This window comes from Theobroma cacao, chromosome 4 (genome assembly GCF_053813885.1).
Source record: "Theobroma cacao isolate CCN51 chromosome 4, ASM5381388v1, whole genome shotgun sequence".
NCBI classification, from domain to species: domain Eukaryota; kingdom Viridiplantae; phylum Streptophyta; class Magnoliopsida; order Malvales; family Malvaceae; genus Theobroma; species Theobroma cacao.
Window position 1 is genome coordinate 32,038,260 of NC_142642.1, and position 53,583 is coordinate 32,091,842.

The 53,583-nt window shown below is 34.7% G+C and overlaps 2 protein-coding genes and 1 pseudogene across 3 annotated transcripts; 1 reads left to right on the forward strand and 2 right to left on the reverse strand.

The window, feature by feature from the left end:
* Window positions 1-11,588: 11,588 nt before the first annotated feature.
* Window positions 11,589-13,773, reverse strand: LOC18602246 (adenine/guanine permease AZG1 pseudogene; annotated as a pseudogene).
* Window positions 13,774-23,455: 9,682 nt separating this feature from the next.
* LOC18602247 (uncharacterized) lies at window positions 23,456-29,544 on the forward strand. The gene is made up of 4 exons (XM_007033506.3): window positions 23,456-23,616; window positions 23,802-25,529; window positions 25,926-26,989; window positions 29,054-29,544. The coding sequence occupies exons 2-4, from the start codon at window positions 24,024-24,026 to the stop codon at window positions 29,160-29,162; spliced, it is 2,679 nt and encodes an 892-aa protein (XP_007033568.3). The 5' UTR covers window positions 23,456-23,616; window positions 23,802-24,023; the 3' UTR covers window positions 29,163-29,544.
* An 872-nt stretch (window positions 29,545-30,416) lies between these two features.
* On the reverse strand, window positions 30,417-33,426 carry LOC18602248 (CBL-interacting protein kinase 2-like). Of its 2 annotated transcripts, none has more exons than XM_007033508.3 (2): window positions 33,216-33,426; window positions 30,417-32,457 (listed from the first exon to the last, which is right to left on the reverse strand). In XM_007033508.3, the coding sequence occupies exon 2, from the start codon at window positions 32,005-32,007 to the stop codon at window positions 30,598-30,600; it is 1,410 nt and encodes a 469-aa protein (XP_007033570.3). In that variant the 5' UTR covers window positions 32,008-32,457; window positions 33,216-33,426; the 3' UTR covers window positions 30,417-30,597. The 2 variants fall into 2 exon arrangements, with proteins under 2 accessions (XP_007033570.3, XP_017975370.2); XM_018119881.2 differs by lacking the exon at window positions 33,216-33,426 and adding an exon at window positions 32,886-33,083.
* Window positions 33,427-53,583: the final 20,157 nt, after the last annotated feature.

A 53,583-nucleotide genomic window follows, 5' to 3' on the forward strand; every position in this document is an offset into this window, starting at 1 on the left:
ACCGTCATGAATCTGCAACTCCCAAAGAATAATCAAAAGATAACTCCGTGTTTTATATGGTATGAATAGTTTGTGAAAAATTAGGTTTCAATTTCAATTGAGCACGGGACATGTATTTCAGTACACTTACATGGAATGGAATACTGAGTACGTCATTGCCAATAATGGAACTCAGAAACATGAGTTGTAAGTAACAGTCCATTCGAAGATGGAAGATAAATTTTTCTTTTTTCTTTTTCTTTTTTGGGTTATTTTTTGAAGCATCAAAGCAGCGTTTGTAAATGCATTAATAATTGATAGGTTAGTGAATGTCTATATCAAATAAATGGCACCCACTCATTACAAGGATAAAGCTAGTGTTTACGGAATTTAGATAACGACAAATATGGGGGTCCACAGGCAGATGAAGATTCATGCTCATCTTATATATTTTTCCCCGATTATTTATTTCATTTAAATATTGATATTAGATTATTTATAAAATTATTAATGTTAGATGGAAATGGTTGTTGAACTGCATCAATATTTGTAAAAAAAACAAATGTTAAGTGTGGTGTCATCCGTGGGCGGACCCATGTTGGAAGGAGTGGCGTCATGTCACTTTTTTAAAATATTTTAATTTTTATATAATTTATTTAAAATTTAAGATAATTAATATACTAATGAACTCATTACTTTTTTTTTTTTTACAATTTGACAAGAAGTGTGGTCAAAGACTTTAAGTAAAAGTGATTTCTCAAAAAATATTTTATATATTAATATTTACATACTATAAGAAAAGATAATTTTTTTTATAATTTAAAATTTTATTAAAAAATTAAAACTTAAACTACTCTCTCTATTTAAAAATTCAAATCCTTCCCTTTCTTAATCCTTGAATGAATTTTTCATTCTCTCATAACAACTCATCTTTTTTTTTCTTTTTTTATTAGTTACTAAACCTAATAATTTGTTATGTAAAATCATATTTTATTTAATTCTAATATTTTAATTTATACTAACGAATAGTAATTTTTAACTAGTTTTATAATTTTAGATAAATAAGCCATAGAAATATATTTAAAAAAAAATTGTGTCACAAGACTCAAATCCCGAACAATAACAATAAAATTCTACTAATAATGATACTCAATAATATTCTTCTAACCAAATTCATATTGAATTTAATTTAAGTACTCTCTCAACAGATCTTAGATCGAGAAAAAAATTTCTAAATATGACAACACTCAGAAAAATTTTTGGATCCACTCCTGGTGTCATCCATCCTACTCCTACAGAATCTATTTTAATTCTCAATTTCCCACCTTCCTCACAATTATATAAATAAGTGGATTTACAAATGAAATGTACTGAAAAAAGAAAAAACTAACAATCAAATGTGCAAAAAGAAATTAAATAAAAGAATATAAACTCATTCTAGATTAGCTATCATAAGCTATGTATTATATACATACAGGATATTGTAATATTTTTAAAAATTCAAACAAATCATACTATTTTATTTCAAGTTTGTTTAATAAAATTTAGAATAAATTGCACTTTACTTTTTGTGATTTCAACTTTTCTAATATCACGCTTTGTAATTTCTTTTCAATTTATTTAGAGTCAAATATCCCTACACCTTTAAATTTCAATCAAAATTTTAAACGAGTCCATTAGTTTTTGAAATGGATATTTCGTTTCAAAAGTGTAGAACATCGTCAATAGAAATTATGAAATGACTAAAATATTTTTTTTTAATTAATTTAAAAAACTGTTGTTATATTTTTTTGAAAAAAAATAGGGAGTACCTATTTTTTTAAAATTAATAAAAATTATATAATAGTAATTTTTAAAATTAATAAAGAAAAAATTTGTTATTTCAATATTATCACGTCATCAAACTAATAAAAACATTAACAGTTGACTAATTGTTGAACCTATGTGTTCAGTCAAAGATATTATTTTGGAGCGAAATGTCTATTTTTTTTTTGGTTAATGGGAAATCTAATTAATAAAAAATATTACAAAAGTCTGGGTCATTCAGTCTCAAGGCCTAATTTATCAACTAACAATAATGAGCCTATATCAAGAGGAGGAGTCTCAAATATATGAAGACCCAATGGAAAATTATTGTGGTTGGTAGCCATCCAGTTTGCACAATTATTAGCTTCGCGGGGCATATGGGTAAGTGCACAAGACCAATCTCGCTGAAGAAGCTCCTTTATTAGCTCCACAATGTTAGAGTATGGATCCAAATGAGATCTTGGTTTGTTTTTCCTCTGAATAGCAATTATTAAATCTGTTTCTGCCAAAACCTTCCTATATCTTCTGTTCCAGCATAGTTCTATTCCTTTTAGAATTGCCCAAAGCTTTGCTCCAAGGGAAAAGGAAGTACCTATATTGAAAGCAAAACCCGATAGCCAGTTTCCCTATTCATTTCTTCTTACCCTCAAGCAACAGCACTTCCAGGTTGCCCTTTAACACTACCATCCACGTTCAGCTTCACATAAGAGGGATTTGGTTTAATCCAACTGGCAGGGGTTTCGTTTTGCATCCTCAACTCACCACAGTGTAGAATATCCCAAGCTTCCTTTGGCCTCAGCCAGATCATTTGTGCTGCATTGGCCGACCATTTAAAATTTGTTTCAAATATACTCAAATTCCTCTAGTGCCAGACCATCCAAATCGTATGAATAAAGATGCCACTCTCGGGCAGCTCATCATGAAGACCATTCCCAGACATGTTCAACTGGATCCATGCTTGCAAGTCTAACACAAAGAACTCCCCAAAAGTCAAATTTGGTTTAATTGCTAGCCATGTGTCTCTAGATGCGGGGTAATCATGCAGAGCATGGATAAGATTCTCAGTTTCATTGTTACATCTACTACAAGTACTTGAACTGCCTAACTTTCTCAACATTAACCATGCTGCTGTTGGAAGAGATTCATGTAAGACACACCATATGAACATTTTAACCTTTTTGCAACTCGATAAACACCATACTAGTCTCAATTTATTGTGCTCTGCCAAATTAGTTGTAGATTCACTTTCATAGGCAGATTTAACAGAGAACTCTCCACTACTTGTCAAGGTCCAAAAACATTTGTCCTTTTCAGTACTACTAGGATCAATAGGATATGATTCAAGCTTTTGAAGAATCTGCATTGGTAAGATGTCTATAAGGGAATCCAAGTCCCAATTTCCATATTCATCACAAAAACATGCTACTGGTAGTTCAGTTTCAGTTGGGGACAAGTCTCTGACAGTAAAATTAATTAACGGACCGCAAGGCAACCAGGAATCCAACCAGAAATTGGTATGGAGACCATTATTAACTACCTTTCCCAAACCTTTTGCAAGAACTCCCCTACTTTTTAATATACTTCGCCAAGTGTAGGAATCAGATGATTTAGCCTAAATTGAAAAGAAATCATGATGTCTCAGATATTTCTTCTTCAAGATTTCAACCCATAAAGAGTCCTTTCCTTGCCACAATTGCCAGCCCAACTTCGCAAGTAAAGCCAAGTTGAATTTTCTAGTCTCTCTAATATGTAAACCACCAAGTTCTTTGGGTAAGAAGATAACATTCCAGCTTAACGCATGAATTTTCCTTACTCCCCCTACCTGACCCCAAATGAAGTTCCTATTCAACTTATCAATTTCCATGGCCACACTATCTGGGAGTAATGTGGTTTGCATAATATACGAAGCCATTGTACTCGAAACTGCTTGTACTAAGGAAACTCTCCCTGCCATTGATAGAAACTTGTTACTCCACTGTTCAAGTTTCCTCCCAACTTTGTTACATAAATCCGAGTATGTGGCTTTTGTGACTCTACCATGAAGCATCGGGGCACCCAAATACTTGCTGAGATCCTTTATGAGACTAATGCGAGCCACGCGGCTTAATGCTTTAGCCTTAGATGAGTGGATATTTGAAGAAACAAAAATTTCAGATTTATTAAGACTTACTTTTTCTCCTGATGCAGAGCAAAACTTCTGAATAACCTGCATCATAACTCGTACTTGGGTCTTGGTAGTTGCTCCAAACAACATAATGTCATCTGCAAAACATACATGAGAAAGGGCCGGTCCATTTTTTGTCAGTAAGAGGGGACGCCAATTCCTTAAGTAAACCTTTTCATTGATTAGTTGTGACAATTTTTCCAAGCAAATAACAAAAAGATAAGGGGATAAAGGGTCTCATTGTCTAATGCCTCTCGATGGTATAAATTTTTTTGATTGCTTCCAATTCCATAATACAGAGAATGTGGGGTTTGGACAATATGCATAATTAGTGAAATCCATTTCGGGGGCAGGCCTATCTCCATGAGAACCTCTTGAAGAAATGACCACTTGACCCTGTCATAAGCTTTTTCTAGGTCAATTTTGATCGCCAAAGCTCTTTCCTTTCTTTTCATAATTCACATTGTGTGAATGGCCTCTTGCACTACAATAATATTATCAACTGCTTGTCGCCCCGGTATAAAGCTGCTTTGGGTGTTTCCAATTAGTTCCGTCAACATTGGTCGTAGTCAATCTACAAGGATTTTGTTGAGTAGTTTCAACGGAACTGTACAAAGGCTTATAGGTCGAAATTGGCTCACCTTCTCTGGTCTTTCCACTTTAGGAATAAGAGTAATGAGTGTATGATTCAATGATGTTGGAAATGAGCCTCTTTGATAAGCATCTTGTGCAAATTTAATGAGGTCTTTACTAATAATCTCCCAATTTTTCTGAAAAAAGTTGGCTGGAAATCCATCGTATCTCGAGCTTTTGTTAGGATTCATTGCGAACAGTGCCCGTTTGATTTCTTCACCCATAAGAGGCATGTCCAGTGTTGATGCTTTTCAAAGTCCAATCTCCACTTTGGGTCTGTCGGAAAAGTACCGTGAATCCCATCATCTGTGTATAAGTTTATAAAAAAGCTGACTACTAGTTTTTCAATTTTTGATGAGTTCGTGCACCAAGTATTAACTTCCTTTTTTAAGGTAGATATATGTTTCCGCCTTTCCTGCTCTTAACCATAACATGATAAAATTTGGTATTTCCATCACCATATTTAATCCAGTCAATCCTCACTCGTTGTTTCCACATTACTTCTTCCTGGTAGAGGGCTAGATTATATTCTTCAATAAGAGAAAATTCAAGATTTTGGAGGTAATCATTCGGTCCCTTTTCTAACTACTTCTGTATTCCTGTGAGCCTTGTTATAAGTCTCTTCTTTGTTCTAAAAATATCTCCAAAATGGGTTTTACTTCAGGTTTTTAAATTGGATGTTAATCGCTCCAATGAGACACTTATATCCTGATTTCCAAAAATCCAATGCGACCCCAAGAATTCACCAAAATTTGGATGAGACATCCACGCTTCCTCAAATCTGAATTTATTCAAATCAGGTATCATTCATGGAGCAGTACATCGCACTAGAACTGGGTGATGATTAGAATGTGTCCGAGGAAGGTTAATGGTAGCAGCATTAGGAAACAGATCATGCCATCTATCATTGACAAGAACTCTATCAAGCCGAACCCGGGTGTAGTCTACACCTTTTCTTTTGTTCCACCATGTGTGCTTGAACCTAGAAGCTTCTAGATCATATAAATTGCAATAACTCATGCAGTTAAGTAGTTGGTTGGACTAAGATAAATTAACATCATTTTTTCCTGTTTTTTGTCTGGAGAGATTACTTGATTAAAATCTCCTATAACCATCCTAGGTAGGTCTTGATCATTGCTTGCCAGTTTTAAAGAGTCCCACAAACGTTTTCGTTCCTTTGCCACTGGACTACCATAGATTGCTGTGAGTAATCATTGTTCTTTAAATGGGTTTACAAGCAGATGGATTGATGGGATGAATAGGCAAGGATTTCAATTTCAATAACTTCAGCGTTCCAAAACACCCAAATACCTCCTGAGTAGCCATTTGCTTCTACTCTGAAATAATTTTGGAAACCATATCTGCAGCACATTTTATCAACTTTCTTCCTTGATATTCTAGGCTCCAAAAGAATAAATATATGAATTTTATGTAGTTTAACCAGGCTCTTGATATTTCTACAACACTTAAGAGAAGTTTCACCTCTAACATTCCAGCTCATAATATTTAACATATGTAAAGGAAGGAAATAAAATAAAGAAATAAAGAGTTAGGTTAAGGAGACCTACATAGCCACGACTTCATTGCTTTCAAGCTCCATGGACAGGGAGTTCTCATATGCTCCTTGAGGAATCGGATTGTCATCTTCCATTGGTTCTGTTAACTTCTCACGAGCTGCACCATTAACTCCAGCACCACGTTCATTTTTATCACCACCACTTTCAGGAGATATGTCTATCTTTGAGTTTTGAATTTGTAATGGTTGGAGTGATGGGTTTCTTTGTACCACACTATCAGATATCTCTAGATTTGATTGTTGGGTAAGCTTAAAGGATCCGCTAGAAAAGGCTATTTTCGACTCTTTAGGGACTTGCTTTTTGCCTTTCGCCTTTGATGAAGACGTGATATCTCTATTTGATACACTAACAGAGGATTACAAATTGCCCTTAAGTTGTTCTTTAGTATAAGTTGCAGTCATTCCCCTCCTTGCTCTACTCGTTTCTGATATGGTGGTGTCATTCTTTATGGACTCAAATATCACCGTCTCTTCATCTTGCTCCATATCTTCACTGTCCAGTACCACAAAGCGAGAGCCCAAGTTAGCAGTAGGTCTCGGCTTTTCCATTTGTTCGGCTGGTTTGGCTTTTTGCATTGTAGTTCTTCTGTTATTTTTTTGCACAACCATCTAGGGGCCAAACTTTGTTGTTTCATAATCCTTCTGAACAACTTTTTGAGTCTTTGATTGTTTCAAAGATTGCTCCTCAGATAATCCCTCTTTTTCTTTCTGCTTCATCACACAGCCTTCTTCACTATGCCCGAACTTTCCGCAATGAAAGCATATCATCTTTAGTCCTTCATACTCAATTTTTTGCCACCTGCCTCCAATAAATATTTTTGGTATAAGCGGTTTCCTGAGATCAATTTCCATACAAAGTCTGGCAAATTTCCCTCTCGATTGTGAAGAGGTAGTTCGATCAATCTTAACCGTTTTCCCAATCTTATCACCTATCCTAGCCAAAATCTCCTTATCATAATATTCAAGCGGCATCCCAGGTAGACGAACTCATGCTGCTACTGATTCAACTGAGGCCTCATCTGATCTAAATCCCGGGCACCATCTATGAATGGTAATGTAGTGATCAGCTATAGTCCAAGGTCCTTCCATTAACACATGGAAGTAATCAGATTTGTTTTCAAACTGAAAACAGTAGAAGCCATTGTCAAGATCAACCGCTTGGAAATCACCCTGCAAGGCCCACAACTGTTTTACTCTAGAGCAAAGATACGTGTAGCTAATGTTCCTACCCAATAGTTTGACTATTAGGGTATTTTTCCAAGGTTTCCAGATACGTAACTTCTCTTCCCTTGTTAAACGAATATATGGGCCACCGATATTTCAATCATTTTCTTCCTTATCAGATTCTGGCATTTCAGACTCCTATTCTTCATTGTCAAAGCCTACCCTGTTCATATCATGTTCTTGATTCTCATTAAGAAGCACATGGCAATAAGACAAGTGAGAAACACCACCAAATAATGCATTCTGGCTTTAAGGCAAGGTGCCTACAGATTGATCTCCAGGGATATCAGCTTCCATTCCAAATCAGATCCTTTTAGACCCCACACGATTAACAGATAGGGGGAAACCACCCCCTGAATCTGGTGGGGGGTCGCCAATTACGTCTGCCTCCATGCAAGGCAAACAAAGGTTGAAAGTAGGTTTTCAGAGGTTCGGTGTACGTTAGTGAAGTTTCCTTAATGTGCGTCGAGAGAGACTTCTTTGGTGCTTATTCCTTATTCCTTATTTTTTTTCTTTTTTTTAAATTAACAAACCCGCTTAGAATTTCGATTAATACTTTAAGGGATGGAGATATTTTACCTTTTTATTTAATAAAATTTAGAGTAAACTCCACTTATATTTTTTGTGATTTAGTTTTTTTATTATGTCACGTTGTTATTTCTTTTCCTAATTAGTAGTTTGTAGATTATTTTTTTTCCAATTAACACTCTATGAATAACTTTTGTTTCTAGATTATTAACTTTGGCTAGTAAAATTATCAAAATACCTTTAATTCGAAACTAACCTATTTATTTACACTTCAAAATACCCTTAAATCAAGATATTCACATAGTATTAATTAAAAAAAATCATAAAGTGCTATATGAAAAAAGTTGAAATCGTAAAAAACGTAAATGAAGTTTATTCACTCAAACTTCAAAAATTCATATTATGCTTATCCACGTTTATTAAAGTTTTGTTTTGATCAATTCAACAAGGAAAAGTTAACAGTTGTCAATTTGATGAAACTATTTCATGATACTTGACCTTGGTCATATTCATATTAATTCATCTATCACGTAATATTGTTCATGTGATCCAAATCAACTAATATGAAAAGTTATGTTTGACAGTTATTAATTTTTAATAATTAAGTGATTAAAGTATTAACTTGTATAAATATTGATAACTAAATATATATATATATATATCCACCGAGCAAAAGATTCCTATACTTGAAAACAAGAAAACCTTTTGGGTTGGAAAACTGTGAAACTCGTGCCATAGACCTGCCTTGTCAGCTTCCACCAAGAGAAGCAAATGTGGTTTTCATAGATTTTAGCCTCAATAAAATCTAACGAATAGAATCCTCTTTTTAATTCCATTTGTCTCAAAGCATTTATGTATTCAAGTCCAATGGAATTGAGTCCTTTTCAGCAATGAAATTATTTCTTGTAGATTCATGTTTGGTCATGAAAAATTGAAAAGTCAAGTATATATCCTTCTCACTCCATGTATGGTACTGGTGACTCTCATTTTTCTGGATCCATATTTTTCCCTCAAAATTCTTTGGTCGTATCTCTTTTGATGTCGAATTTTGTGTTTGTGACATTTTGTCTTTACATGCGGCATTTTCGATCTCAAAACCATTTAAAAGTTAATGAAAATTTTGTTTCAGGAATCATGATATCTATTGTAACAAATTATATCAATTTATTGATTTTATTTTTATTTAATCAATTTCAGTGAGAAACTTTATTTAAGGAACTCAACATAAATTAATTTTACTCTTTCAAAATCATCTTAATATAATTTAAATTTTAAAATTATTCTATTAAGGAATTTTCGGATGAGTTACCAAAAAAATCATTGCACATGCAAAATTTCAATAAACAGGTTTCAATGATTCAAGTAATCCTAGTAATGTAACTTCTTTTAGCAAAAATAATCTTCACATGCATAGTTAGGTTTAACTTTTTTGAGATGACATGCGTATTGTATTGTAATGGTAGTCGAATTCTTACATGAACAATATCCAAATTCGGATCCCCTATAAGATATAAGGGAAGAAAGAAGTCTCATCAATGTTTACAAACCGTTGATAGTGATTCTCTCCTTCCACTTGAAGCATAATAATTAGTGTTACCCACATCACTTGCAAACAATGGCACACTTCCTTGAGGTTTCAAGCTCTTTTTTTTTTTTTTTTGGTTAAAAGGTGTCATCTTCTTTCTTACCAGCCACAAGTGTCTCTCTGCTACTTTATGTACAACAAAGCATGACCATGTTGGTGCCTTCTTATATAAATCATGGAACAAAAAATCAAATAGTATCGAAGCTGATCATTTATTATAAGTTAACTGATATGTCTACCTTATAGAAAGTAAGTGAAAAATTAAGCTCCATTTGGTATACAAAAATATGTAATGTTAATATATGACAAAATGCATGATATTGCATTTGAATTGTTACTCATTTCATACCAATCATGAGATTAAGTTTTTACTATTTGCTTCTGTTTTATTTCAGCTTTTCAATAAGTCAGAAGGAAATAGTAAAAAGTAGAGACAGCATCAATCATACTATTAAAGAAATCAAGTGTTGGTCTTTCTTCAGAGCGACACTATTCTAAGATAATTGTCTTAAATAATATGCTTAGGATGATACCTGCCTAATTTTTCAAATTATGAAAATTAAACAAACGGATTAATGTCGAGAAAAGTTTATTATCCCAGATGAGGAGTCCTTGTAATGTTAGAGTAATAGAGGCCATCGGTCGACAGATCGGTCACAAGACAAAAATCAATGTGTAATCTTGTGTGTTTAGTCCCATGCATCAGGCCGCGATCCGTACGTGCCAAACATTTTTCACTAGTGGTTTTTCTCTTTTCATCACATGTGAATTCTGTTTTGTTTTTTTAAAATTGTGTAAGTTTAGTTTAAGTGCTTCGAGATTGGGTGCAGCATTTTCAGACTTGGATTGCTAAGTCCAACTCCGCCCATGAACTTAGAAACATTTATATTAATATGTTATATTATAAATATAGATAAAACTATATAATTTATTTAGTAAAAATAATAGCTTCAAATCTGATTAGGGCAAGTTCAGGCCTAAAATCTTAATCCAAGTTCAGGTCTCAAGCGAGCTAAGCTTGCGGAACTATACCCTGGGCCAAAAGATATTGAAAAGACCCAAAAGTTGTGTACCATGGGCCACAAGGCTTGTCAAGAAATAAAAATGGGCAAAATTGGCGTACTTTAAGAAAAACATTCAAGCTGAAATGGATAAAAATGCTTTTCTGTTTTACAAATTCTTTGCTTTTGCGAATATATAATAACAATTCTTTTATTACATTTATTTTTCAAAACTTTTATTTTAATTTCTTATGTTTTGCCTAAGGAAAAAAAGAAAAAGGCATTTGGCTAATGCGTCTTGGAAAAGAAAGAAAAGAAAAGAGAAAGGCCAATGTATAAGCAGCTCGATGTACGACAAATGGCAAACTCCGTATTGCGTTTACTCAGCAGCAGCCAGCAGACTTTATTAGCTAAACCTATACTTGAGGGAAAAAAATAAATTCATTCATCTTTTCCTCATGAAACCCTTTTTCAAATTCCCTTCTCCAGATGCAATTTCATCTATTCCACTTCCTCCTATGGATTTCCTGCCTATTCATTTTAGTAATAGCTTCAGCATTCTGAAACCGACCATTATTACCATGGCTGGGAATTTTATCTGATTCCAAGTTAAGTAGATATCATATCATAATCATATTAATTAACTGTCTGCAAATTTAATTTCCGCACTCTCTATTGAATTTCTGCTCCTGGGTGGTCTTTTTATATGAAATCTAATTGTTATAGTATAATTTACATTCGCACAGCATCAAATAAAGACACCTTGTAACAGAGGAATATCCTTTGATGAAGAGAAGCAAATCATGAAAGGGAAAACAGGATTCATGGTTTTTTCCCGTCATTTTTATTAATTGTTTCTTTGTTTAAGAGCAACACAACTATGTGCGGATGCGTTTATGAAAGATCCAGTCCTAAGAACTTTTGGCCTCTCTGTTCTTTAACAAGAAGATTAAACTTAGGTTGGTGCAAATTTTCTTTTCTTTTTTTTTTTTGGTAAAGTTATCGAATTCTATACATTTTTGATAGATATAATTGTGGAAGACCTATCTGTGTGTATCATATTTGGCAGGCTCATTTGAGTGGCGAGTAACATAGGACAAAACTCTAATTAATTCAAAGCAAAAATTAATTACCTTTGCATTCAACAAGGGCAAAAGGAAAAAAGCCCTCCTCTAAAGTCTAAAGATCAGGCATCTTGTCGTCCCCTTGAGAAGCATTATGAATTGCATTAGTTGTTTCATTCAGCAAATTGTTGGCCTTCACTTCTTTCCTAATTCCAAATCTTACCAATAAGTCCTCTGCCCAATCCCAAAGATGCAGAACAATGAATGTCCCAATTCCTCCGATCAAACCATAGGCTATGGAATATGTCAAGGGCATCAATATCAATGTCACAAATGCAGGAATGGCCTGCCTCATGTCGTCCCACTCAACCTCCACAACCGATCTCATCATCAAAACCCCTACCAAGATCAACGGCGGCCCTACTGCCCATGCTGGGATGGACGCCAGTAATGGCGTAAAGAAAAATGCCAGAAAGAAATACCCTGCAACTGTCAACGCCGTTAGGCCTGTCCTTCCACCTTCTCTAATCCCGGTCGATGATTCGATGAACGCAGTCACCGGTGATGTTCCGAGAAGTGATCCCACCACAATTGATGCAGCGTCGGACATGAAAGCAAAGTATTGGCCTTCGAAATCGCCATTTTCATCTGTGAAACCGGCGAAACGAGCCATTGAATACAATGTGCCCGTGGTATCTAATATGTCCACATACAAAAATGTTACCAATGCCTCCCAGAAGTACCCTTTGTTCATTCCCTTAAAATTCAATGCCCCTGCCGTTCTCTTAATCACATGCACATCAACGACCTTCTTGAAATACTGGTAGGCTGAGTTTCCAGCTTCTGTGTTAGGAAACGCTGTTACAGCAGTGTTACGGAACCATGAAATCACCGTAACAAAAATTATACCATAGATCATGGCACCTTTAATATTTTTCACCAGGCAATAGGCAATAATCACAAAACCAACAATTCCAAGCCAAAACGTGGGACTTTCCATGCGATGATTCATGCAAAAAATTTCGCCTGACACGGTCCCGCCGGGGATCAAACTGATTGTGCCGTTAGCTGCGGTGACGACAGGAGCTAAGGTTTTCCTGGAGGATCTTGGACAGGCTGCAAGTGTAACTAAAGTTGAAGAGCTGTAACCAACAAGGCCAATACCCTGATTATTTTGTAATCCAATGAAAGCAAGAAACAACCCAATTCCAGCAGAGGAAGAAATTCGGACAGGTTTGGGGACGAGTTTAGCGAGTTTTGCACGTAACCCAACAGCTGAAATGAGGAGAAAAAGGAGGCCTTCAATGAAGATAGCTGTTAGGGCACTTTTGTAGGGTACGTTGCCAGTGCCATGGAACCCGACAACTGTGTATGCAAAGTAAGCGTTTGTGCCCATCCCTGGAGCTAAAGCTAAAGGGAGGTTGGCGAATATACCCATGATAAGACAGCCAATAAGAGAAGATGCTACGGTGGCTACAATTAGGTCTTTACGGGTCCTTTCAAGACAAGCTGCGTACCCTGGATCCACTGGGGGGAATTTGCAGGACTCGCTCGGGTTGTTGCAGTCAGCAATGGTACAAGGGCCGCCTGAGTCAGTAAGGATGCTGGCGTTCACGGCTAAGATGTATGCCATGGTGAGGAACGTTGCGGTGCCGGCTCTTAGCTCGGTGGTGAAGGTGGTTTTTCTCTCGGTGAGTTTGAATCTTTTCCCGACTTTGCTGCTGCCTACAAATGAATTTAATCGACTTGCGATTGAACGTTTCTTGGGTTCGGATGGAGTCTCCATTGAAAGGCAAGAAGCCAAATTCTTTGTTTTTAATTCCTTGAAATGGAATTCTGGAACCTTTTTTTTCTTAATTTCACTGTATTTTAGAGGGATTTGGTGAAAGATAAAGGGGAGAGAGAGACAGAGAGAGCTTGTGGAGCTTGATGTGCAAGGGGCGAGGAGCTCTGGGTTTTGATTCCGTTTAGGAATCGGTTTCTTTTGAAGGCTGTCATATCTAATCTACTACTCGTAGTAGTAGTTGGGTTTGGCGAGATACCCCCAGCTCCTTGCTTTAACATAGGCTAATGATGATGAAATTGGGCAGGCGATGAGAAGATATGGGGGCAGAAACTTTGAATCATGGCATAAAAGTGGGCCAAAGGGGAGGGGTCGCAGACTTGGAGTCCCGTCTCTCATTATGTTGTGTCATGAAACCAGGACAACTGTAGTTCATGGTTTGATACCAAATTGGAGGATATGAAAAAGAAGAGGTCAAAGTCGTCGAATTGAAGGGTGGAATTGTACTTATCTTTTTAATTTTCTTATTTTGATTGTTGTGGGACCATTGTAAAGACGGATCATATTGGAAACTAGAAGTAAAATTGTCAATATAATGGAATTAACTTAAATATAAAGAAATTGAAATAGAGCTTTCTTTGTATTTTGGAAGTATTAGATTTGGAAAGAAGGGAAATTTGCAAACCAATCCATTTGTCTTCCCTCCTCCTATTCTGATTAGAATCTTCTGTTTCATTAAGAAAATGATATGTCATGGACGATGATGCATGCATGTAATTATATAATTATGTTGATTGTGTATCATAAATCCAAACATTTTGATGTGGTACCAAGGCAAGGCAAGGTTTACATGCACCAACTTAAAAGAAGAAGAATCAATAATGAACTGTAAATGTCAAAGTAAGCACACAAGGGCAAGGGACAAAAGAGACAAATTTGAGGAATTGATTTGAGGGTCCACTTTGAAAGGTGTCGAAGGACTCTAGGCTCCATTCACGTCTTACTTGATAGTGCACCCAAAAGCCTTGCAATGGGCTCCATATCCTTCCTTTTCCTCTGTCATACACCTCTTAAAACTGTGTATTTTCAAGTTCTTTTAATGTTTTTAACATTACAAATATTAAAATTTAGATACGAAGGAATGTTTACGTGTTGTAAAAATAGAAAATGGAATTATAGTAAATGTTCATAAACTACGGGTGTAAATTCGCTATTCTCTAGCTGCTCCTACCCTCCCTTTTTTCATAAGCAAGAAGGAATTTTGGGGCTTAGTTCAGCCAATGGCTAATGCCAAGTCGTCCCATATATAGTGACCTAAAGAAGGGTAACCTAGCTACTATATGACATTGACAGATCACCAAGGGCAGGCTTCTCTTTAGCTAAATTTATTACTAAAAGTCTTTAGGGTTAAAAGTTTTCTAATTGGCTTCCCTATCGGTTAGTATCTAATAAGCAAGAAAGGCTATGATCCTATTGGAAAAAGCAGAGTGGTAAAGCTTATAACATGCCTTCTGTATGATAATGAAAAATTGTCCTCCACCGTACATACATCATCACTAATGGAGTTGTTAAATTTCGTAAATAAATTTAGAGAATTATTACAAACCCATTAATTAGATTATATTTACTGAAGATTAATCAATTAATATATTTACTAATAGAGATATCATAAATATTTTATAATAGAATATATTTTATTATCCAATTCGATTAAATAAAATTTAAGTACTCTATAATCAAATTTGAAATGGATTTAAATAGTAAAACTACTATCTATTAGCAAAATTTGGATTAGGGTATCTATTACCCTAATAATTAAAATTTTTTAAAAAATAATACTTTAATTCTATATAATATTTTAATAAATAATAATCAAAATTAAATTTATGTGAAAAAAAATCAAACAAAATGAGAAAAAAAAAAAAGTATTCAGACACAAAGTCTCACCCCTAATGGCTATCCATACATTGCACATAGAGTTTTATAACAGTAAGATGCAGTGCATTAGCTTCCTCGTGTCAAATCAAAGGTCTGCAATTTGGCATTATGAAATGCAGTAGCTAAAGATACTTTTTGGTAGGACCCTTTGTTTATGGGCGACAGAAAATGTGCAACATTATAATTCCTTTTGCCACTTCCTTCGTGAACCAGAGACTCCATTATCTTGTTATCGGCTCATTTCATGACAGGGAACTCCACTCATATTTATTTTGACAACGCTGCCCCATCTTTCATTGGGATCAACAATGGAATGAGCTTAGATTGATTGTTAGAATGTCATCATTAGTTCATGCAGTTGAAGGTAGCGAGATTGTATTTATTTGCATTTCACCTTCATCTGTTTCATGAGAAAGTGTCTTCTATTCAAATAGAGAACTTGATAAAGGACATTCAATGCACCTACGTTGAGTTGTAAGATCATCATCAAATACTAATTAAATGATATTTAAATATTAATTTGGAAATGCATCATTAACTTATCTTTCTATCTTTATCTTATGTCAAACGTGGTTGATTCTATATGAGCAATTGAAGAGGTGTGAAAGAGAATTTGATCTGACATGAGAAAGAAAAATATCGAATAAATAGACAAACGAAGGTTCAAAATTAGTACTAATTAAAGAGAAACCAATAGAAAAATTAAGCAAATTCCACAGCTTAAACAGTACTGTTGATTTAATGCGTGTTTCATGAGTGGTGAGGGACAATTAAAGGGACCATTAGGATCGAGTAGTAAATCTTTTGGGTGAAGTATCAAAACCTATCATTGCAGCCTTGAAGTCAAAACTCCATCCAATAAAGTTGTTTGGAATTTAGTATTAAAAAGAAGAAAAAACATAATGTGAAAAATGGCTCTACTTACTTTCTTGTTTTCTTGAGAGATTCAGTCTCTATAGCTCAGGTTTTACCCCATTAGTGGGAGGTAAATTTGCATACCATGATGAAAAGCTCAAACAAAAGTCAATATTCATTTTTTATGTGTATATATAATATAAAAATGAATTGTTTGAAGTAGGCAGAAAGTGTTTTTACTCGATGAATGTGCCTAATAATCTTTTTGGTTTAATTAATTGGAGTAAACTCCAAAGGAATGGCACCATTTATATTCCCTAGTTTGGTTGATTAGCGACCTACTCTATCCTTTATAGATAAGCAAAATGGCCGACAAAGTTGTGGATTTGTGCTACAAACAATTACACAAATAGAAAAAAAAATTCATGGCAGCCATAATGCATTGCTCTCTATCCATATTCTCTACTTTTGTCATTTACTCTTGGGTTCTTGTTAATTACACTTGCTATGAAAAACGTGATAATTTTTATCATTTATAATGTTTTTGGAAAGATCATAAATAAATACATGTAAATATATGTATACGTGTGCACGTGCAGAAGGGGATAGAATTTATAACTATTTATCTATACTCGGAGTATAAGTAGTATTAATAACACATCACATATTTTTTCAGTTTTAATTTTGAAATTTTAAATCTAAAAAAAAATAAATTATAAGCTAGCTTGAAGTATAAAAAATTTGTATTTTTAGTTTTAAAAATAATTTTTTTTCGAAATCATAGAGATTTTGTGTTGGATCATAGTGCTCTTTCTTTGTGTAAGAAGAAAAATGCAGGCAATGAAATATAGTTTGGATATGTTATTTCCTTCTAATTGTTTTGATGTGGAGCAGCAGCACTATTTGCTAATAAAATCCAATGGGACTAAAAGCCCATGCTTAGATGTGTTGGGCCTAAATAACATTAAGCTCTCCAAACCATGGTCTGCTTCATTAAGGACTTTAGGTACAATAAAAATCATTCACCTTCATTAATTTCCAATAAAAATCATTCAATACAATTGGAATTTATATAAATCTTATTAATGTTAATATTAATAATATTTAAAATGATAATTTACAAATATAATCACTTTCATTAATCAAAAACTTTTTCAACATCCACACTTTGATTACATATTATAGATTATAGATATATGAGTGTATAGTTTTCTTATACAAAGTCAAAAGATATCTTGAAATCAAATAAAGTATTTTACAATTTATATCGATTTGATAATGGGTTTTCTCAACATTAATAGGTCTAGTTTTAGTATTTAGACAATTCCAATTCTATTTCGAGCCAAATTTTACATGTGTGATGTGTGTGCACTTTTAGATACACTAGTTTTACATATCGGGCAAGATACACATGAACTATAATATATTATCTTAATTATTTTAATAAAATATATAAGCTATTCTAACTAAATAAAGATTTTGTAAAATGAGCTTTAGTAATTACTATTTCAACTAAATAATTTTAGCTAATATATTTATCCAACTTATTACTTTGTTCAGTTAATTATATTTTTTTACCCGGTTTTTTTACAAATTTTTTAAGATTTATCTGTTTCTTAAATATTGTATTATTTTGATAGGATAAAGGCTCTACTAATTGACATAAAAATTTATTTTAAATAATACTAATAAATTAACAAAATTGAAAGGTGGTTAGAAACAAAAAGATAATACAGTTTCACAAATTTTTCACAGTCCTCAAGTCACATTTAAATATGAATTAATATTTATTATCAAATGATTTTTTTATAATTTTTTAATAACAATTATATATAAATATAAAAATTTTCAAAGTATAAAATTTATCTCATAAATAATTAAAACTTTGTAATATTATTTTATATATTATCGCGTGATTTGTACATTTGGCTCAATAAAAATCTATTTTATCTATTAAGTTTTAGCGAGTACATATTAAGTTTTATCAAGGACATATTGATGTTAACTTATAAGATAAAAGGCCATTGAATGAAAATGCCATGCAAAAAGATCACAAAGAGTTGTAATAATGAAATTATTATTGCATCAAAATACCAATGGGATGTAAACGGATAGAGTACCCGTTAATTTTGAGGTACTAAAACTCAAACCTTATTAAGTTGTATGATATTTGAACCATATAAATACTCGGATTTTTTTAATTTATTACCCTAACCCGAACCTTAATATATATTCACTACTTTATAATTACCCGAATCGGTTTAGAAACTTGATTATGTTAAAAAAATTTATTTAACTCATTATGTGTACCCAATTACCAGAACTCGAATTCAAATTAGTATCCATATACAATTGAATAAATATTTCACAATTCACACCCATATTCCATATAATTCATTAATAATTAAATTTATAAAAACAAACAAACACTAAAATTATAAATTTACAACAATTATTGTTTAATTTAAATTTATAAAAACAAAAAAATAATAATTATATTCTAATCTCACATCCTCTCTTTAGATATATATATATATATATATATATATATATATATATATATATATATATTATAACTTCATGTAAATAAAGGTATATATATTTATAATTAATAATTTTATAAGTTATAATTTTTATAACGTTAATACAAAATAAAAAGTAAATATATTTATATTAAAAGTATATATATATATAATAGTAATTATATTCCTTATAAATTAACACAATATATAAAGTATATATATTAAAAGATATTACAAGTTTATCAATAATCATACTTTTATGGATTAATTTAATTAACTCTATAGATTTATCCTTAATAATATGAAATTAAAAATAAAAATAAGCTGTAAAACTATTTTAATCTCACAATCTCTTTTTGAATATATATATATAATTTATAATTTTACATAAATAAAGGTATATATATTATAACTAATAATTTTATAAGTTATAATTTTTGTAAAATATAAAATCAAAAGTAAATATGCTTATATTAAAAGTACATATATAATAGTAATTATTTTTCTTCTGATATGATATGATATTCATATTATTTAAACATAATTAATAATTTAATAATTTTTTAATTTAAATATATTATAACATCATATTAATAATTTGACTAACAATCATATATTATTAATATATCTATCAATTTTTATCAAAATAAATTATTCGCAAAGTTGGTAAAAATGTGAAGTATTTTTCATCTTTACACAAGTTCAAATCTAAATGCGAACAAAATTTTACATTTTTAATTTAATTATCTATTATATATTATATAAATAATAATAAAATATTATATAAATGGGTATAAGGTTCAAATTTAGGGCGAGTGCCCACTTAAACCCGAATATCAATATAATTGGGTTTGGGCAGCGAGTACCCAAAGGGCAGTACTCGATCTCATCCCAAACTTGATTATAGGATACTTTAATCCAATATAATCGAATTGGCTACTCTTACCTATTGACATCCCTAATTTATCATTTTTAAATTGTTCTTAGTCAATACTCTACCAAGATTGGATATTGATAGAAACTAAAAGACTAACACATGTTATGTTTTTTACTTGTGAAATAAGCAACTAAATTCACAAATTGAATTATGGAGATACTTGAAACCAACATGTGGATACTTGTTATAAGAACAAATTCATTGAATATGATGCATCATAAGAATTCCATTTAGTAGTTTACTTAAATGTTTATGAAAATATTCTCACGTAATAGTCTTTTGAGTAATTTTCAGACTTGAGATCATTAGGTTATTTTATGTGAAGATTGTTATACTCTAATAATACCTTAGATACATTACCCCAAGGATCTTAAAGGAGATACCCATTGTTTCTTGGTACGTCTTAACTAAAAGAAATCCTTGCTCAAGTTATAGTGAAGATCTAAAAAATGAGTTTTTCAAACTTCTTCAAGGAGTTAATAACAAGCTCCAAGGACTAAAATGATATAAACAGATATAGAGTAAAAATTGTATCATACTTTATGTCTTATTGAGATATTGGATGATGAAGGACATAATTCTACTTATGGATTGAAGATTGAAAGGCTAAGTCGAACCGCTTTGATTCTTCTTAATATTTGAATAGTAATAACATATTCCTAGAGGTCAATTTTGACTTAAAATATGAACTAATCAATTTGAGAATTGATGATGAATGTAAAATAGTTTGAATCATTTAAATCCTTATTGATTTCAAATTATAATTTACATTTATTATCAACATATTAAAAACTTAATGAATCATACACATAAAAGGATGACAAATTAAAATGTGAAATGAAATAATTAAATTGGCTTTGATTAAAAAAATTTGAATTAAAAAAATTTAATTAAATGCATTCAATTGAATTGGTACGATTCACACAAACGTTATGTTAAACGTAATTTTTCATGAATTTTGCTTTGTCTTCTAAGAGATTAAATTAACAAAGCTAATATACCATGGATCCGCCCCTCCAATCCCACGTTGTAATGGAGAACACAATTGCTGTGTCTTATAAGAATTTTCCTCGCATGCCATACAATCCAAATCGGTGCTTACAACTATTTTACTCGTACCCATGGTTAGATTATATTGTTAAAATCATTTTTATTTTTCTTCATGTAGAGCATAATTTTGACGAATCTATAATTGGAATAGTTAATTTATTCATTTCAAAAGTCTTAAAAAGATAATTATCAAAATGCATATTTGATTTGTTTCGAATTGAGAGGAATAAAATGAAGAATCTCCTTCACAATGCATAATTGCTCAAGGTAAGCTTAGGGTTACTGATCTGTAATGATTGGAACTATATAAGAAGAATGGTGAATGGGGATCCTCACGAGGAAGAACAATCGATCTTTAAATAGAGAAATTTACCATTAAATCGAAAAACAGAAATAAAACGTAATCAATTTTAGGGAAGAATGGTCAAGTTTGGAAATAAATTTGGAAGGGAAAATGTTGTGAAAACCCTAATCGGCTTTGATACCATATTAATGAGAGAGAACTGAAATGAAAGATTGTTTTTATTGATTAACAATTTGTCTTTTACGAAGAATTTATATTAGCTGTTACAGTGAAGAAGGGAAGGAAAAATATCTGCTCTGGCACTTAGTTTACAGAGTCAACAAAACTAGAAAATTCAAAACAAAAATTATTACAATCACTGTTATTACAAACACTATACAATTAACTTAATTAATTAGGTAGCACACGTGAGGAACATGTGCATTACTGTAATAAACTGTACCTCTGCTCACTTTGGAATACCAAAAAAAAAAAAGCTTGAGAACAAAGGAAAATGAAGGCAGCAAAACAACAGAAGAAAGCCAAAAACTTTGCCGGTGCAGCTCCCCCTCATTTTTTTTCCTTCTTTCATCCCATCCTTTGCACCCTCAGGCTAATTGTTTCCACTCTATCTCCTCCATTATTTCCACTGTGTTTCCTAACCCAATTACTCCGAGATCATCATCATCATCCTAAATATATTTGACGGCTGAAATTTCAATGTTAAGAGACAAAAAAGAAACCGAGAAAGAAGACAACAGGAAGACCAAAATATGCTTTAACTTCTCTAAAATTCCATTCAAGTCCCTGCAGAAAACTCTGAAACTCAGAATTCAATGTATAATCTACCTACTGATTGATGAAAATGCATGTTTTTACTCTTTATATTTCTAAATTACCATATTAATTAATTATTGAATATCAAGTAATAAAATTATCCAATTTATAAATAAATTTTTTAATTCTATGCAACAACTTTCAATTAAATGCTATCTATCCTAATAAATAATTTAGTTATATCTAAAAAACTCTATCATTCTACTATCATTTTTTAAACATAGAATCTAAAGAGTCTTTTTTACTTCGAACTTAATGACTTTACTATTATAAATAATACTTCTTTTGAAACTTTGAAACAATATCTATCCATTAGCATTTTTATGTTATAATTTCTTATCGTGTGTATTTACTTTTTCATAATCATGATTGGGGCTTTCTTATTTTATTACGCAAGTAAATTATCAGTTTCAAATTTAAAATTGTTATTCCTTGTGCTTTATGGATTCATCTTGTTATTATTCAGCAAAAAATTAATTTATCTTGGCACAAGTTTATAATTTAGATATTTAATAATCAATATTTGTGTTCTTTTTTCCTTTTTTAATTTTAAATATTTTTTGTACACAATAGTAAAATTTTTTAAATTCTCAATGTAATTTTTTGTGCATGTCAATGTAGTCAACATATCTAATCACATGCAACACACGTGCACAAAAGCTAGTATATATGCATAAAAGTATGGTTGTTGAATTTTTTTTTCTTTTAATTAACGAAGATAAATATTTTTACTCATTATGTGTTTAAATTGTCATTCATTAATTTAAATATTTTTAATGTATAGCACAATTATTGCTAAATGATATAAAGTCCAATATTACACGGTGAATTTGAAAAGATTTAAATTTATTTAAATACAAGAGGTATTTAAAATATAATAAAATTAATATTTTAATATAATGGAATTTATTAGATGGTAGGTAGCAAGTAAAGCACATGTACTCGACATATAATTATATAATAATACTAAACAATTAATGTTCCATAAGACAGTTAAATTTGTAATTAAGCTCTACAAGCATGACAATCTAACTTTAAATAAAATGAATAAAGCTTTAGAATCATCTATTGTTTGCTTGATCCAGGCAATAGAAAGAAAAGAAGGATGCCTTGGCATTTAATTAGCATTTATTGGCACCATTTATGTCTCGTGGGGAGGGGAATAGGAGTGAGTGAGATACTCCAAAATTTAGCCATATCTCACGATTTTATTTTTGAAATAAATAATAATAATAATAATAATAAAACTACTTCCATTTAGCAAACGATTCATGATTTGATTTTGATATCTTTATTTTCATTTGATCTATTTGATTTCTTGCTTAATTATTTAATAAATTATAATTATAAACTCAATTTTTTAATTTTAAAAAATATATAAAAATAAAAAACATTGATTAGTAATAAATTTGCATTTATTTTAAATTTTATCCCATGATTATCACGTTAATATTTAACCCTCTATTAAATAAGCCGTCTTTATATTTTTGAAAATAAATCAACATGCCAAAGGTCAAAATAAATCATAGTACATGTCATGTCTTTAAGATAAGATCAAAAGAGAAAATTAAAAAAAGTTGGTGCAAACATTAAATTAAACCGACCATTTCACGAACCGGTCTAACAAAAAGCCGGTCCCAAAAAACTGGTTCAGAGGGATTGCTTATAAAATTAATTTACCTCACATTCCCTCATTTTCTTCTCCATCTCTCTTATCTTTTTCCACAAGATTTTCCTCTCTGAAAAAAGGTTTTTTCCTCACAGTTTCTTCGCTGGTAAGAATAAACAGAAAAGAAAAGAGGCTCAACCACCGCTCCGACCCGATTCGTTTCTGGAATGGACTCTGAATCTGTAAGTTTCCTGAATTACTCACGCATTCGATTGAGCATTTGGAAAGAAACTTTAGGAAAAAAACAGAAAAAACCCTAAATCGACCCATTTCTAGGACTTTAGTTGTATTCTTGAATGTATTTAATTGATTGCAAATTGAAATGTTAATGCGGCGTTAGGTTTTGTTTTGTTTTCGATTTTTGAAGGATTCGCGATTTTAAATGCTGATTAGGGTTCTTGAAGCTTGAAGGAATTATCGCCCTGAATTATATATATTTCGATTCGAGACAAGAAGTTGGGGTTAGGGTTTTCGATTTTTGGACATTGTTTTTTCTCAAGGAGGAAATTGCGGGATTGGGGGTTTGATTTTAGGGTTTGTTTTGGTCTTGATTTTCGAAACGGGGAAGATAGGTGTGGGTTAGAGGATAATGTGTATACTGTGTGTGATTCAGAAGTGGTCTCGCCGGGTTGCTACCATGCTGCCTTGGTTAGTTATACCTCTCATAGGTTTATGGGCTCTTTCTCAGCTTTTGCCACCTGATTTTCGATTTGAGATCACATCCCCAAGGCTGGCTTGTGTTTTTGTGCTTCTGGTTACTCTGTTTTGGTATGAGATTTTGATGCCCCAGCTATCTGCTTGGCGGGTTAGAAGGAATGCGCGTCTCAGGGAGAGGAAGAGATCTGAGGCTATAGAATTGCAGAAGCTTCGTAAGACTGCGACACGAAGGTGTCGGAACTGCCAAACTCCATATAGGGATCAGAACCCCGGTGGTGGTCGGTTTATGTGCTCTTATTGTGGCCATATATCAAAAAGACCTGTTTTGGACTTGCCTGTGCCGCCTGGTTTGGGTATTTCAAATTCTGGGATTATTAAGGATCTTGTTGGAAAAGGTGGGAAAATCTTGAATGGAAAGGGATGGTCTGACAATGGGTGGATGTGTGGGCAGGATTGGTTGGAGAATGGCAACTGGGTTACTGGGTCTGTTGCAGGGAAGTCTAGCTATTGGCGGAAGAATGGCAGTGGAGTTTTTGGAGATGAGGATTGTTTGGCAGAGAAATCTTATTCAGGAGTTGTTATTTTTGTATGCAAGCTGTTGACGTCCTTCTTCTTAAGCATTAGCTGGCTTTGGAGAAAGATTTTTAGGGTTAGTTCATCAAGGGATGATACTTCTTCTGATGCAGATAGGGGGATGTTGACTAAGAGGGGTGAGAATGGAACAAGCTTTCATGAGAGCAGAGGAGAAAAAGCACGCAGAAAAGCTGAAGAAAAGAGACAGGCTAGGTTGGAGAAAGAGCTTTGGGAAGAAGAAGAGAGAAAGCAGAGAGAGGAGGTTGCAAGATTGGTGGAGGAACGAAGGCGACTGAGGGATGAAAAACTGGAGGCTGAAAAAGATCGCAGCATATTGTCACCACCTTCCAGGGAGAAAGAGATAAAAAAGGAAGCAGAAAAGAAGCGCCAAGAAAGAAGGAAAGAGAAAGATAAGGCATCTAGTAAGAGCAACTCTGATGCAGAAGAGATTGAGAAGAGAGCAGGTAAGGAAACTGAACGGAAGCGTGACATTGATAAGAAGAGTGAGATTGATCGCCGGGAAAATCAGAAGTCTGGTACAGATAATGTTAAGGGCAATGCTGTTGAAGCAGGATATGGAATGAAAAATACTCTTGCAAATAATTTTACCCGGGGAAATGCTGGAACTAGATACTTGGATCGTATGAGGGGTACATTTTTGTCATCGTCTAAGGCTTTTAGTGGAAGTAGTTTCTTTGGAAAGAGTACTAATAGTCCTGCTACTGTTACAAAAGAAAACAAACCTAACAATTCTGTAGATCATGTCCATACTTCTGCACATAGGAGAGATTTCTGTCCAGCTGAGCGTGTAGCTGGAAAGTTGAGCATGAATGGAGATGATAAGAATGTTAACACCAACCACTCTGTAAGTTCTTACACTCTGTTATTTGAGCTCATTGTTTTAGTAAATTAGTAGAATCCTTACCTTTTTTATAATATCAAATAAATATTTTGGGCATTTCCATCTGAATTTATTTCTTGTGTAAAGTTACTGCATTTACTATAGCTATTATAAGCAATCATCGGCCAGCTTCAGTACGAATGAAAATTTTTCTTGCTTCCCTTGTTAGTCAAATATTTTAATTGGATTCCTGCATTCATTTTGTTTTGTTTAGCTTTCTTTTTTTTTTTTTCGCTGGAATTAGCATGTTCTGATTATGTAGTCAAATTTGATGGTTTCTTGCAAATTATGCTCTTTGGTGCATTATAACAATTTATTTAGAAGGAAAACAGTGTTACAACATTGCTCTGTTCACTGCAGGTGCTTTCAGAACCCCAACCAAGGGCAGCACCTAAAAAAACTTGGCAACAATTATTCACTCGTTCATCTTCTGTTCCTCCAGCCTCAAATACAAATGTTATTAGCAGACCAAATTCAAAAGTTCAAGCAGAAGCTCAGAGCCCACCATTACCTGGTCATTCATCAACAATACAAATGTATGATAATCCTATCAATTTTGGACTGCCATCACCATTTACATCTACCTACTCGAATGGAGCCCCCAGCAGTAGTTTAGGTTTCTCACCTGCTATTGAACCTATTTTTCCTCGTGCTGGTGAAGGGCTTCATGAACTTATACCAGAAGAGCCAGAGCTTTTTGAAGACCCCTGTTATGTTCCTGATCCAGTATCCTTGCTTGGGCCTGTTTCAGAGTCGCTTGATAATTTTCAGTTGGACTTGGGTTCTGGCTTTGGAATGGACAATGGTATGGAAAGGCCTCATACTTTGAAGAATATATCCGCTTCTTCTGAAATTAGCAAGCCCTCACCTATTGAGTCTCCATTGTCAAGACTACGATCTGCTGATGAAAGGCATAACAATTCTAATCGGTTGCCAACTACCCCAAAGGCCCAAGATCTTCATTCTTTTCCTGTGGATGGTACAAATGGAAATGAGAAAGGGACATGGCAAATGTGGAACAGTTCTCCCCTTGGTCAGGATGGTCTAGGTTTGGTGGGTGGTCCAGCAAGCTGGCTTTTCCCCCTGGAACATAATAGATCAAACAAGGAAGACTTTGTGCACCCTCCTACTCAGAAAACAATGGCATCATTGTTCACAAAAGAGGACCCTATACTTGCTGGCACCCAATCTCCTCAGAAAGTTTTTCTTGGTAGTGGCCAGAATGGTGGAACATTTAGTCCTGTAACTGGTCCAACTGATCAGGATCCATGGTTACGGAATGCTTTCTTTCCACCATTGTCTGGTAGCGATGACCATTTTCCTATCAAGCCTCGGGAGGAATTGAGTGAAATGACTTATGGAAGTCCCAGTGGATCTGCATGTACCCATCCATTTGAGCTGTCGCCTGTGAATTGTTGGCCCAAGTGAGTGCATCAAACTTATATCCTATAATTTAAATGCTAAGATTAAACTCAGTTGTAGATGGTAAAGCAAAAACCTTGAATGTTATCCATCTTTGTTTGTTGAATAATTCAATTATTGATTCGAATGAGAGATCTTTAATCTTGGCATTTTAAGTTAGCTGTATTGATTGGAAGAATTATACCCGTTGTACTTATTAGTGTTTTAGGAATAGGAATTTTTTTGTCTTTAGGCTATATCTTTACTCTTGGAATTGAAGTAAGCTCTAAGTGATGGAAACAGTTATGCTTGTGGAAATTATTATTCTAGGAATAGACATTCCTGCATCTTTGGCTTAATTGAGTTGTTAACACTTAAGTAATAAAATGCTAAATGAAAAACAGCAGAAGATATGAGAAATGAGGCGAACATTTGTTTGATGCTTGAGATTCTTTATTTATTTTTTTTTTGAAAAATTTCATGATTTGCTTTTAAGTGAAAAGGAATTTGTCAATTTGTAGTCATCTTTGTTTACTCTCAACAGCACTTTCTTCCCCTCGTCCTTAAGAGTATCTCTGAATCTTGGGTAATTGTAAAATTCTTTCACACATATTTGTAATCCTGCTTGAGATTGAATAAATACCTGCAGTTGCACCAACTAGCATAAAAAGTATTTGTAACATAGATATTGATCGCAACTTCTGCTTGTTGTGCGCTTGTATACTTTCTGTTGATTACCTAACCTACTTACCTGCAATCTTATATGAAGCTGGCAATAACCCTTATGCTTCCATGGGTTTATTTTATTAGTGCCCTTGGTATAATAATCCTTAAAATAGTTCAATAAAAAATTCATCATCCCGAATTGAATTTCCATCTTTCTTTTTGGGGATGTCTCAAAGGCCAAAACTAAACCTATTATCTTTTCTGAACACCCATAACTGTTACTATTTCTATGTTTCATCTTCATTTTTAATAATCTTATTACTTTTTGGCATTAAATACAATTAAGCTTTAGTATTAGAACACATTTAAAATTTGATATAAAAATGCCAAAGTTAAAACATTTTTCTTGGTAGTTTTGCCAACTTAACAGTAGACATGCACTTTGAGGCAGAGTATAATAGACAGAATTGTCTATTTCAAGATTTAGAGCTGATATCTCAGTTGCGTTTTCCAAGGAAAACTGTCATGATAAATTTTTTTTTCCAAGCATTCATATAAGGTGAGAGTGGATATTTGACCAGTTAAGGAAGAGCATTCCATTAGCCTACAGCAAATCAGTGAGCAGAAAAATTGAGAATGTGGGAAATTTGGAAAGCTTATAGAGCACATTTGTGTTGAGTTTACTTTTCTAGGATATGTTAATGCTCTTATAATGGGTAAAAATTATTGTCAACATATTCTTGGAGAACAATCATGGACAAATATGTTTTAATAATATATAAGGTAACTTCAAAATGTATGCATAGTTAATATCAGTGAGGGAGTAAAGATTATTCTCATGGATGTTGGCAAGGTAAAGGATAAAAAGTGGTTTTGTGAATTGTGCTATGTGACGAACAGCTTATGAGTTTTTGCCATGTTGAAAATTTATGGCCAAAGAAGAAAAATATCAAACTGGAAAGGACTTTGGGTTTTGCATGAGGGATATTAAATTGCATGATAGCGTCTTGTCAAAGTTGTTTTAAAAAATGGGAATATTCTTGAATTGTAACAGTAGAAAAGCAGCTGCTCAAAGACTTACAGGTTTGTTGCTTATGGCTATTGGTTTATATTGCATGAATCCCTTCAATTCATCACTGGGAATTGCTACCTTATTTCTTAGGAGTATTATAGACCAATAGAGGTTTCCGTGAACTATGTAAAAATTCTACATGTTGCTCTATGCTCTGTAGTAGATATTTGATTGTAATAAAAGCTGATGTTGAAGGTGTCTATGGAGTTGTTCCCACCTGAATTGTTTCGTCTATATCATTGCCAAACTTTTGAAGGAATGATTCTAGTGTGGTATGCCATCTTGTTGGATAAAAATGTAATTTGCAATGGTAGTCTGATACTAGTTGGGCAATGTTGTGTTTTGGCAGGAAGGAGTGGGCTATGCAGGGTCCAGGAGAAGTTGTTGGAAAGTCTTCAGTTGCAAGGCCCCATGTTGGGGGTTTATTTCCCACCCCGGATGTACAGTCACTTTGGTGATTTGGTTGAAATAGGATAAGGTGACATACTGGAGGGACTTAAAAATACATCTCCTGTTCTCGAGAGGGAAACATCCTCTTTTTGGGGGAGATTTAGAATACTTGATGATGCATTGTATCTTCCTTGTCTTTCTTTTAACGTTTACTTACATCAGCTTGGATAGGGAATACACGTGGCATGCATTCACTCGTGCATAAGGTAACAGCTAGGCTAGGTGTCATACGTTGCTTAATTCTTTGTAGCTTTTATGATCTGCTAGCTGGGGGGAAAGGGGTTAGATTTGTTCATTGGCATTGGCAGTGGCAGTGGCAGTGGCAGATGAAAGCTATACCTCGTCTTTTAAAAATCTTCAGTTGAATGGATGTCCAACGACATTGATAAACACCATGGGCATGGGCTGCATCTGTTCATAAATAAGAACTTGCTTTAACTCTCACCTTCACCTTAGCCCTTTCCTTAGTTTCATAATTATTCGTAACAGATCCCCCCCCTTCTAACCCTAATTGGGATGGTAATGATGTCTAGCATAATGCACAACACAAATTGCTGTTGAATACATGTACAAGGAAGAATTGGTCTAATGTACTCCAAACTTGACTAAACACTGTCGCATTAATTTGAAAGGAAGAGTCAATGACTCCAATGACTTAAATCTCAATCCGAAGTAACTTAAAAATTAGATTCTCCCCACTTTGTATTGTTAACAAAGGAGAAAAAGAACGTTCCATGTAAATTTTTAGTAGAAAGTTGAGGTCATCAAAATCTGTGGCCCCCCCCCCCCCGTTGTCCCTCTCCCTCTCACCTGTTTTCCATGCTTTCTTTGCCTTTTGAAGTACTAACATTTTTGGTACATTTTTCTTTTGAAATTTTCTGTCTATTGCGATCGCATCGAAAGACAAAAGTGGCTGGCCCGTACAAGATGCTGGGTATATGTTGCGAATCTTATTTGTTTTTTATGATTTGTGGTGTGCGGCCATTGGTGTTCAATATCAAACACTACTCCTTTGAAAAGCCAACAAAGGACGAAACAGTAAAAACTTTTAACTCATCTAAGCGATAAGATATCCGGTCAATTCATCTCCTTATAGAAAATCGAATCGGTAACTCGTCTGTTGCTACTCAACGCAGCCATGGGAGCCAGAACAGCTCTGGATCTTACTTCGTCGGTCATGGATAACATGGTTTTAATCATGACGTTTTAGTCTTGAATAATTGTTTATTATCTGCTCTTCGTTTGAAGCGAAGACCAATAGATAAGCAGAGAGAAGTACATGTGCATTTACTTTTCCTTTTTAATCTCAGGTGGTTCAAGGGCACGCACACTAGCATCAAGAAAACATAAAAAAAACACAGCTAAGTTGAACTAATTACACTACTTATATCGATATTAAGAAAGATAGCTTCTCAACTTGAAAGCAATTGAACAAAGTGATCATTAGGAACTCTGAGTTGAAACAGCATGCAATTGTTGAAGGACAGGAGGGTCCTGTAGCTCTTGATGCTCCGGTGGTGGTTGTTGCAGCTGCTGCTCACCTTGCCAAGTCCAAACAATGTCACTCAGAGCTGGCCTTATGTCTTGCTTTATTACATTTTGATACTCCAATGTATCTCCACTGCTCTTCTTTACCTCAACCAGATGGAAGAACGGGGTAATTTCAAAGATTTCGGCATCAATGCCAAGAACACCTTTCCTGCCTTCTCTGAAGCCTTCTATTTTCAACAAACCTCCATCTTTCTTCTTTATCTTCAGCTTTAGACGCTTGGCAATGTCTTCCAGTTTGGTAATGATGGTTGACGCAGCTTTGTTTGATGTAAACCGCACTTCTTTCATTGTTTCTTTTTCCTCGAATAAACTAGACAAGTCAAAGCCTGCAGAGAAGGAAATAATATCGAAGGCATTCAAGTTACAAGGTTTGCGCAACTCTTGCTTCTCCCCAACAACAGTAGCATTACTCTCATTCAAATTAAATACTGTATCAACATTTAAAGGCGCTGGTTCTTTGACTTCAGCATCAAGAAGTTCAGGTTTGGGGCCCAACCCCTTCCGAAACCAGGGATTATCCATTATTTTGGCCATGGATATCCTAGTACTTGGGTTTGGATCCAGAATTTTTGACAGGAACTTGCATACTTCAGGGGAGAACCATTTAGGATACTTGAACTCCCCCTTGCCAATCTTCCTGTACATCTCCATCAGATTGGAATCATGGAAAGGGGGATAGCCTGCCAGTAAAACATATAAGATAACCCCACATGACCAGATATCAGCTTTGCACCCATCATAGCCTCTTCTGTTGATCACTTCCGGAGCAACATAAGCAGGTGTCCCACAGGTTGTGTGGAGCAATCCATCTTGTCGCTTAGATTCAGCAAAAGCACTCAATCCAAAATCTGTAACCTTTAGATTGCCATGCTCATCCAACAACAAGTTTTCCGGTTTGAGATCCCGATGGCACACACCTCTACTGTGGCAAAAATCAACAGCACTGATTAGCTGTTGAAAATATCTTCTAGCAGCATCCTCCTTCAGCTTTCCTTTCACAACTTTGTTGAAGAGTTCGCCTCCTTTAGCATATTCCATAACAAAGTAAATCTTTGTTTTGCTGGCCATTACCTCATAAAGCTCAACCACATTTGGATGTCTTACAAGTTTCATGACAGAAATTTCTCGCTTAATCTGATCAATCATTCCAACTTTCAATACCTTCTCTTTGTCAATTATCTTGATGGCGACACTCATGCCAGTTTTAAGATTCCTAGCATAGTGCACCTTCGCAAAGGTTCCCTGGCCTAATAATCTCCCTAGTTCATACCGTTGCATCAAGACAGACCCTTTTCTCTCCATAATGAGCAAAGTTCCTTGTCAAAAACAATAGAATCTACCTTAACAGCTAGTGCTATATATGATGTAGGTTAACTATATATGCAACCGTAACGGACCTAAAAGTATTAAAAGCTCAACCATCTTCACAAACATCATGCTTTGACATGACATGTTCCCTTAAATATCTAGCCAAACTAGGCATCAGAGCATTGAACCAAACCTGACTATATGTTAAATGTTGATTATCATTAAGTACAAATAAGGCCAGCTGAAATGAAGCCACAACTTCATTAACATCAGACAGATGGTTCTCAACTTTCAAGCACATCTTTCAGCATTCCCTGCTTTCTTTGTGAACAAGAAAATACGATAAACAAGATTCCAAAAGTTTAACGTTAACAGATCAGTTGAGAGAGACCCACCAGGTTAGACCAAAGTTTCAAATTGCCCACAAAGAGATGAGATTTTCACCTGAAAATGGATTTTAAACAAAATCATAGTTAATAACAATACAAATATTAAGGAAATTTAAAGAACCAAAACAAAAAATCTATCAAAATTGGTATCTATAGACTAATACTTAAACGGAAGAACAAAGGTCATAATGAAACTGTTACAAAATAAAGGAATAATGTTTGAAAATTCTAAGGAGGTGACTAATGTCAACTATAAACCAAAAGAAAAAAAAAGCTATAACAACACAGGTTTAGCCTAATGGTTGGTTGTTTCGTTTTCTAAGGAAGGTTAAGATCAAAGGGTGATGTTCCCTTTCGCCTTGATTCCCTCAAATCTTACCAAAAAAATAAAAACACTATTGAAAAATGGAAGAAAAATGAAAATTAAGGGGGAAAAAGAAATTAAAATGTGTATGTGAAACTGAGTGGCAAAATGAAGCATACCCTTCAATGGAAAGCTAAAGAAAACATAGTTAATAAAACCCCAACGCTTGTTTACCATAATAAAAATAAAATAAAATAAAGAAATCGACAACTTTTTACTTTTCCCATATTATTAATTGAGTGGATCACAGCTATTCATTCCTGAAACAACCAGCCTCTAGTTTCTTATCCTCAAAATCTCCACAGCTTTCAGAAAGAAACAGACATCAAATTCATAAGTATCATTAAAAGAGAAAAAAAAGGGTATTAAAGATTGCAAGCCAAACTATGAGCCGAAAGCAATGAAGTTTTCCAATCAAGCCAACAAAATGAAGTTCGGAAAACTTGTACCTTCAAATGGGCAACAGTTTCTCCTCCTTTCTTTTCTTTTCTTTCTTTCTTTTTTCTAAGGAAACAAACAGAAGTAGAAGAAGCAATGAAGAAGTAGGAAACAGCTATGAGCAAAGGAATTTTTGAAAGCTTTGGGAGGTTATGTGAATCATTTTTATACACCAAAAGCAAAGGACGAGGCAGGCAGCCATACCAAACGTGGACCATTTTATTGTTTGCAGTCATAATTACCAAAATGCCACTATTTGTTTTGCAGCTCATATAAGAACAATTGCCGCCTCGTTCGGTATCTGTTTATAATTATCATCATTGTCACTATTTGAAGCTAATTAATTAAAGCAAAATTCCTTTCCATTCAGTCGAGGTGCCTTTCTTTTAATTTTAAAGGATATTTATGAAATATTCAAACCATTCGCAAGATTTTGTATTATTTGTTTCTGTTTTTCTCATTATCGTGTCATACGGTCGATTTACTTTGAAATTTAAATTTTATATTTTTTTAGGATAAATAAATTTTAAATTTTAATACTTATCAAAACTACTTCTTATCAAATGAAAATCTATTAGTGTTGAACATAAATTAGCTGTTATCTTATTTAATTAATTAATATTTTTTATAATATGATTTTTAAGTTTTTTATTTAAAATCCTGCTTTATGTCATTTGTCTAAGCATGAAAAAAGAATAAAAAAAATACAAGATGGGGTAATATATTTTTGGTGGTTAAAAATAAATAAAACATTTTGGGATGTGAAGCTTCGCGCGACGACGGGTGTCAACGACGAAGAGTCTTCCTCTCGGAAATGACCAACCAGCAGACGACACGTCCGAAGGGAAAATATCTCGCTAGGTACTTGGCGTCCAGGTGTGACCTTCCTAGGGCACTATTGGTTGGTCACTACTCAATTTTAGGACAGGCGTCAAACGCCATTCGCAAGCATACACGTGTCCCTCAATCATTTTGAGATAAAGCCACACAACCGGACATTTTGTCGGTTATTTTAGGTGGTCGGAAATTAGTTTTGTCGGTCCCACTGTTTCTGGACTTCTCCTCTGCTTTTTTGTTAGGGTACATCAGCTGTTCTAACGCCTAATGAATCTGATCACTCGTATCATTTAAGAATGTTGTGAATTTTCGCTTCAATATTTCTTGGAAAGTTCAATTTGTGATTGACAATCGCACGAATTATAATTTTCAACACAAATTACCCTCTTTCTTTGCAAATTGAATATTTAATTTTTTATTTTTAAAATAATTTGAATAATGCAAAGGATATTAATATTGCTGTTCAGAGATTACAAAGCTCAGATCTGTTTTATGGGTAGGTTGATCTGTCCCAATAGAGTGTTTTTTTTAAAAAAAAAAAGCGAAGAGGGGGTTGGGATGGGTTTTTCATAAAAATTTTAAATTTGAATCATAATATTCTCTCTTATAAGTAAAAGGTAGAAATTGATTTAAATTTTAAAATCATTTTCAAAATATCTAAGAATCAGTTTTAAAATTTATGTTACTTTTTAATAAATTTCATAGAATTGTATGCGAGGTAATAATAGTGAGAACTTATAAATTAAAAAACTTTCATATCTTTATATTTCATATTATCACGATTTATTGATTATTATAATTGAAATATACTTTGAAAAAATCTTGATCCAATCGAGAATAGATATAATTAATTCTAATTTTTAATTATTCCTTTGGGGATAGGTATATCTCAAAGCTTATTTGTGATTGAGAATACTGTGATGCTCATAAGGATTAAGAGGCTGCAATTAAAAAGATAAATAAGTACCAACTCTACATAATCAAAAGCTTGAAACTAACAGCACCTTAATAATGTGTAGATAAATACGTAAATAGCTAACATTTTCTGTTAGTTTTTTCTTTCTTGTTGACCGAATGTGTAACGGTAGGTAACAGTTTTCTTTCCCTTTCTAGATGCTTCAGCTAGCAACCTGTGTATATAAAATGGGTACTGTACATATGAAAAACTGACGAATGAAAAATACAGCTCATTCTCTCAATTGTTCCTTTTGTCTTCTTACTCAGTTACCATCATGGTATCAAAGCAGGTTGGGTGAGGGTTTATTCATTGAAATCATCTCACAATAGTCTGGAAATTCATCAACAGATTGCAATTTTTTCCCCTTTTCCATATTGTTCCTTCCTCATCAATAGTTTTATCAGTGATTTCAAACCCATTTTTCCCCTTTCAATATTGTTCATTCTTTATCAACAATTTCCAAATTATGACTTCTTTTTAGTCAACCTCCCTTTCAAAACCCCTTCTCTCACTAATTGAAAACCCAAGGTCTCCATATTTTCTCCATCACACAGACTATCATGGGTCTGTGGTTATAAACCCTAAGCTCACTTCAAGCAATTACTGCCAATGGAGTCGTTCATTCTTGCTAGTCCTATCCATTCGTAACAAGACAGGATTCATTGATGGCTCAATCAAGCAACTGAGTTATACTCTTCATGGACCCGCTGCAACAACCTCATTGTTGCGTGGCTGCTTGAATCTATTTATGATCCAATAGCCACCAATGTTTTCTACATGAACTCAGCAGCTGACATATGGCAGACTCTCAAAAATCACTTTTCACAGCCAGATGATACCAGGATATGTAATCTTCAATATTCTTTGTGTAACATCACACAAGATACGCGGCCTGTTGACTCTTATTTTACTAAGTTGAATGGAATTTGGGAAGAGCTAAAAAACTATCGTCCCCTACCCTATTGTGAATGTGGGAAGTGCACACAATCATGTTTTCAAAAATATATTGAGTTATGGGAGAAAGATAGAGTGTTTAGGTTTCTTAATGGACTTAATGAAAGCTTTTCAGCTCTTAGGTCTCATATCATAATGATAAAACCTTTCCCAAGCTTAGATGAGGCTTATAACCTGGTTCTTAGAGAAGAATCACAAAGGTCAATCCTAATGCAAAGTCAGCCTTTATTAGATACAACTGTTGTAGCAGTAGTGACTGAGAGTAAAATAAGAGTTAAGAATGAGGTTGTATGCTCACACTGTGCCAAAAATGGACATGTCAAAGAAAAGTGCTACTGTATTATTGGTTTCCCCCCTGACTTTAAGTTCACAAAAGGTAAAGGGAATTTTAGCAGGAAAGCTATGTCAGCTGTTGCAAACTCAACAAACCAGTCACAAGTTGAAAACCAAGAGGATTAGGAAGATAGTCTTGCACCCAATTACTCTTTGACAAAAGGACAGTTTCAAAAGCTCATGGCTCTTCTCGATGGGCACTCTTTGGATAGCACTGATGATACACCAGTAAAACTAACAAACCATGCCATAGTAAACTCAACTCTCAAAGGATACAACCCACAAAATCTATAGGAGTTCATCATCATCAGCAGAATCATGCAGTAGCTAGCTCATCATAATCTTCCATTGTCAAGTCTAAAGTTTGTGGTATCATTTTAAAATAACAATCTTTTCATAATCATAACTATTTCTTTGCATCACATAACATCAATAATGGTTTGATGTTGGACTGCAACTCTTGGATTGTGGACATTGGGGCAACTGATCATATAGCTTGTTCATTGCATTGTTTCACCACCTATAAGTCAATTGAAGGAATCTTTGTCAAGATGCCTAACAATGTTAGAGCACTAGTTACACATATAGGGATAGTTCAAATCACTCATACTTTGTTATTAGATAATGTTTTATTTGTACCCTCTTTCAAGTTCAATTTAATTTCTGTGAGTCAATTGTCTAAACTTGGAAACCATTGTCTGATCTTCACTAATAAATATTGCATCATTCAGGAGATACATTCATGGACAGTGATTGGTGTTGCTGAAGTGAAGACAAGTCTGTATTTGATGCAATACAAGCTACTTGGTAAAAGATCTCAGAGACCAGTGTCTGCTTCTGCAATTGTTACAGCACCAGTTTGTAATAGTGTGCCATTAGGCTTTAATCTCTAGCACTATAGGTTAGGGCATGTGCCAGTAGGTAGAATGAAACAAATTAATCAAGTTTGTCCTGATGTCTCTTGTAAGGAAAATTCAGTTTGTCATGCTTGCCCTTTGGCTAGACAAAAATGTTTACCTTTTCCAGTACATGTGAAATCTTCCAAAGCTCCATTTAATTTAGTGCACACTGATATTTGGGGGCCTTATTATATTAAATCAATACATGGACATCAATTTTTTCTTACCATTGTTGATGATTTCACAAGATTCACTTAGGTTTTTCTTATGAGATTTAAATCTGATGTTGCATCCATTATACCTTTTTTTTTTAATATGGTAAAGAACCAATTCAATAGCATTATCAAGGAGCTAAGGACAGACAATGGGATAGAATTTAACTTGTTTGAATTTTATGCTTCCAATGGAATAATACATAGTTTGTCTTGTGTAGAAACACTTCAACAAAATGGTGTTGTTGAAAGAAAACATCAACATTTACTAATTGTGGCTAGATCCTTGTTATTTCAATCATCTCTACCTACTAGATTCTGGGGACATACTGTTTTAGATGCAACTCATTTAATTAATAAAGTTCCTATAAGTGTTCTTAATGACAAAACACCCTATGAGATGTTATATCACAAAACTCCTTCTTATTCTCACCTTAAAGTCTTTGGGTGCTTATGTTTTGCTTCAACTCTTTCAAGAGATAGAAGAAAGTTTCAACCTAGAGCTAGAAAGTGTATTTTTCTAGGATATCCAGTGGGAGTGAAAGGATATTGACTATATGATCTTGTTAGTCATCAATGTTTCATATCTAGAGATGTAGTATTTCATGAAAGCATCTTCCCATTTAACACTATGCATGATGTCAATGATTCCACATTAAACATTACCACAAACTCATCATCAAATCAATTTAGCATTTCTTTTCTAACACCAGATTTTTCAGCATTGCATACTAATCATGCAGGTCATAATGATGCATCAAACATTATTGATTGCACCTCATCTACACCTGTTTCTACTTCAAATTCACCTTGTCTTCATGATATAACTAATGATGATGAGTCTCATTCTGATTCTGCTAACAATAGAAGCTTCCCTTAAAATGACCATTACACCCTTAATATAGAAAATACCATTTCAATCCCTGATTCTTCTCACAAACCAACCTTAAGGCAAAGCACTAGACAAAAGAAACTTCCCAAGTATCTTAAAGTTTATGATCACCCATTTTCTACTAATCTTGCATTACTTAAAAACTCCACTGCGCATCCTATACAAAACTATATTTCCACTGTTAAACTCTCCACTGCTCATAAAGCCTTCACTACAGCATTATCACACATTCCAGAACTTACCTCTTATCATTAGGCTATTCAATTTTCTGAGTGGAAGGATGCCATGAACACAGAATTAAAGGCCTTAGAGGAAAATGGGACATGGACAGTCATGCCTCTTCCTTTTGGTTTTCAAACCATTAGCTGTAAGTGGATTTTCAAAGTAAAATTGCATGCTGATGGAACCATTGAGAGGTATAAAGTAAGGTTGATAGCCAAGGGTTTTACTCAAAGAGAAGGGTTTGATTATAAAAAAACATTCAGCTCTGCTGCTAAACATACCACAGTTCGAATGTTCTTTGCTTTAGCTACTATTCATGGTTGGTATCTCTCATAACTTGATATTAATAATGCTTTTCTATATGGTGATTTGCATGAGGATGTTTTTATGGATTTGCCTCAAGGGTATGTGGTCAAGGGGGAACACGCATCTAGTGCTAGATTAGTTTGCAAGCTTCATAAGTCCTTGTATGGCCTTAAACAAGAATCAAGGCAATGGAATACAAAATTCATAGAATGCTTGATGAATTATGGGTTTGTGCAATCTAAAGCTGACTATTCTTTCTTTATTAAGATTTATGGGGACAACTTCATTGGTTTATTGCTCTATGTTGATGACATAGTGTAATTAGCTCAAGTCTAGACCTTGCAACTGACGTTAGAAATCATTTGCAGAAAAGTTTTAAACTTAAAGACCTAGGAACACCAAAGTACTTCCTAGGCTTGGAAATAGCAAGATGCAAAAAAGGCATTCTTTTGTGTCAAAGGAAATATGTTCTAGATCTACTAAATGAACATGGAATGCTAGGTTGTAAACCTGTTACAACCCTAATTGATTATAATTGCAAGCTGACAAAGACTGATGATGCAGAGCAAATATCAGATCCTAGTAAATACAGGCAATTAGTTGGAAAGCTGATCTATCTAACCTTTACAAGGCCTGATATCACTTTTGCAGCGCAGACTCTTTCACGATTTATGGACAAACCAAGAGAGACTCACCTACATGCTGTATATCGAGTATTAAAATACCTAAAGGCTGCACTAGGACAAGGAATCTTATTTCCTGCAAATTCTTCATTGCAACTACAAGTATACGTTGATAGTGATTGGGCAAGATGCTGTGATACAGAAAAATCTGTCACAGGATATGCAATGTTCCTTGAAAATTCTCTAATTAGCTGGAAGTCCAAGAAACAAAGCGTTGTTGCTAGAAGATCTACTGAGGCTGAGTATAAAGCTATGGCATCAGCTTGTTGTGAATCGATGTGGTTAATTTTCTTGCTGCAGGATTTCGAAATTAAGCATACATCAGCAATAAATTTTTATTGTGACAACCAATCATCAATCCATATATGCAAGAATCCAACCTTCCATGAGAGAACCAAGCATATTGTGATGGACTGCCACTTCATTAGAGAAAAAGTACTTGCTGGACTGATAAATCCAAAGTATGTATCTACTAACCTATAGCTAGCTGATCTGTTTACTAAAGCTCTGCTGCCAAAACAATTTAACTCTCTACTTGGCAAAATGAGCATTCAAGACATACATGCTCACCTTGATGAAGGGTCTCAAAGCTGATTTGTGATTGAGAATACTATGATGCTCATAAGGATTAAGAGGCTACAATTAAAAAGATAAATAAGTACCAGCTGTACATCATCAAAAGCTTGAAACTAACAGCACCTTAATAATGTGTAGATAAATATTAAATAGCTAACGTTTTCTATTAGTTTTTTTTTTCTTGTTGACAGAATGTGTAACGGTAGGTAACAGTTTTCTTTCCCTTTCTAGATGCTTCAGCTAGCAACCCGTGTATATAAAATGGGTACTGTACATATGAAAAACTGATGAATGAAAAATACAGCTCATTCTCTCAATTGTTCCTTTTGTCTTCTTACCCAGTTACCATCATAGTCAATTTTTAGGCAAAAACAAATAGGTGATAAAAAGGAAAATGAAATCAAATCTTAAAGAATAAAGAAAGATGGAAAATGCACAATTTTGGTGCAAGAAAGAGAGAGTTTGAGATTCTTTTGGATAAGAATTTGTCTTTCATGTGATGTATGTGGTGCAACCATTCATGCATTTATTTTTTCTTGAAAGGAAATTTTTAATTTCAAATTATTTATGGAAAACAATTCTCAACGAGTCATTGAACAAAATAAAACTAACTTCCTTAAATGACACATCATACAAACGAAAGCTATTATCTAAATTGAAACTTATGTTTACCATGCCATCAACTAACATATTCCTTTCTCTATAAATGTGAGAAATCTTCACCTCACCATCAAGTCATAATAAGTTACGGATAGCTTTCAGCAAATCAAAATTTGCACATGGATGCGATACACTAAGTAATTGCCTCATGAACCAGTCGTAACGTGCGGGTCTGAAAACTTGACTGCCAGATGCAGACAAAAATTAAATGTTTAGGAGTCGCCACCAATCTTTTTTTTATTTACTTTAGGTGTGATTGGTCACCTATTAATTTAGTTTTAATCGACGAAATCCTAAATTAATTTTAGGTCCGTCGAAAGAACGAGAACTGATCTACAATTTTTAGAGATGGGTTCGGGAGTGCGGTTACACACGGAGAAGGGTTAGCATCTCCGTAGTGTCCATTCCACGAATGGTACCATTTAATCTTAAATTATCCTATTATAGCCTACTTTTGATTTTATTCCTATATTTTCTCAATCCTTGCTTATTAACTAATTTTTATCAAGTTGACTGATTGGGTCTTTTATTCGATTTTACATATGCACATGATGCGAGCTTAAAATGACATCATGATTTGTTCGTTTTAAATAATGGGGTCGGTAATCTTTTATTGGAAAATCATTCGAAGACCATCCCAACGCTTTGGTGAAGTCTTGAAATTTTTTTCACCTAGAGATATCCTCGGAAGAACTCGTCTCTACAAGCTCATCGGGGAAATCCCATCATCGAAATTCTCGCCCCATTTGCAAGATAAATATGGCATGTTATGACAGTATAAAATGATGATATCTACATGACCATGTTTGTTAATTAGTTGGTTGGTAATAATAACATGTTTGATAATTTAAAGTGATTTATTACCTTATTTATATATTTATTATTATTATTATTTTTATGTATATTATTTTAAACAACAATTGTTTGGACTAATAGGTATCGGAGTATAGAATTCGGATTTATCCCGACGCTTCGATGAAAATTCGTCTCGAACTCCGTACCTAAGAAATCCACTAGAAAGAAGTAACTTTTTGCCCCTTTTAGGTAAAATCTTTCAAATAGTCATTTCATTTTTTCATAATTTTTATATTTGTATCATGTTTTTATATATATACATATTATATTTACAAGTATCTAAATATATTTATAATATAAATATTTCTTTCTTTTCTCTTTTTTTTTATTTATTCTTCTCATTTGCTTATTATTATTACTATTTTTTTTTAAAAAAAACTATTATTAGTTTTCTTACTATTTATTTACTTATTATATATATATATGTTCTTCTAAATTATGCACCTTTACTATTATTATTTTTTTATTATTACTATTATTATTTTTTGTTTATTTTGATTTTCTAACATTAAAATAAGCATTCATATTATATATATATATATATATATATATATATATATTTCTTTCTTAAGAAAATAAATACATTTTATTTAAGGAAGATGGGCTAGACTCCATATCAGTTAGAACAAATCCAACAAAGAGAAAAGTTATACCTTATTGGGTTGAGATTGGCCCAACCCCGTGCTCACAGGAAGCCCAAGACCGCAACACCAAATCTGCTCAGTAGGCCCGCAATACAACCCTTCGAAACGCACCGTTTGGTGCTTGTGACATTGCTTTTTACGACACCGTTAGGCTTTGAACCTTTCAGTTCCCCTCTCCCTTAAAATGGTGTCGTTTGGCTCTCTTACACCTGGGTATAAAAACCCCTTTTTTGGCCTTTTCTATTATTTTCACCTTCCTCTTTCTCTCTCTAGCCCAAATGCTCTCCCTTCTCTCTAGCTTCAAACCACGGCCCCCCTTTCACCGTCGACCTTCACTCTCCCTTCCTTTACCACCGATCGGACCTCTCCCTACCGTCGGTGCAACTCGGATCTGTTTCTTGACCTCTTTTCTTTCGTCGGTGACAAGCCCAAACCCCTTTTTCCTAGTCGACGATGAAACCAACTCCCCTCTTCCTAACCGACGGCAACCCTAAACTTAAACACCCCACTGGCGGCACAAAACCCCTTCCAAAAATTGGCAACAACCACCCAAACTCCTCTTCCTAAAATACCCAAACCAAAAAATACACTAAAATCACCCTCAAACCCCTTTTTTATATATATTTTATATATTTTTTGTATTTATATTTTTTGTTGTTGATTGTGGTTAGGGTAATTGGCTGCTAGATCTTAGGATTTTTTTTTATTTTTGGTTGTTGGATCTGTGTTTTTTTATGGCTTTTCTAAAGCTTTTGAAATGTTTTCTCTTTGGTTTTTTCTCCCTGATTTTTTGCTACGTTTTTTAGCTTTCCAAAAAATCTCCCCTATGATTTGAAGCCCCTTCCTTTTTAAGAACTGGATTGTCCAAAAATTTGGACAATCTAGAGAGCATGAGTTCACATGTCTCTAGCAATCAGGAAGGGTTGGTAGCCGGAGGTGACCAGTCCTCCCCAAATTCGGCTACCTTTAAGGGGCATTAATGCCCTATAATGATGGACTAAAGAAGGGATCGAGCAAAGTTTATGCAGTCTTATTCCAACGTCAACTAATAATAACCAGCTCTCATAATTTGTCTAGCCAACATATGTCCATTAGCATGAGCTCCACAAGTTCCTTCGTGGACTTTTTTCATTATTTTGTTGGCTTTCGTAACATCCACACATCTCAAAAGTACTTGATCTCGACTTTTTCTGTAGAGCACTTCTCCGCTAAGGAAGAAACCCATTGCTAATCTTTTAAGAGTTCGCTTATTATTGTCCGTGACATTCTCAAGATATGCCTGGTGCTTGATGTATTGCATGATATCATGATACCACGGCTTACCATCAACCTCTTCCTCAACATTCAAGCAGTGTGCGGAGACTTCACGGACTTCTAAATCAAAAGGGCGTACATCAGTCGCTTCTTTTATTTTGAACATTGCTGCGAGAATGGCCAAAGCATCAGCAATCTGATTTTTTTCTCGAGGCAAATGGTTGAAGCTGATTTCCTTGAACTGTTTGCTTAATTCTGTAACCAACTTTTTATATGAAACTAGTTTAGAATCTCTAGTTTCCCATTTGCCTCTCATTTGATATATCACCAAAGTCGAATCTCCGTAAACCTCTATCGCGTCGACCTTCATCTCGATTGGTGCTCGTAATCTCATTACCAACGTCTCATACTCCGCTATATTATTAGTACAATTGAAATTCAATCTCGTTGTGGCTGGATAGTACTTTCCATTTGGAGAAATCAACACTGCCCAAATTCTGTGCCCCAAAGCATTGGATGCTCCATCAAAATACATCTTCCATGGATTAAGTTTATTGGGACTGTCCTTTTCTATGTGCAAGACAACCATTAAATCTTCATCTGGAAAATCAAAACTTACAAATTCATAATCCTCATTAGCTCGATCTGCAAGGAAATCAGTGATGGTACTCCCTTTGATTGATTTTTGGGACACATACACAATATCATACTCAGACAATAGCACTTGCCATCGAGCTATTCTCCCAGACAGGAATGGTTTTTCAAAAATATACTTGATGGGATCTAATTTCGCCACCAACCATGTTGTGTGATACAACATATATTGTCGGAGCCTCTGGGCGGTTCATGCTAGCGCACAACACATCTTTTCGAGCACAAAGTATTTGGACTCATACTCCGTGAATTTCTTGCTTAAGTAATATATGGTATGTTCTTTCTTCCCAGTTCCATATGTTGTCCCAATACACATCCCATAGAATTCTTGTTCACAGTCAAATACCAAATAAAAGGTTTTTCAGCCGTCGGTGGCACCAACACCGGTGGATTTGTGAGATATTCTTTAATTTTATCAAAGGCTATTTGACATTCTTCATTCCACTCTCCTGGGTCTCGTTTTTGAAGTAGCTTGAAGATTGGATCACATTTGCAGGTGAGTTGGGATATAAATCGAGCAATGTAATTCAACCTCCCTAAACATTCTCTCACTTCTTTTTGCATTTTGGGAGGTGGCAGCTCTTGAATAGCTCGCATCTTATCCGGGTCCATTTCAATTCCCTTTTCACTTACTATGAACCCCAACAATTTCTCAAAAGTTACACCAAAAGTACATTTTGCAAGATTCAACTTGAGCTAAAACTTTCACAATCTCTCGAATAACTTCTTGAGATTGACAATATGATCCCTTTCTGTATGAGATTTTGCAATCATGTCATCCACATATACCTCTATCTCTTTATGCATCATATCATGAAACAAAGCTACCATTACCCTTTGGTAGGTGGCACCTACATTCTTCAATCCAAATGGCATTACTTTGTAACAAAACGTTCCCCACATGGTTACGAATGTTGTTTTTTTCATATCTTTGGGTGCCATCTTGATTTGATTGTAACCAGAAAAACCATCCATAAATGAGAATAAAGCATGCTTTGCTGTGTTGTCCACAAGAGTATCAATATGTGGCAAAGGGAAGCTATCATTCGGACTCGCTATGTTCAAATCCCTGTAATCGACGCACATTCGAATTTTTCCATCCTTCTTAGGAACTAGAACTATATTAGCCACCCATTCAGGATACTTAGCCACCTCTAAGAATCCAGCATCAAATTGCTTCTTTACTTCTTCTTTAATCTTCAGTAACATTTCTAGCTTCATCCTTCTCAACTTCTATTTAATAGGCTTGTAATCCGGTCTTAAAGGTAACTTGTGGATAACAATGTCAATATTAAGACCTGACATGTCCTGATTGACCAAGCAAACACATCCATATATTCACGAAGCAGTTCTTTTAGCTTCTGCCGTTCATTAGATGACAGCGATGTGCCAATCTTAACCTCTTTCTTTTCTTCCCCATTTCCAAGGTTAATCATTTCTGTGAGTTCTTGATGAGGTAAAATATCCCTTTCCTCCTGTTCCAACATTCTCGACAAATTAAGGGGTAAGTCATAGTCATCCACCTCCTCTTCATTTTTCAATTCATCAATGTTTGGAATTATCTCGAAATCAAAATTCAAATTATTCTCCAGATTATCTTCGTGTTCATTATTTAAAGACCTGCAAATAGGTAAAATTGAACATGTGTATGGGCAAGTATTTATTGGCTAAAAGAATAGATGAAAATATGCAAAAAGATTGATGAATTATGAAACACATTATGCATTGTCATTTATTTAAATGATGAAGGTAACAGAAAGCCTTACTTAAACAAGAAATTACTCTTAACACCCTTGGGCATAGGCATTTAGATAAAATTGTTCATTACATTTCTAAAGACTTAAAGATGATGGGCAATTTCGTGGTTGTCCAATTGGTTAACTCCTCTCTTGGCAGTACTGGATACACCACATGGATCTTCTTGTTAGGTTCTTCATCTTTGATCATATGGATTGATAGCTCACCAAACATCCATAGAACCTAATTGGCCTCCTTCGATGCCTTGGTATGAATGCACACCGCGGATCGAAGGGTTTCATACAAGAAGGGAATTGTCTTTTTCCCAAAATTTTCCTCCTTTCCCTCAAGCTGAACCATCATCTTAACCTTTTTTTAGGTTGCCAATTTCCTTCTCTCATCTTTGGTAGGTTTGTACCCTAAACCAAACCTTTCTTCATTCTTGATTGGAGTCAAAAGACGGCTAATTCCTTGTAAATTCTTTCCTAACCCCAAATCGACACGGCATCCTTTACCCACTGTCTGCTTAACCTCCATTTTAATTGCTACTGACAAACGAAGAGTCGATATCACTTTTCTTTTCCCCACATAAGTAGCATTAACAAATTCAAAAGATCTGAAAGAGCATTCTGGGACTTCTTCTGCAGCCTCTAAATAGGGAGCAGATGATGGTTGAATAGCCAATATGTCTTCCTCTTCAGATACACTTATCAGTTGGCCCTCAACTATGAATTTAACTATTTGATAAAGGGAAGATGGTATGGCTCCCGCCATATGAATCCATGGACTCCCTAATAAGCAATTGTAAGACGGGCAATGTCCATAACTTAAAATTAGACCTCAAAAATGTAAGGGCCAATTTTTATCGGTAGTTCAATGTCCCCTACCACTTCCCTTGTGGTCCCATTGAAGGTTCTTACAACCATGTGGCTGGTTCTCATATAAGATACATCTACTGGCAACTTGGTTAAGGTAGAGCGAGGCATGACATTTAAAGATATGCCATTGTCAACCAAAACCCTAGGTACGGCGTGGTCCTTGCATTTGATGGTAATGTGCAAAGCTTTGTTACTTCCCTGACCACTCGATGGAATTTCTTCATCATTAAAGGCAACAAAGTTCCCCACTGTAATGTTTCCCATGATATGGTCCAACTTTTCCACTGATATATCTTGTGCCACATAAGCTTGATTCAAGACTTTAAGTAACGCATTCCTGTGTGCTTCCGAATTCAAAAGCAAGGACAACAGTAAGATGCGAGCAGACATTTTGGTTAATTATTCTACCACACTGTACTCACTGTGTTTGATAAGCTTGAGAAATTCACCCACTTCTTTCTTGGTAACAGGTCTTTTGACTTCATTATTCGGAGCAACTATAGATTCGACAACTTGGTCCTTGGAAAATGTATCTGCTTCTTTCAGGCCTCCCTCTCCCTGTGCGAGTTTTCCTTTTTCAACTCTTTCCGTTATCCCAGGGGAATAACATCGCCCACTTCGCGTTATACCCCCCATACCAATTAGATCTTCAAAAGACGCTTGTGGGGCGGATGAAGTTATGCCCAAAATATTATACTCATAATTCCACGGGACAACTTTATCACTTTTGTAAGGGAACGGGCTGGGGACTTCGATGGTGATACCACTTCTGATCATAGTAGAGGGCATATCATTCATCGGGCTCCTTGTTTCTTCATAAAAAATGGTAAGAAGTTTAGGTTTACCCATACTCACCGAATTTGATGCCAAGGCAGCTGGGGACTCTTCATTTATGGTTTCAACAAAATCTTCTTCACCTTATTCATGAAACTCGATTTTTGACAAATCCATCAACTTTTGCAACTTACGACGAAAGCAGTCACAATTTTGAATGGAATGTCCAACAACCCCCATATGAAATTTGTAAGAATGGGTGAGATCATGCCCTACTTCTTTTATGTCTATCGATTCTGGAGTGATGACATTTATTTTGGACAACGCCTCAAACACTCTATCCATTGGAGTTTGAATCTCGTCGACATTCTTTTTCACCTTTCAAATCATCTTTTCATGTATGGCGTTCACTGTCGGACTTTCATGGTTAAGCAAGGGATTCCCATCAACATTTGAATTGTCTTTTTTAGTAAAATTTAAAAGTCCTACCTTGATGAGCTCTTGGACCTTGTGTTTTAATGCAGTACAATTCTTCGTGGAGTGTCCTTGAATTCCAAAATGGTAATCACAATGCGCATTCGAGTCATACCATTTTGAAAAAGGAGGTCGGAGTAGTTCCAAAAGGGTTCGAGCAAGGAGTCAATTTTCTATGAGTTGTGGCAATAATGTAGTGTAAGGGACTGGGATAAGATCAAACTTAGGTTTTTCTAGGGTAATTTTAGGTCTTTTTTAACCATTACCAGAATTATTGGTTGAAGCTACTGGTCTTTGGGGTGGAGCTTGTGGGAGAACATTGGTCTGAAACGTTAGTTGTGGGGCAGGTTGGTACACATATGGGTTTTGTGTGATGTTACCTATATTCGGATAGAAGGGTTGGTATGGGGGGTACGGGTAATATGGGTTAAAGTTATGGGTCTGTTGTCTGTCATGGGCAACTACTTGTACATCTCCTTCTTTTCTCTTGGGCATACTCCCTTTCTTTGAGCTAGCAACTTCATGCCCTTCAATTTTTTTACTTTTGATAGCTCCTTCTATTATTTCTCCAGAGAAGACCAAATTTGTAAAGTTTTTTGTGGCGTTGCCAATCAAACGCTCATAAAATGGAGCTCGGAGTGTGTTTATGAATAACACAGTCATTTTCTTATCAGTAAGAGGTGGCTAAACTTGCGCTGCTATATCCCTCCACCTTTGGGCATATTCCTTGAAGCTCTCACTTTATTTCTTTTTCATAGTCTGCAATGATAACCGATCTGGGGCTAATTCAGCCATATGCTTGTATTGGGCTATGAAGGCTCTTGCTAGATCTTTTCAAGTCTTAATACGATTTCGATCTAGCTGTACATACCACCGAGCAGCTGACTCAGTCAAGCTGTCTTGGAAAAAATGGATCAGTAGCTTGTCATCATGAGATTGTGCAGCCATCTTCCGACAATACATAGTAATATGTGCCATGGGACACTTTGTTCTGTCATATTTTTCAAATTTTGAAACTTTGAACTTGGCTGGGATCAGTACATCAAGCACTAAGCATAGTTCGGTTGCATCCATGGTACCAAACCTATCAACTCATTCGATAGCACGAAGACGCTCTTTCAACAAATCGTACTTTTTATGATCTTTTTCATTTTCTCCTGTTTGTGATGAGTCCTTTCTTAGTTTCTCTTGCTCTTTTGGATCGTCTAAATCCGAGACGTGTATTGGTTCAGCAAGATTTATCCCAAAATAAGGCCCAAATTGCCCATGAGTAGGTTGATGGCCCATCGAGGGTGGTGCATTGTAATAAACGGATGGCATCACTTGAGGGTGGACCCTTTAAGAGGTTTGGGCATGTGGTGGAGTGAACCTTGGGGGATAAGGTGGATCATCCCTTTGGTTTTTAGTGTCTTGTGCTGATGGGTTTTCTGACGGAGCTGACTCTTCTGCAACCTTTTTTCCTTTACTTAAGCTTGTTATCAATTCCATCATCTTTGCTAACTGTTCTCTCATTTCTTCTTGAGCTCTTTCCATTCTATCCATTCGTTCTCTTTGTTCTTCTTCCATGATCCTTACTCGTCGACGCGTATTATGAACACGTTGGTCACTTGGCTTAGGTGGTTGAGCTATTTTTGGAACCTTACTGTAATCATAAACATGAATTAGATGCATATTTGATGCATGAACGAAATGAAGAAATGAACCCATTATCTTTATTTACAGGTGAAAATACTTATTGTCATGAGATGATGATTTATGCATGTATGAATGATCATGTACTAAAAGTGTTCGTCACATGACACCCAACAACAAAGTCATCCATTGCATAAGTTATTGTCTTTGATTACAATTCAGGAGTCATCTAGAAATATTCACCAATTTTATTGTAATGGCTATACACCTCATTTAAATACTTAATCAGCTGTTGCTCTTGTTTCCCAATTGAAAAGACCTGACTCCTTAATATGTCCGTCTTTCAAGCCATGTTTCTCACCTTGTAAGCCACCTCCCTCATTTGCCAAACCAAGTAATCCATTTGGTCGTGTTTTTCTATATAAGCTTGTCTGTAAGATTCACCCCACTCTCGAATTCGGGTGCTTTCTTGCTTGAGGCATCCACATTCTTGTTGATAAGTCGTCATGACCCCTTCGAGCTCTTCATACTCTTGTCTTAGTAATTGGATGGACTATTGTTGGAATTGCACTTGATTTCTTAGTCCATCATTGTACGCTTGAAGTTCATCACCTCGATTTTCTCTTACTTGTATTTCCCTCTGAAGTTCACTAGTTGTGGCAGAAAACTTCCTTTCCCAATCACTATCTATTTTTTAGACCTTCTTTCTTTGTTCAATTACTTCTTTCTTCATCTTCTCACACTCTTTTTGGAGGTCTTCATACCGTTGCTTCTAATTGGCATTTTCAGCTTTGGACTTCTTTCGAGCCAACTCACTTTCAAGCAAAGCATCTCGTGGTTCTAAATCAACTGGGCCACGCAGTGCATCTTCCTTCGGATATACCACATCCTTAACTCGTTGGACGTGCCATATTTGATATTCGGTAGTTACTTCATCATTGTACCTCCCTTAGTCGACTCAGTTGGTTTTCTTCCAAGCTCGAGCAATCTCCTCAATCCTTTTCAGAAAGCCCGACTCTCCATAAGCAAACTCCAAAGTATTAAATCAATGTGTCATCGGCACAAACTGCTCTAACCCAAATTGTTTTCTCACCATGATTGGGGCATAGCTGATTGCTCCCCATGGCCCCATTAATGGCACCCAAGGTTCATCTTCGCATTTGTACAAGATCGGGTGATGCGGCATCCACGGAGGTCTCCACGTTACTTCCACACTCATGAGTTTTCGAAGCCTAGAGATCCATTGCTCCTTAGTCCTATTTTCTGGCCATTCACTATCACAAAATTCTCTGATAGGGGCACTTTGAGGATGAAATGGCTTTCTAAACTTATTGACCCTGCATTCAAAGTGACTTACTATCCAGATGAAAAGAAGCTGTACGTATCCCATAAATCGTCCTTCCCCTTTTCTCTGACAATAATTCAATGATCTGAGAATTTTTGCTAGAATAGAGGGTGAAAGGTTAGCCTTGTTGATGACTTGCTCGAAGAAATCTATAATTTCGACCTTTATATGTCCCAAGACTTTGGGAAAGATCACTAGCCCATAAATTGCCAAGGCCATCACAAGTTGTCCTTGCTCGGTGTCCCGATACTTCATGATATAGCTACGTAAAAAACTCCAGGGGATACATTCATTGTCCCCCTTTTTTCTTAGGTTTTGGTCAACTTCCGCCGGGGTAATACCCATCATCTTGGCTAACTTTCGCTTGTGTCCGGTCTTTTGTCCTCTCCAATATATCTTGTCCGGATTATCAAGATCAATTTGTAGGAGAGCCGAGTACTCTTCGATTATGGGAACCATATCCACCTCATTAAACACGAAGCACCTATACGACGGATCTTAAAATTGCACAATGGCCTTCAACATTTGTTCATCAATCTGGACCTTAAGGAGCCGGGTTATGTGGCCATATTTCTTTTCGAAACTTGCTCGAGTGGTGGCCCTCCATCTATCCCATATGTTAAGCAGATCGGTGAAGTCATTCTGTTTAAAATCAATGTGAACCCTATCAGGTAGTGATGAGAAGTGATCTTTTGACAAGCAATCTTCCTCACTTTGTTGGGCACTCGCCATGTGCTTAGTCACTTCGTATATTCCATCGTAACCTGAAGATGGCCATGATGACTCCATGTATGCAATTGGATATACTCTGTCAATGGTTGTCAGCTGACAAATACTTTTCCTATATGAAAAATTATGATGCAAATATGCATATGACAAAAAGTTCAAGTTAGTACCGTAAACAAGAATTCCAAAAGATGAATGAAAATAATTAATAACATGATACATTTATTACTTCGCGGAGAAGAATTTAGAACAAGGGGATTATGAAAATTCCTTCATGTGTACCTAGTCAAAAGGTATATTCTCACGGGTGAAGCTCTACCTAAGCAAAGACGACTCTCGGTATTTTACATGCTGAGTTTGGGTTGAAAATGGAGTTAAAGGTTCTCAAATCGCTCCTCACTGTCGTCCACACGAACTAGTAAGGCACCCCGGTCTTCACCCATTACAAGCTTCAAACGGACTAGGTTCGATCTGAGTGGAAGTCTTCACTAGCCCATGCGGAGGTTATCACCTCACGAAAGCATAACTACTTAACTCCCTCCTAATTAAGGACAAAACCCGGGTGGAAGGCTTATGCATGAATGCAAGATGTGTAGTGTGTGAGAAGGAATATACTGACCTTGGACCAATAATTTCACACTCCCCTTATCCTAAATTTTCTGCAATTATTAAAAACAGTGAAGTAATAATAGCAAAATAACTGAATGCATTAAACAAAAATATGCAAAATTGATGCTAAGGAAAACAACAAATTATTTAAGGCTTAAGATAACTTATGATTAATTAATGGCTTGACTCTCGATGTCCCCAGTGGAGTCGCCATCTGTCGTAACATGCGGGTCCGAGAACCTGACTGCCAGACGCAGACAAAAATTAAATGTTTAGGAGTCGCCACCAATCTTTTTTTTTATTTACTTTAGATGTGATTGGTCACCTATTAATTTAGTTCTAATCGACGAAGTCCTAAATTAATTTTAGGTCCGTCGAAAGAACGAGAATTGATCTATAATTTTTAGAGATGGGTTCGGGAGTGCGGTTACACACGGAGAAAGGTTAGCATCTCCGTAGTGCCTATTCCACGAACGGTACCATTTAATCTTAAGTTATCCTATTATAGCCTACTTTTGATTTTATTCCTATATTTTCTCAATCCTTGCTTATTAACTAATTTTTATCAAGTTGACTGATTGAGTCTTTTATTCTGTTTTACATATGCACATGATGCGAGTGTAAAATGACATCATGATTTGTTCGTTTTAAATAATGGGGTCAGTAATCTTTTTATTGGAAAATCATTCAAAGACCATCCCAATGCTTTGGTGAATTCTTGAAATTTTCCTTACTTAGAGATATCCTTGGAAGAACTCGTCTCTACAAGTTCATCGGGAAAATCCCATCATCGAAATTCTCGCCCCATTTGCAAGATAAATATGGCATGCTATGACAGTATAAAATGATGATATCTACATGACCATGTTTGTTAATTAATTGGTTGGTAATAATAACATGTTTGATAATTTAAAGTGATTTATTACCTTATTTAATATTTATTATTATTATTATTATGTATATTATTTTAAACAACAATTGTTCGGACTAATGGGTATCGGAGTATAGAATTCAGATTTATCTCGACGCTTCGATGAAAATCCGTCTCGAACTCCGTACCTAAGAAATCCACCAAAAAGAAGCAACTCTTTGCTCCTTTAGGTAAAATCTTTCAATTAGTCATTTCATTTTTTCATAATTTTTATATTTGTATCATGTTGTTTATATATATATATATATATACATATTATATTTACAAGTATCTAAATATATTTATAATATAAATATTTCTTTCTTTTCTCTCTTTTTTTCTTTTTTATTTATTC

What these genes read in the sequence shown, in the direction of transcription:
- LOC18602248 (XM_007033508.3), bottom strand. Translation starts at nt 32,007, where the DNA reads ATGGAGAGAAAAGGGTCTGTCTTGATGCAACGGTATGAACTAGGGAGA.
- LOC18602247 (XM_007033506.3), top strand. Translation starts at nt 24,024, where the DNA reads ATGTGTATACTGTGTGTGATTCAGAAGTGGTCTCGCCGGGTTGCTACC. An exon ending in ATGTTAACACCAACCACTCT is followed by an intron (nt 25,530 to 25,925) that starts GTAAGTTCTTAC and finishes TGTTCACTGCAG; the next exon opens with GTGCTTTCAGAACCCCAACC. An exon ending in CCTGTGAATTGTTGGCCCAA is followed by an intron (nt 26,990 to 29,053) that starts GTGAGTGCATCA and finishes GTGTTTTGGCAG; the next exon opens with GAAGGAGTGGGCTATGCAGG.